This window comes from Castor canadensis, chromosome 3, assembly GCF_047511655.1.
Source record: "Castor canadensis chromosome 3, mCasCan1.hap1v2, whole genome shotgun sequence".
Lineage (NCBI taxonomy): Eukaryota > Metazoa > Chordata > Mammalia > Rodentia > Castoridae > Castor > Castor canadensis.
This window is the reverse complement of record NC_133388.1, coordinates 174,445,725-174,517,813: the sequence shown is the minus strand read 5'-3', so window position 1 is coordinate 174,517,813 and position 72,089 is coordinate 174,445,725. Positions and strand designations below refer to the sequence as shown.

At 35.5% G+C, this 72,089-nt stretch overlaps 1 protein-coding gene and 1 long non-coding RNA gene across 9 annotated transcripts in view; both read left to right on the top strand.

The window, feature by feature from the left end:
- Trps1 (transcriptional repressor GATA binding 1) overlaps nucleotides 1–1,487 on the top strand; it is a 241,667-nt gene extending 240,180 nt beyond the window's left edge. For all 7 annotated transcript variants that reach the window (XM_074069096.1, XM_074069095.1, XM_074069093.1 and 4 more), the window contains one exon: nucleotides 1–1,487. This exon is cut by the window's left edge and continues 5,079 nt beyond it. The gene's annotated coding sequence lies outside the window, so the exon portion shown is untranslated.
- A 45,810-nt stretch (nucleotides 1,488–47,297) lies between these two features.
- On the top strand, nucleotides 47,298–64,070 carry LOC141421366 (uncharacterized). Of its 2 annotated transcripts, XR_012445957.1 has the most exons (4): nucleotides 47,308–47,393; nucleotides 52,791–52,998; nucleotides 54,034–54,154; nucleotides 62,630–64,070. It is a non-coding gene; the product is annotated as an uncharacterized lncRNA (long non-coding RNA). The 2 variants fall into 2 exon arrangements; XR_012445956.1 differs by lacking the exon at nucleotides 52,791–52,998 and having other exon boundaries at nucleotides 47,298–47,393.
- The last annotated feature ends 8,019 nt before the right edge of the window (nucleotides 64,071–72,089 follow it).

Sequence of the window (72,089 nt, the reverse complement as noted above, 5' to 3'; positions counted from 1 at the left end):
GATGCCTCTGTCCTGTATACTAGCTTTTGCCTAAAGCTTGGATGAATTCACAGCTGCCTGTGTTTGAGTTGAGGGTGAGGGGCCATGGAAGAAAACCTCAAGGCATCTTTGGTGAAATATGGAGTGAAAGCTTGTTGACTGTACTGGACACAGGAAAAAACTGAGGAATTGAAATGCACCCTGAATATGAAATTAAATATACTAATCATAGATAGATACTGTTAGGTGAAGTTCTGTCAGTTCTATCAATGATTAAATGAGAAGATAGACTCCTCAGGAGTTTGCAGCACAGTGTTGTTTTCCCAAAGAGAGACTTGGCTGAGGGCAGAGGCATGGCTTCTTCGCAGAGGATCTCCTTTTGGCTGTCCATTGATGGCTCATAGTGTACTCTCATATTCCTGATAGCAGTACAGTTGGTTAGAAAGCATCTTTGGTTTTTCACAGTAATTAGAACATCTGGAAGATGCTAAGGCAGAAGTGTGTCAAGTCAGGAATGAAGAAAATGTGAAATTCCGCAGTAATCCACACCTGGAAACTTGGTAGTATATGCTCATGTTGTTCTCTTAAAGTTAAGGCTGTTATCTATCCTACACCAGAGAAAAGCCAAGAGTTACTTTACCATGAAAATAACGGTTACCCTTCATTAGAGAAAATAATTCTGCAAGACCTATAAGTCTCAAAGCGGATCCTGGTTTTACCCCTAGTTATTTTTCAATACATGAACTGCAGCAAATTACTTTTTTCTTTTTGTGCCTCAGGTTCCTCAGCTGTAAAATGGAAAAATATATTAATAATAATAATATTAATAATAATAATAATGGTAATGTAGTACTTGTTTGTAAAGCACTTTGAGATCCTTGATTAAAGGCACTATAAGAGTGCCAAGTATTATTATGTGGCCGAGGGGGTTATTTAAACTCTCAGTTCCCAAGGGCCAGGAAAGGTTGGGGTCATTTTTCTTAAAGATGAGCTGTACATATCATAACTAGACAGCCTATAGTGTTGTCTATGAAGAGGCAAAACTATTACAAGGCTGATAAAACCATAGTTTCTTAATGGCTACCAACAAGGCAAATATCACAATGACGAATGCCAAATTCTTTAGGGTATACTATTTGACAACATGGATAATCTGGGGGGAGGGATGGGGGTTGAAAACATCTCAAAATGCCAATGTAAAATTAAATTACAGCAATATTCACCAGCAGAAAATGTCTTTCATATGGAATGATTTCATGTTGCTAAGAAAAAGAATTCAATTTGTAGTCCTGATTTGAATATTAGAATGTTGGCTATAATAGTTCTGTTCTTACAACACATGGAATATTTTTTGTTTTATTTTATTTTGTTTTCATAGTGCATGTTCATTTCTACTCACAAAAACATGTTCTTGGTGTATTTCTTATGCAAACAATCTTCAGGCAGCAAAGATGTCTGTTACATCTAAACTTGAATAATAATAAAGTTTTACCACCAGTTATACATAATGGCTTTGGTATGGTTTATATGGATTTGCTTTCATCCTTAGAGCAATAGGAAATACAGACCATTGTAACATACAAACAGGCTCTAAACTGAAATGGTGAAATCAAATCACCATTTCTGAAAATATTACTAAAATTGATAAAGCCTGGATTTTCTCAACTTGTTTTGTTTGGCTTTTCCTTTTTTTCCTTTAACCAATCAATCTATTACAGATAGATTTTGTGTAAAAATTATACTAGTTTCTTTAGGAAGATTAACAATAAAAAATTTTGCTTATTTCAAAAACATTTATTGAGTAGTATTGAGTGTTGAGTATTGAGTGATGATTGTCTTACAATATGTAAAAACTACTGCTTATGAAATTTAACTTTGATTTAGTTCAATATGTCCACATGAATATGATGTGAAAATATCATACATGAATGTGATGATAAAATGTCAAAAATTATAAATTAACATATTAAATACTTTGCTTGAAATGGAATTGATCACAACAGGTTTCATGAAGAATAATTTTGAGAGAGGGCAAGAGACACATGAATTCAAGTAGGGAAAAGATTGGGAAGATACTTGTCTGTATGTTTTTAACTAGAAGGAAAGTCACAGAACAAGACATAAAGTATAAAAATAATGGACTTCTTCAGGATATCAAACATTATCTGCCATCCTTGCACAATGCTCATTTCTCATTTTGACCAACTGAAATTAATGAACAAATTCTTATTTATTGTATCTTCTCCCTCATTCTTGCTCTTGTCTCATGTTTTGAAAACATTGGAGTAAGGACCAGTTAGCGGTTTTCCCAAGGGTAACAAGCATGATTCACAGCTGGAGGCAGCGTTTTCCAGACAAGAGTGCAGTAGTGAAGCTCCATGTGATTTCTGTTTCCTTACATAGAATTTGATTCTTCCATTAGCGAACACTTTTCAGACAAAGTTGAATGCACTTCGTTCTCATCCAGGGTTGTCAGAATCCCATTGAAGAAGAAATATGTATCAATCAGCTACTTACCATTGTTTGAAAGGACAGAAGACGATGGGTCAGCACTGTCACTCTTCCTTCACCTTTTAGCCCACATCTCTATGAGGGTAAAAGGGGGGATCAGAACCTCAGTTTACAAAAGAAACAGGCAAGTAGCCTACCTGGATGAAGGCAGGGTGAGACTGGGTCTGCAAAGTTCATTCCCTGTGTATGAAAACCATCTTTTCTCATTTCTTAATATCACCAAGGGAGAATGCTACTTTGTATTCCCAGATTTTCAGTTCCCAAGAACTGAAACTTTATGTGAAATCTAATTTTCAAATGTCAGGAGCTGACTTTATATATATTTCAAGCCAAACAAAATGGTTGTTCAGAATAAATTCCACCTCTAGATTGCCAGAGTTGGACTCCTGGAGTGTGAACAATAGTGAACTCTGACATCTTCATGGAGGAAACTGGGCAAAGAGCAGGGATTAACTCCGGTTCCTCTGGAGTTTTATCTTAGGTCCCAGTGCATCTGCAGATTTACCAGGAAACCCAATAGAACTGTGGCTGCAGTACCTTGCCTAATCCCTTTACAGTCATATTTGCTTGAGACTAAAACATTTGCATAGAAGCAAAATAAACCCTATTTTATATTTTAAATTATTTTGTACCTTTTTTCTCCACATTTGTAACCCCAAGTATAGGTGTGGAGGAGGGGTGTATTTGCTGGTATGATCAAATTTACTTTTCACAAATGCCAAAAAATATTAAAAATTGCTACAAAGGTGATGACAAGTATAGACAAGCAAGGCATAACAATAGATGGAGAAGGAATGGCTTTTTTGTTATATTTGGTTGTATTTGAACATAAATACAAAAATAAGTAATACTTATGGTGAGATCCGAGTTAGTTTTATAACACTGCTCTCTGATAGAGTCAGGATGTTCCCTAAAGACCTTTGTGTATAGATTACTAATAGAAACAAATATATGGTGATACTTTCATTTTGTCAAGTCAATTTGCATATCATCACCCACTTAGCATTTACCAAATACTTAAATATTCATAAAAGCAGGCAATTGAGCCAATCTACACCATCCTACTATAAGATGAAGGTCCAAAGCTGACTCTTCAAGGCTCCTATGAAGACTTTTCCATACAAAGAATTGAGCTCTGTATCCTCTATGCCCCTGTCATCCCAAGATGAGTAAAACAACTTGACTTTGTCCATAAATATTGCTAGAAATTGTATTGGTCATAGATAATATATTTACATAAGGGATTCCTATATACATAGTGTACTATTACAATGGGGTTGCTGATAAAAAACTAGATCAATAATATTTAAATTGTCAAAACACAACTCCCAAAATGTAAAAAATAGTGTAATTCTTATATAAAAACACCAACATAATTCTTACGGGGTAAGTGAGCACATACACAAATGGCTTATTTGTGAGAATCTATCCCAAAAATAACTAAAGCAAAAAAGGCAGGAAGGATAGCTCGAGTGGTCAAGCACCCTTCTAACATGCCCAAGGCCCTGAGTTCAATACCCAACACCACAAAAATAAGGAAATAAATAGGAAATGAAAGTGAAAAGAAAAAAAATTGGAGGGTGGGGATGCATTTCAGTGGTAAAGCCATTGGCTCTCATGCATAAAGCTGTGAAGTCAATCCTAATCTCGCCCTCCAAAGAGTTGAAATTAGATATTTCAATCAGATACAGCACAGTTCCTATCCTATGGGGCAGTAATGATCATAACACTTTGGGTTATCTTCATTACTACATGGAAATCATTTTTCACCTCTTCTGGACAAAATGTGTTGTGTCTGATCAGAATTCTACAAGGTAACTTTATGGATATACAAAATAATAATAACCAGGAGCTTATGATTAAATACATCTTAGACCATGTTTAGTATGACATTGAAGGTCAAGAAATCATCATGTTTGTCCTGTTTCCAAATTTCATTAATTTTTCTTAAAGTGTAGATGAATCTGAAAGATGTTAAAGCATTGGTATCTTTCCATGATATATATTTTCTGAAATTGAAAGTTATTTCTGTCAGTTGTTATGAAATTACAGTTTTATAACACAACCTGAATATGGTTTCTTGCAAAACACAGTGAATTTTATTTTCCAGACTTACAATTGAGCTTGAATTCACCACAGTATAAATGCCAGGTCACTCAAAAAAACATCACTACTTCTAGCTTATTCTGAGTTATAAGAACTGCCACAATAAGGAAAAAAATATGAAGATTAAAAACGAGAGTACTAAAGTGCATTTATGGGAAGCATAAATACATCTTTTTATTTTTTTTTGAAGTGAGGGATGTCTCATACAAGTATCACAGAAGAATCTAAAATTCAGACAAAAGCTTTTCCACCACTCAAGATTTTATGAATAACTGTTGTTTCCTTCTTTTCCAAAGCATCAAGAAGCATATCAAAAAATTCCCTTTTAGGCAGAAGATTTTGCTGTATTTCTACTTAGGAAATTATGGCAATATTTCTACCCATCCATATTTATACGTATCTTTACAATTCCTGTCAATTTTTAAATTAGGGATTGATGATACTTGCCTTTGATCTAATTCAGTAAACATTTGTATATCTACCAGAAGAAAGCAGGAGGGTAAGTAGAGGTAAAGTATATTGGGATGAATTTATTGCATAAGACCAGTAAGAACAGAGCTCACTTCTGTTTTGCTATTAATTTCCCAGTAACAATGAGAAATTTGTCCAGTAACAATAAGCATTCAGTAAATATTTTCTAGATCCAGTCAAATCACTTATTAATGACTCTGAAGTATCTATTAGGAAAAAAGGTTTAATAAAAAAGCAAAAGTAGTATTGGAATATTACTTGGGGAATCAATTCTTTGAAATTGCTTTCTGTTTTTAAAATTTAGTGTCTACTGAAACAACTTTAAACATATCAGCCACTGATTGGATCATGAAGAGCCACTACTGAGAAAATAGATAGAACGTCTATATTACTAAAACATGTACATTAGAAACTGCCAAATTCATCTTTGTCCACTACTCCTTATTTATCACTGCCATGATCTGAAAATTCCTTTCCAAAATTCATATGCTGAAATCCCAATTCCCATGAAAGTATTAGGAAGTAGTGTCTTTGGTAAGTGATTAAGTCATAAGGGTGGTGTCCTGATGAATGGAATTAGTACTGTTATGGACGAGACCAAAGAGATACCCCTCAACCTTTGCACCAAGTGAGGAAATAGGGAAAAAACAGCTATTTATGAACCAAGAAGTAGGCCTTTACCAAACATTGAATCTGCCAGTGTCTTTATGTTAGACTTCACAGTCTCCAGAAATGTGAGCAATAAGCTTCAGTTGTTGATAAGGCTGATCAATAATGTTTTGTTATAGCAGCACAAACTAAGATATGGGTCTTTCAGATTAGCTATTGTAGAACCAACAAATGTCCTTCAATGTGCCTCTGTTATCAGAAACAATAGGGATATATTTTTAAACAAAAGATCCTTCTGAAATTCTGTGGTCTGAATGTGAACAGCAAAACATAGGACTTTTGTGCCTCCTTCCACCTATATTCAGTGGTGAAAATGTGCTATTTGTCAGTTTTTAGCATAATTTCCTACTTCTGTCATCCAAAATTGATTGGGGTTTGTTGAAGAACACGTATTGACCATCTTTATTATGGGAACTATATATTTTCTCCTGTAATAAACTATCAGTAGATAACACCATGTTCATAAAAACCTGGGGGCCATCCTCACTGATTCCCCTTTTCTCACTCCCATGTCCAGTCTTTGAGCAAATCCTGCTCATTTTGCTAGATAAGAAGTTATGTAATATGTCATTTATTTTTGGCATTCTCTGTCTGCCTCAGTTGTGGCATCTTTCTTCAGCAATACGCCCATCACCTCCGTGTTGGATACTGCCTCTACACAGCTGCCAGATATTTCATAGATGCAAATATGACCTTCATTTTTTCTATATTAAAACCTTTGTGCTTCCTGCTTAGCTTAAAGTATAAAACACAAATGTTTTTTCATAGGAAAGCCCTCCATGCCTGACCCTATAGAGCTTCACAGCTTTTTACACACTGGTAAAACAAAACTGATTTTAATTTTAGACACATATCTCAAGTTTACATCATCACTTGTACTATTCTGCTGATTTGAGTGCCCTTCCCACATTTATTTGCCTGTGTATCTTTCTATTACTCAGCTGTCAAGACTCAGATCAGAAATGATGTCTTAGCATGACTTCCCTGAACAGAGTGCTGAAAATTCCCCTCCTCTGGACTTCCTGGCACATTCCTATTATTTCACCCATATCTCATTCAAATAGTGTGCCTTCCTACATAACAGCCACACTTGAAACGTGTCAAGTGAAACTGAGTACTGTTTCTTTCTTTTTTTCTAATATTTAAATGAAATAAATGCACATGACTAAGGGCTATTGTATTAGACAGCTCAGCCTAGATTCTTTCTGAAAGAGCTGACATATTATGCTACTTTACCATAGGAAAAGTAAGCACAACCGCAGTTTCATATCCTTTCTTGACCTTTGTTTCTATGTTTAAAAGCTTAGCATTTCATTGTAAACACTTATACATTTATGTGAATTAATGTTGTGAATATTAAGAAAGATCATTTGAGAATATATCAGTTTTTCTAATTTCTTGAATAATTTATTTTGGCAAACATACTGAAGCCATTTTATATTATCATAGTGAGTCCCTGCCTCTGTAGTCAGCTGAAACATGCTTTTCTCCATGGGCCTTTTAAACCACTGTGAAAAATTGATTACACTTCATTTGATCTCAGGTTTACAGTCTCAGAGAATTCATGTATTTCTGGACATTATTGGTGGTTTTATGAAAAAAGGAGAAAGCAAAAGCTGTGAGTAATTTTCAAACTTCAACCTTAATTTCAATATTTTAAAATTTAACTGACAAGGTAATTATCCCAGAAATCATCTTAACTAAATGATTTGTGAAACTGTGATTGTCCCATTAAAATGACAGAGTGCTCAATCAGGAGAGAAAAAATGGTTTTCTGAGGTTTGGTCCCTATTAAACAGGTTCTTTATATCATTATCCACTTCTCATTTTGAATGTGTGTTTCTGGGTGTGAGGAAATGTGTCCCAGCCACAGGATAGCTAATGTTAATTCAGAGCAGTGCAGCTGAGGGGTGAGAGTGAAGATTCTGGCACGGATTGCCTGATGGAATCCTCTTCTGCTGCTTACTGGTGGGTAACAGTGGGTTTCAGTTTCCCACTCTCTACCTCAGTTTCCTCATGTCCAAAAGAGGATAAGAATTTGATCTGCCATGCTGATTTAGATTATGCCACAGTAACCTCACCACCCCCATCTTAATTTTATAAAGCAACAGAGAATATTCCTTGGTAATACTACAGACTTATCTCAGATCAGCTGGAGGCTCTGGTCTATTCTCTTGCTCAAAGACCTAGACAGATCCACTGGTCACTACTTGGAATGTTGCCAATAACTATATGCTGTGGTTTGAATGTGAAGTGTTCTCAAAAGCTCATGTGTCAGAAGTAGGTCCCCAGCTAATGGGCTTTTGAGTGATAATTGGATCATGAGGGCACTAACATCACCAACAGGTTAATCCATTAATTAGTGCATAGCTGAATGGGCTACTAGGAGGTGGAGCTTTGTTGGAGGAAATAGTCCCTGGGAACATGCATTTGAAGGGTATATCTTGCTCCTGGTCCCCTTTCTCTTTCTTCTTCTCCTTCCCTTTTTCTTCCTTCTCTTCCTCCTCCTCCTTCTTTTGCAGCTATGAATTGAGCAGCTTGGCTCCACCAGGCCCTTCTACCATAACTGAAACCTCTGAAACTGTGAGCCATAGAAACCCTTTGTCCTTTGCAGATGTTTTTCTCAGGTATTTTGACCCAGTGATAGAAATCTGACTAGTACACCATGCCAGATGAGAAAGAGGTCAAGAAGGTCTTTCTTCAGCAAGTGTGTCTGTCCCAAAATGATCAACATCACTTATACTCACAAATCATTAGTCAGATGAAGCTCCAAGGCCAAAAAGTACAGTCTTACCCTGTGCCCCCAAAAGTAAACCAACTATAAATATTAAGTGACAAAGCTGTAATCATTACCATAGTAATTATATCTATCTCATAGTATAGTCATTTTATACAATTGCTTAGCCAGGGCATGTAATAAGGTATTATTATCTAAGTGAAAAGCAAATGCCTGAGGTGTTAAATTAGATGATTCCAATTTCACATCACAATAAATGACTTTGGAACTCCAACTTTTCTCAGGTCAACTAATCTTAAAGGGGAAAAGCAGTAGTAAGGTATTCTTTAAAATTTTACTTACCTTAAGTATGTTATATTTTAATAGAATACTTCAGTTATAATTCCTCTATTCAAAAAAATAGATACTTATTTCTTCATTTATATACTCAACGAGTAATTATTTAAGATTTCTTATATGTAGGAATTGTGCTAACTTCTAGATATGAAGTGGTGAACAAAACAGAATGGATGCTGCCTTCATGGAAGATTTGATATTAAATACATCACCTACATGTCATCAATTAGGATTGTAATAAATGGTGCACAGAATTTATGTGAATGTGAAAAGATTAATGTCATGTATTTGAAGAGTTTATAAATCTTTAAATATCCCATATAAGTGTTCATTGATTGTACTTACATATAGTGAACATCAACAGATCTTATGGCCTATGCCTGCACCAGAAATTCAGAGACTACTGGGGCTTGATCCTTTCCTCAAGGAACTAATAGCCTCCCTCAGAAACTCCATGTAAAGAAATCATGTTAATGTGGTAAAGGAAATGCTATGCTTAAGATAAACTGAGCGCCTAAGACAGGTATCTGTTGGATATTGGGAGAGTGAGTATAAGAAATAGCTTCTTGGAGGAGCATTTGCATGAAGCAAATGAGGAACATAGCATTAGAAATTAACTAGACAAACATGAAGAAAACCATTCCAAGTGGAAAATGTGTTGAGGATGAACCTGGAGGCAAATTCTGTGGATATAAAGAATTACAAGTAGTTCACAGTGATTGGAGCAAGGGATTGGTGAGCAAGTAGCCTGGAGATCCAAGTAAGCCATGTTAAGAAATATCCAATGCCATGAGCAATGAAAAGAAATTGAAGCTTACACAGAGAATGTGACCAAATCAGATTTGCACTTTATAAAGATACCTGTAATAGTAGGGTGTCTAGATGGGATTTAAGAGGAGAGGAAGGCAGACCTTGTTGCAACCAACACCAAGTGGGATTCATTTCAGGGATACAGAGTGGTTCAACATAAAAAAACAAATTAATATGATGCACTAATGAAAGCAATAGAATAAAGGGCATAGATCACATGATTTATAGTAACATATAAAAAACATTTGATAGTATTCAACACTTCATGGTAAAAAAAAACACTGAATAGACTAGGAAGAGAGCTTCATTAAACTTATGAAAGGCGACTACAAAAATCCTATGGGTGGTATCACAATTAATGGTGAAAGAAGACTGAATGCTTTCCCTCTAAAATCAGGAATAGGAAAGGGTATCCACTTATGCTGTTCATTGCATTCACATTCAAGCCAGGTCAATCAGATACAAGATAAAATGACTGCATCCTGATTGGAATGGGAGAAGTAAAACTCTTATTACCAGATGATGTGATCTTGCATATAGAAAATTCTAAGAAATGTTTAAAAAAACTACTATAATCCATAAATGTAATCAAAGAACATAGAAAAACTATGAGATACAAGATCAATATAAAATCAGGGTCAGGCATGGTGGTGCAAACCTGTGATCTCATATACTCTGGGAGTAGAGATTAAGAGTATTGCAGTTTGAGGCTAGCCTGGTCAAAAAGTTAGCTAGACCCACCTCTCAATTAATAAGTTGGGTATGGTGGTTCATGTCTGCAATCCCAGCTATGCAGGAGGTATAAGTTGCAGGATTTTGTTGTGAGGCTAGTCCCAGGCAAAAACACAAAACCCCATAAGAAAAATAACTAAAAAGGGCTGGGGGGTGTGTCTCAAGTGATACAGGATCTACCTGACAAGTATGAGGCCTGAATTCAATCTCCACTACTGCCAAAAATAAAATAAAATAAAAATCAATTGTAGTTGTATAAAGTACCAAGAACTGTAAAATAAATAGTCCTTATTAGCCACATAAATGTACATACAGAGATGCTTCTGAAAAACTAAGCTTTAAACTTCATATGTGAAACAATAATGACAGTAACTCAAGACTGTCTCAAGGATGGTTTTGAATGACAAAATCATACAGACCACCTTAGCACAGAATTCTTAGTATTCTCCCAATGTAAGCCACCTCCCAACACAACACAGGACTGTAATTCATTTTATTAACCAATACCACTCATGGGTATTTCCTATGTGCCAGGCACTCTTCTAACTAGGAATATAGTAGCAGATAATATAGACAAAATTTATGTGCTATGGAGCTCATAGTCTATGGAATAAGTCAGAAAATGAAAGATAAGCTAATCATGAATTTTCAGACCTTGATAAGTGCTATGACACAAAGCAGGTAAGGAGATAGAGGGTGATAAGAAAGACAGTGTTATTTTGAAATGGGAGTGTCAAGCAAGATTCCACTGAGGATGAAACTTGGAGAACTCAGCAACTGAATCGTATTAAGTCCTTATACCCAATTCCCGACCTATAAGTTATATTATACCATAAAGATCAGACAAGAGTTTAAGATAGTGACTAGGGCACAGAAGCAGACAGCATGAGCTCCGTGACTCCAAAACCTCACTGAGATACTGGAGCCACACTTGGCAGAAATAAATCACCAAGGAGAATCAAAACTTAGACATCCTGAACCCCTAGCCTGTGGAAAGCTGTACCACACCACGTTACACTAGAAAACAGGAGGGCTGCCTCCAAACCTGCTTAGGAGACATTCCGCAGACCAACAGGTGAGCACCAAGTATCACACGGTATTCCCCCAGCTACCCCTGGGATAAACCAGCATAGCCCCCTGGGCAGATTGACACATCCCCCCACACCCCACAACAAAAAAAGATCAAAACTGAACAATAAACAAGGAACTGAAATCTGACACACAGTACAGTTGCAGCTGAAAGAGCACCAGAGAGGGGGGTGGGGCAAGGAGATGATCTCTTCATGAACTTTCAGTAAACAAATGCTGGAAAGGCAGAAGGAATACAAATAGGTAAAGAAATTGTCAAAATATCCCTATTTGCAAATGACATGATCCTATATCTTAAAGACCCAAAAAACTCTACCCCAAAACTCCTAGACACCATCAACAGCTACAGCAAAGTGGCAGGATACAAAATCAACTTACAAAAATCATTAGCTTTTCTATACACAAACAATGAACAAACTGAGAAAGAACATATGGAAATAATTCCATTTATCATAGTCTCAAAAAAAAAAAAATCAAATACCTAGGAGTAAACTTAACAAAGGATGTGAATGACCTCTATAAGGAGAACTACAAACCCCAAAAAAAAAGATGGAGGAAGGCTACAGAAGGTGGAAAGATCTCCCGTGCTCATGGATTAGTAGAATCAACGTAGTAAAAATGGCTATACTACCAAAAGCATCTACATGTTTAATGTAATTCCCATCAAAATCCCAATGACATTCATTACAGAGATTGAAAAATCTACCTTAAAGTTCATTTGGAAACACAAAAGATCACGAATAGCCAAGGCAGTACTCAGCAAAAAGAGTATTGCTGGAGGTATCACAAAACCCGACTTCAAACTATATTACAAAGCAATAGCAATAAAAACAGTGTGGTACTGGCACAAAAACAGACATGAAGACCAGTGGAACAGACTAGAACCCCAGCAGCTCAGAAACTAAGAGAAAGGATGGACAAAATGGGACTACATAAAATTAAAAAGCTTCTGCACAACAAAAGAAATAGTCTCTAAACTGAACAGACCACCCACAGAGTGGGAGAAAATATTTGCCATCTGTACATCAGACTAATAACCAGAATATACAGGGAGCTCAAAAAACTAAACTCTCCCAAAATCAATGAACCAATAAGGAAATGGACAACTGAACTAAACAGAACTTTCTCAAAAGAAGAAATTCAAATGGCCAAAAAACACATGAAAAAATGTTCACCATCTCTGGCCATAAAGGAAATGCAAATCAAAACCACACTAAGATTCTACCTCACCCCTGTTAGAATAGCTATCATCAAAAATACCACCAACAACAGGTGTTGGTGAGGATGTGGAGAAAAAGAAACTCTCATACACTGCTGGTGGGAATGCAAGCTAGTGCAACCACTCTGGAAAACAAGATGGAGGCTTCCCAAAAAACTAAACATAGATCTGTCATATGATTCAGCAATACCACTCCTAGGGATATACCCAAAGGGATGTGACTCAGGTTACTCCAGAGGCACCTGCACACCCATGTTTATTACAGCTGTATTCACAACAGCCAAGCTATGGAAACAGCCAAGATGCCCCACTACTGATGAAAGGATTAAGAAAATGTGGTATTTCTACACAATGGAATTTTACTCAGCTGTGAAGAAGAATGAAATCTTACCATTTGCAAGTGAATGGATGGAACTGGAGAACATCATCCTGAGTGAGATTAGCCAGGCTCAGAAAACCAAAAATCATATGTTCTCCCTCATATGTGGACTTTAGATCTAGGACAAATGCAGCAATGGTGTTGGACTTTGTTCACATGCTAAAGGGAGAGCAGATATGAAAGGAATGGGGATAAGTAGGAAACCCAAAACTTGAAAGTGTTTTATGTCCCCACTGTAGAGGAGCTAATACAGAAACCTTAAAGCGACAGAGGTCAATATGAGAACGTGACCAGTAAATAGTGAAGAGTCAGGTAGAGATGAATCAATTCGGGTTGTAATACACTTTTGCATGGAAACAATGCTAGGAATCTCTCTGTATAGCTATCCTTAACTAGCAAAAACACTATGCCTTTCTTATTATTGCTTATGTCTTCTCTTCAACAAAATTGGAGAAAAAGGCAGAACAGGTTATGCCTGGAAGGGAGGGGGTGGGGGAGAAAAGGGAGGGGGTGGGGGAATGGAGGGAGAAATGACCCCAACAATGTATGCACATATGAATATATGAATAAAGAAAAAAAACTAGTTTTTTTTATAAAAAGATCAGACAAATCCAGAATGTAAGAGCAGTCTTAAGTCAACTTGCTTAGTGTCTTTCAAAAGTTACTTTAATTGATTAAGGGACTAGGGAAGGAGGTAGGTTGGTAGTATAGGGAGGAAGAGAAAGAGCAAGAGCAATACTGATTCAGAATTACTTTGCAAGATTTAAAGAAACTAAAGAAGAAGCATATCAATCAAAGTCAAGGTGCACTTTGAATAGTGCTTCATTACCAAGGAGCTAGAATACCACTACACACCTATTAGAATGGCCTAAATCCATCACACATAGCACCAAATGGTGGCAATGTTCTGGAGCAACAGGAACTCTAATTCATTGCAGGTGACAATGGAAAATGACAGTACAGCCACTCTGGAAGACAGTTGTAATTTCTGAGGAAACTAAATAGACCTTTACCATATAATCAAGCAATTTCCTTCCTTGGTGTTTACTCAGGTAAGTTGAAAACTTATGTCCATACCAAAACCTTTGCCTGGATGTCTCTAGCAGCTTTATTTATAATCACTAATAGTTGGAAGCAATCAAGATTTCTTTCATTAGGTGAGTAGATAAACTGTGGCACCTCTAGGCAATAGGATATTATTGCTTAAAATGATCTTGCAATTAATCTAATATTGCTGACAAATGAGCTATCAATGCATGGATGAATCGTGAATGCTATGACTAACTGAAAAAGCAAATCTGTAAAGGCTGCATACTACCTCATTCCAAGCATATGGCAGTTGAAAAAGGCAAAGAGATCAGCGGTTGCCAGGGGTAGGAGTTAGGAGGGATAAATAAGCGGAGCACCGAGGACTTTTAGAGCAGTGATATTGCATGGTACTTTAATGATGGCTACATGTTATACATTTGTGCAAATCTGTGGAATGTACAACATCAAGAGTGAATCTAGTATCAACTGTGGATTTTAGTTGATAATAATGTGTATCAACTGTAACAAATGTATCACTCTGCTTTAGGGTATCTATACAGGGAGGAGGCTCTACATATGTGGCAGCAGGGGGAATGTGAGAAAGTTCTGTGCTTTCTGCTCAATTTTTCTGTAAACCTATATTTGCCCTAAAAATAAAGTCATTCTTTCAAAAGGAGCTAGAGAGGACCTATGAGACTGAATTGGGGGAAATTTGAATATAGACTATATGTTCTAGATGATACTAGCTCAGACATCCCCACACTTTGTAGTTTTTGAAACCGTTAATGTACCAGCATTTTTATAATATTCTCTAGAGCAAAATGCATCAGATGCATTTATTAAATTGTTATCCAAATGAGATATTAAGTACTATATCTTTAAAAATCATGTAGCATCTTGAAAGCTAGTAAGTCGACAAAATACTTTTAACTCATTCTTAAATACCCAAAATTTAAATAAGCACAACTTCTTACTAATGAGGTGTGTGCACCTATTAAGCAATGCACATCTTTTCAAATCTTGAACTCAGATTGAATGCCAGCACTCTATTTCCTGTTCCAAACTGGGTGTCTGGTTCTTACCAAATCACTGAAACCCTGAAATCCCGGTTTTGATAAGGCATCGTCAAAAGGAATGTAATACAGAACTTGTAAACTATGTTGAACTTGGAGTTCACAGAGTGTCTGATAGGTGCCACATATTGCTGTTTCCCTGGCAATTTAAAAATATGTCTCAGTCCGTGTGATTTTGCTGCTATATCCTGGCACTTTGATGCACAGTTTGGGAACTTCAGTATTAAGGAATTACTCTAAATTTTCTTAGCTATAATGGTTTTATCGAGGTTATGTAAGAGCATGTATTTTTAGAAAATGTTTATTAGTATTTATAACATTTTTTGAAATGGTTTATTTGTTTTAAAAAAGAGAATGAATAGATAAATGTGACAAAAATGCTAACAGGATTGAAAGTAGTTTACAAGGATAGTAAGCTCATTGTACTATTATTCCAGCTTGAATGTTGAAAATGTTAATTATATCATCAAATGTATAAAAAGATTAAGCAAAGAAGGTTTGTAGCCAAGAGAACAGGAGTATGACTTTTTTATCAGTGTATTGTGATATTTTTAATACATTCATATAATGGACTTTGGCCAAATTCATTCTTTCAATTACTCTGCCTTATTCCCTTCTCTCATTTTTAAAACAATTTTACCAGGTTTCATTATTTCTAGTTTCATACATGCCTATAAATTACTTTGATTACATTCTTCCATCACCTTCTTTTGCTCTCTCCCCTCCAAACAGTCCCCATTTTACACTCATCTCACTCTTTTTTTGTAGGTCTATTTTCCACATATGTGAGAGAACATGTAGTATTTGTATGTCTTAGTCTGACTTCTCTTGCTTAACATGATGATCTCCAATTCCATCCATTTTCCTACAAATGGCATAATTTAATTTTTTATGACTGAAAAATACTCCATGGTGTGTATTTGCAACATTTTCTTCATCCATTCACTGTTTGATGGGCACATGGGCAGATTACACAGGTCAGCTATCATGAATAGTACTGCTATAAACATAGGCGTGCAGATATCTCTGTTGTATGTTGACTTACATTCCTTTTAATTTATGCCCAGGAGTGTTATAGCAAGATCATATGGTAGTTCTATCCTCAGTATTTTCAGGAGCCTCCATACTGATTTCCACAGTGGTTGCACTGTATGAAAGTCCCCGGACCTCTTTCATCCCGGCCAGCATTTGCTGTTTGTTTTCTTGATGGATGTCATTCTCTCTGGGGTGAGCTGGGATTTCAATGTTTTGTTTGCATTTCTTTTATAATTAAGGATGTTGAACATTTCTTCATGTAACTGTTGTCCGTCTATATTTTTGAGAACTGTTTGCTCAATGCATTTGCTCATTTATCAGTTGGATTGCTTGTCCTTTTGGGGCTTACTTTTTGAGCTCATTATATATTCTGTATATTAATCTGTTACCTCTGATGAATAGCTGGTGGAGATTTTTCTCCCATTCTGTAAGTTGTCTCTTTGATTCTGACAATTATCTCCTTTGCTGTGCAGAAGTTTTTTAATTTGATGCAGTCCCATTTGTCAGTTCTTGCCCTTATTTCCTGAGCAACTGGAATCCTATTCAGAAAGTCCTTCACTATGCCTATATCTTCCAGTGCTTTCCCTATGTTTTCTTATGGTAAAGTTCCAGGTCTCACATTAAGAGCTTTCATCCATTTTGAATTGATTTTTGTGCAGATTGAGAGACACCGATCTAGATTCAGTCTACAGCACCATTCAGTGAAGAGACCATCTTTTTTTCAATGTATGTTTTTGGTAACTTTGTCAAAAATCAGATGGCTGTGTGGGTTTTTTTCTAGATCACCTTTTCCAACTTAATGAACTTTGAGTCTGTTTTTGTCCCAGTACCATGCTGTTTTGTTATTATTGCTCTGTTGTATAATTTGAAGTCAGGTATTGTGATATCTCCAGCATTGCTCTTTTTATTCAGGGTTGCTTTGGATATTCAAGGTCATTTGTGCTTCCATGTGAATTTTAGGGTTGACTTTTCTGTTTCTGTGAAAAGTAACATTGGCACTTTGATCCTATCCATATCTTATGACTAGAAAAGTCACATGTCGATCACCTCAGCTAGGGCGAGGAAGGGGAGCCAGGCACTTCAGTTAAAATTTAAGGGGCCATCAACATCTCAGTGATTAAGATTAGCAATGTTTTTAAATTGAATAATAAAACCAATGCTAAAAATAGTATGGTAAGCAAAATATCAACATTTTAAAGACTGTATCAGTGTTACACATGCTTTATTTTACCCTAGGTTTTAAATTGTCAGTATCATTCTGAAGACAAGGCCTCAATCAGCTTCACCTGTGCAACCTGCAGTCTGAGCTCTTAGCATTGTGGGAGTTTTCAAGTCTGGCTGTGAACAGATATTTCAAGGTGTGAAATAACTCAACTTTGGAGATATTTTCATAGGACTGCACATCTCATTGGTCAAATTAATTCCTATATTACTAAGATCTCACTTTACAACTAGGGAAAAGGCGAAAACCTTTCTAAGACAGACGGGAAGATAAACCTTGAGTAACAAGTGCAGCAAATAGATATATCCATTATAGTGATCTGAAATCTTGAGAAATCCCAAAGTAGGCTTTCATAAGGAACCCAGAGGGATTGCCGATTTCCACTGGGACCAGTGTAAGAGTGATCATTTACTCATTCTTCTGTTTGCTCTAAGAATCTGATTTAGTGATTTTCTAATATTTTCCCATGTAGATAAATAGATACTGATTTAACTAGTTGCCAATTACTGAAAACTATCACTGCAGTTTTTTACTTCTATAAATAATAATAAAATAAACATCTGTATATGTAAAGTTTCACTAACCCATTCAATGTTTACAATATCCCAGTTAAATTTACCACACAAGAAAGTAATAACTAACATACATAACAGAATTAATTGGTATGTTTGCATTGTTTGTGATACACCACATTTTTCCAGCAAATTTAATGAGCTTTGCTTTATCCTTATTTATTTGCTAAATTGAAAGACCTATTTTTGACACTGTAGGAAAAAGATGATTATTGTGCTTGAAGGCCAAGAAACTTTCAAAAACTTCTTATATTACATTCTGTGATTACTGTGCATTCTGGCATCATAGACTCATAGCAGTGAACTGTAAATGATAGATAAATATGAAAACACCTGCCACTTTCTCATGTGTAAAAACCAAAACACCATCAAGTGCTTTCTATTCAAAGACAGACATTAGAATGTCGTACATTGATAGAAGAACTTCCTATTGGAAAATGCTTTAATTCCTAGAAAACTATAGACAAAGAAGATCATGATATGTGTCTACCTTTGAGTTAGTGAACAGAAGATTTTCTATATGAAAGGAGGGAATCAGCAGAAATGGGACCAAGGACACACCTCAAGGACTATCTCATCACTTGTTTCATTTCTCCTATGAGTTTTAACCAACTAAAAAATATTTAATGAATCAAATATTGGTATGCATCAGTTTTATCATCTGAAGCACAAAATTTACTGTTCACCCTAAGTGGAAGGATAACAACTTAGGGTGACGAGGAAATGGGACTGTCCATTTCCCTTTGGTTTAAAAGTCACTTGTAAAAGTAACAGACTTACTTAAATCACTGCTAGCCATGTAACTGATGCTACAGCAGTGAGGCTGTAGCCCTGGATCATTAGTGAGAAGAAGTCTGTTCCTATTTTGCCCCTTGCAGTGGTTCTCAAAGTGCAGAATGGAGACCACAGCTTCTGCATCCTTTGGGAACCTCAAAGACATGCAGATTCTGGACTCCATCCTTAAGCTGTTAAATCAGAAATTCTGGGAATGAGGTGCAGCAATCTGATTTACCATATCATCCCTATGATTCTAGTGCACAGCAAAGTTTGAGAAACACTGGTCTACACGTGGAGGATGAAATGTAAGACACACATGGTCCCTGAGACACAAAGCACATTTTCCTTTCTATGCTTGATCTAAAGTAACACATTCTAGGACTTCACTCGATAGTTACCAGTTATCACCAACCAGGTGGCCTCTCTTTCTTTGATGGGGGAAGAGTGGGAAAGTGTTCACTTCTCCATAGGTTAAGGGAAAAGCTGAGAAGGAGAAGAAATGATTTGCCAGGAGGAAACTGGCTGTTTATCTGCTCTTTAGGTAAACCCAAGCACCTGCCCATCAATAAAATAAGAATGACTCAAAGGGTATTAGGTGCACTTTTGTAAAGATGTGCCTTTCCCTCTTCCCACTTTGACCAGCATTCTGAAAGATGCATGGTATTTTTTTGGTCTATAATACAATATTAGATCTAACAAAAACAGAGTTGTCTCTAGTAGTGTCCTTGAGAGTTTGCTTCAAATATCTGAAATATATTTTCAGATGGAAAAGTATTCTGAGTCTAGTATGAAATCTTTTCCTTTGCCAGTGAATGTAAGAAAAAAAAGAGGTACTCACTCCAAGTACATAAAGAGATAACAGGAGGAACAAAAAAGATAAGGAGTGAGACACTAGCCTAGATAAATAAACATACACATGAAAATTTAAAGACAAGAATTTTAAGGCAATTCTTAAATAACATTTGTCTATGAAATAGTTAATTGCTAGTCTCCTCACTTAAGAGTTCCTTTGGTGGAAATGATAAGCTACTAAGGAATGATAAATGGAATGTGAAAACTGTGAATTTCAGTTAAATTATTCCAAAGCTTCTTTTATTAACAGAATGGTTAAGTTCCATTAGAAGATGATAGAAATATCTTAGTATTCCTATTACAATGTAATGGGACATTGATGTATGTATTACATTCCTATTATTTACTATAGTGTTTCTATCATCTAATCCTATATATATGTTTATATACATCAGATAGATACATAATATACTCGGATAAATTTGAAAAATACTAAGTTGAGAAAAGTTAGTTTCTTTCCAGCAAAAGAACTCCTCAGAGGTTCAAGACACACCAATGTGTACTTTAAAATTCCCAAGTATGAGATGTAGCACTTCTCAAACTTGTTTCACTGTGAAATTCTTATTTTCCTGCACATCTACTATCTCTGAACAGAATCATCTTCGGAAATGTTTACTCAGTTTTTCTGAGGCTCAGTAGACAGATGCTTATGTCTTTTCAGACTAATGTCTAGCAATATGGAAGATACACTATTCTCCTGATCAGTTTGCTTCCTCATGGAATAACATAAGTAGTTACTCACTAAATAATTGAGAGTTAAGTATGAATTTTACATAACTCATCCATCTGTTATCACATCTGGATTTTCAGCCTTACTTACAGCTTCTCTTCCTTGCTTTTTGTTTTTAGGGCTTATAAGATTGATTTTACATTCCAGTTCAACAAATATTTAATGTCTAATACTTACAATGAATCCAGAAGTTGAAATAGAGGTAGGTAAGTCTAGTCAGATGAGATACAATAAAAAAATGCAATTTTTTAGAGTTACACCATGAGTAAAACCAGATCTGAGTGCAAAACTTGTGCTGCAAAGCACTTTGCCAGTCAAAATCTTGCCAAAGAATAAATTTCACTTGAAAACTTCACCTTCTACACTTGCAGTAGGGAATATGAAGAATTTTTTGTTCTTTTGTACCTCTCCTTTTCATTTCATCCTCTTCATGCAGATAGTGAAAAAGAAAGCAACGTGCCAGGAAAAAAAGTGTCTAGGGCTTTTGATTATCAGACTTGTCAATCCATTAAGGTGACTTTGCTTGATGCCTGTGAAGCAAGCAAAAGATTTTTTTTTTCTGCCCGAGATAGAAGTGAGATGGAGTAGAGGTATCTAGAGGCAAAACATCAGAGGAACCTAGAGGGAGGAACCTTGTAGTGAGAAGCCCTGTAAAATCGACAGCCAGGCTAGCAACTCAGAAGGGACATGGGTAATAGGTCCAGGAAAGGGCCGTGTGAATAGCTCCTCACATAGTCCCATGTGCTAGCAAGGTTGGAAAGCAGAAGGGTTATTTCAGTTTCTTTAGGGTATATCTTCCAGGACAGGTGATTTGCAGACCAAGGAAGCTTGAGTGTTTTCCCAAGAAAAGGATTTGGCAACTTGTGAAATACCAAGTTCCTACCACAGCAGTAAAATGGGAGTTCAAATTAGATTGTCATCAGAAAAAAAAGTTATTGTAAGAATTTCTTGATGAAATTCTTAACTGCTATACATAAGAAGAAATGCCTTCTTACAGCAAATGAATTTAACATTGCGCAATGGGCAAGATTTAACTTACCTTTCTCCTTGTAATTCACAGAAGAGTTTTTAAAATTTAATTTGTAAGGCAGAAACTTTTTGTTTTACACTAGCGTTGTCTTTCAAGTGCAATAGATGGTCTTTTATTTATTTGTATATTATTTTGCAGTACTGGAGTTCAAACTCAGGGCCTCACACTTGCTGGACAAGTGCTCTACCACTTGAGTTCCAATCCCATCCCTCTCCTCTGCTTTTAGAATTTAGGGGTGAGAAAAAGCATACTTTCAAAAGAAGTCATGGAGAGGCATAATTCTTCCATGCTGGATGGAAGAAACTGTTTTTAGTTTTAAGGAAACTCCATACTGATTTCCATAGTGGTTGTACCAGTTTACATTCCTACCAACCTTGAAGGAGGGTTCCTTCTCTCCCTACAACACCTGCCATCCTTGCCAACAATTGCTGTTGTTTTTTTTTTTTTCTTGTTGATTGCCATTCTGACTGGAGTGAGATGGAATTTCAGTGTAGTTTTGATATGCATTTCTTTTGTGCCTGAGGATGTGGAACATATATCTTCATGTAGTTATTAGTCATGTGCTCCCTCCTTGTTTTTCAGGATCTCATGTCTTTTAGAAAAAGAAGCAGACTTCAAACCCCAGTACTGTCCCACCCTACTCCACCAAAAAAAAAAAAAAAAAATGAGAGGAAGAAAGAAAAGACATAGGAATAAATCAGCAACAAGTCCAAGGCTTTAAGGTTGTATTTATAACACAGGAAAATCTGTGACTAAAATGTAGTACCCTCAAGCTGATTCTCACAGGACAAATAGGGGTCTCCTGAGGAGGGCACCCATTCTGCAAGAAGAGGCTGAGAAATTTCTGAAGCAAAGTAGCTTAGGACCTTTGGAGAACAGTAGGGAGTTTGATACTACTATAATATGATATCTGTATGCAGGAACCACCAGAGATGAGTGAAGTGTGGATCAGTTCATAAACAACATTAATCTTCATGAGTGCAGGATTTAGTTTTAGATGAAGGTCTGATTCGAAAAATTTTACGGAGAAAACTGATGATTGGGATAACATTCTAGAAAGATAATTTCAGAAGCTCAGTAGAACATACATTATAATCTTGGGAACAGAAAGGCTGGTTTGGGGACATTTGTGTGAAGAGAAGTGGATTAAGGGTAGAGCGGAGGTGAGAAACAAGACAGAGATATTTAAGGTTGAATTGTCCATGCTGTAGTAAACTGGGATTTTAGTAAAGACAGTTATTTAACTTATCTTTTACTTTTCTGTCTCTAATTGAAATAGGAGAAGAGGGAAAGGAGAGAGAGAAATGAAGGGGGGTGGAGAATAGAAGAGAAGGGGAAAGAACTGAGATAGGAGTATTTGGGAACTGAGTTGGAGTGTTGGGGTGTGTAAATTAATGTTGTACACATTTAATAATTAGAAAAGTGGCTTCACACATTATACGGAGTTACTGTTAAGAGCTTGTTGAAAAGGCTGAGGGTGTAGCTCAGTGGTATAGCACTTGCTTAGCATGTGCGAGGCCGTGGGTTCAATCTCCAGCCCTAAAAAAAAAAAAGTTTGTTTAGAGGCCTTCCTTGTGTAGTCCCTCTGTGGGATGCTGTGTGTTGCTGCCCATTAAATTTGGGCATGGTCACATGACTTGCCTTGGTCAGCCAATTATGGAAGGATGTGAAGCATGACCCATGGTTCCTTTTCCTCTGCCCCTCCATACCAGCAATGTTGTAGAAGAGGACATTCAGTCAGTCTTGGTCCCAGAGTAAAGAACAGGGAAAGCAAAGCTGGGCTGCAGGGGATATGATGTAACCCACTGGGATTCTGATGTTGGTAAACATGTTGCAACCTCAAATCATGTTCTCTTTTTCAATAATAATGCTTAAGTTTTAAAAATGTTTCACTCTTTAATTGCTATACACTATAGTCTTAAAGTATTTAAATAAATAAATAATATACACGTTTATAATCTAAAATTAAAGAAGAAAAAAGAACCTGTCTACTTCTCTTTTCAAAACTCATCTTCCACTGGGCATGGTGGTTAATGGCTGTAATTCTAGAACTGGGGAGGCTGAGACAGAAAGATTCCAGGTTCAAGACCAGCCTGAGCTACATAATGAGAGTCTATCTCAAAAAGACAACAACAAACAAAATTCATCTTCCTTTCCAGGAGGACCACTGATAACAAACTTTCATAGACTTTTGTAAATGTATTTACATATGTGTAATATACAGGTAAGTATAAATACATGCTTTAATCATACTATGATAAATGTTTTATATTGTATTATATGTACGTGCATACTCATTTTTTATTTAATAGCCTTGGAGATAGTCAAATATCAAACATACAGCTTTTCATCTAAATCTTTGCATAATATTCTATCGTGAGAGCTTAACACAATTTAACTATTACTCTATTGATTGACATTTAATTTGGGTCCATTTTTCTGCTTGCTAAACAATATATAAAGGGAGTTGCCTATGCCTTTATGTGCACCTGAAAATATTTCTCTGGTTAGAATCCTGGAAATAGAATTATTGGGTCATGGAATAAGCACATTTAAAATTTTCAGTAATATCACAAACTGACCTCCAGAAAATTTATTCCAATTTATATTCTCATTAACAGTTGCTTTAACATTTTCTTTCTATTCCCTTTGCCCAAGAGATCAGATTTTGCTTTCCAGTTACCTTTAATAATGAGTTTGGATGTTGTATGTGTACAAGAGTAGAAATAGAATTTTAAACAACCTTCATTTTCCTCTCTTGCATTATTTGTTAAGGAACAAAACATTTGAAAATGCATCTTATCATTTTCGATAAAAATTATAGTACCATTCACCAGTGCTTCATTATAAACTCCTTTGCTATGGAGAGGGTCATTGTGTCCTTCAATTAAATACACACTCACTTTTTCTATGTCTTCAAGAGCATTATGGAGATTCCCCAAAAGTATTATGGAGTATATGACTCCCTACATACTGTTGGATGAGAATTACTTTTCCATGTCAGGTTATATTTTTTGAGTACATTCATAGAGTTCTAGCTCAGCAGAATCCATTCATGACTGAAAGATGGAAGACAGAGTGTACTCATACTCACTGAGCATCACTACTGACATACAGAGAGCCTATAGTAGGCTTTATCTGGTTCCAAACATGAAGGTTGAATTGGAATTTTACCAAAGTGACTTATAATTTAACAGATTAATTATTCAGTTAGACTTTCATGCTTTTAAACTAGGTTATCTCCTTCCTCCAAAGAGTCCTCCATAACCATTGCTTATCACACCACCATATTTCTCCTGACCAACTGACCTCAGGGTTGTCTCTCAACATTGGGTACAATGAAGAGCAACAGTGGATTCACCTGGGTTTTAAGTTTTGTGCTGCTTCCATTATCATGTGTCACTGAGATTTAACTTGATCTAAGGAAAGAAAGCTTCCTCTGAGAGTCAGCCAAGTAGATTTAGGCTAGATTGAAAAACCAAGAGCAATCATATCACTCCAGTAGAGAAAGTCGTGCTTAGTTAATGTTAACCATTCATGCCATGCATATCCTCATTTGCCTTTTGCTTTGCAGTGCCTCAAGGATTTTTCGGAGCCTGACACTACAGATGGTTTGGAGATTACTCCTAACCACCAACTGATCTATTCATGCTGTTCCTACTTTTTAAATGGTTAGTTGAGACCAGTGAGAGCATCTCATTTATCAGACTTTTTTAGGTGAAGGGTAATTTTTCCTCTATTTTCAAAATAGTTTCTGTTCATCTGGTTGTCAAATAGTGCTCCCTGACTGGGCAAATAGGTTATTTATTGCCAAGCTAACTTTCTCTATGCACAAGAAATCACTGAGAAGGTGGGTTGGAAGCTGAACTGCATCATCCTTGGGATCATTAGAGGCAGTGTAATATTTTGTGCTGTCAGCTTTTAGGCTTCGATCATGGTAGAGAGGCCATCCTTCGGGAAACGCATAATGATCCCAGAATGTTGGCTGACAGGGTCTTGATCTGTGCTTTTATTATGTTCAATTTATCAGTCTCTTTTGAAAGAATTGACCATGGGACTCTTTTAAAACATTGGAAATCTTTGGATAAAAGCTCAGAGACAGGCTCTTCCTAGTTCCATTAATTTCATAATCAATGATGTCAATTTGTCAGTATTAATAATGTTTTCACAGGCTCTTTCCCCAGGCTTTCCTGAACTTAAAAGCTTCTAGATAAACTTCTCCTCTTGCTCCTTTTTTCTGATCTTACTTTTTCTCATTCTGCTGACTATACTTAAATTTTCTTCCCTTTTTCCTCAGTCATCAAAACTTTTTTATGCTCTTGGAAGACATCATGATATAGTTTACAATACCCAGTCTAAGATGAAATTTTGAAAGCTGGCAACCTGAATTATGAATGCCTGTTTTAAACTTTTTACATTTTACCCATGTGGTTCACTTTTAGCTTTTTGACTTAAAAAAAAAGTAAACTTATTTTTCAATTTGAGAAATTCTTTTATGATAGTCCAGTCTCTGCAATCCTCTTTGTATGATCTCTCTTGTACCTTATTAAACCAAAACATAGCATAGTATTTTTCCATTTTATATCTTAATGAAAACATCATTATTCATTAAAACTATTGAATCTTAATAATGGCTAAATGTGGATTAGTATGTGGTGATGATTAATTGTAGTCTGGTATCACAATGCTTGGGTTAGAATACTGCATCTATTGTGTAACTTTGGGAAAATCACTTCTGGGCTTTGATTTCTTTATGCATAAATAGTACTAGTAATGCTAATCTTCTAGAATTATTTTAGAATTAAGTGACAGAATTCCTATAGATTATTTAGCACAGTGCCTAACATAAGAACCCAAAATGCTATCTATAATAATGTTAAGTAATAGTAATACAGATAGAGAGAGAGATAATTATAATGTTACCAGTATAGAAACATTGTTTCTGGGAATATATGTCTTCTAAATTCCTTTGGCCAAATCTGTCTCTAGGATGTAGGCAGGAACAACCTTGCTGACCACAATGAGCCAGAAAGCCATGAGGCAAGCAGCATAATTAGAACAAGCTGTCAATGAGGACTGGATGGACATTTTAGGAGTAGAAATAAGGAATAGCCAGGAGTTAGGTGAATAGTGGAGAAAGGCTTTACTAATAAGGGACACATAGCAAAGAAACTGAGACAGAAGGGTATACGAATCAAGAATTCAGGAAAAGAAATAAGGTAAAAGGAATCCAATTTCTAAGCAGAGAGAATGGAAAATGGGAAGGGGTTTTCTATGGAAAGTAAAAAGATGAGCCCAGATGTGGGCTGAAGTCAGGGGCAGTCTCAGAGCTGTTCCTTCTAATACAAGTCTTGTTTCATTCCCTCACAATTTTTTGATTACACAAGGCACTAGGGTTGGAGCTGTTACTGAAGAAGTTGTGGAAAAGACCAAGGATGCTTTATGCCATCTAGCATATAGCATATCTCCCCCAATTCTCTTCCACTCTCTATTTTTCTCTCAAAGCCAAGCTTCAGCTGTGGCCTCCTTGTCTTTTCACCTACCGCCTCTAAAAGTTTCCTATCTCCTGTGGCATTCCTTTCATCCTCCTTTTTCCTAACACAAAATACCTTAATTTCATAGGCTATGTCAGTCTTACAATCCCACACCAATCACTTTATATGGAAAACAACCCTCGAATGAAGGGCTCCAGAATCTATGGATTACCTTCTTCTTCAGGTAGAAAAGAATATAACAAATTATTTCTTTTGAACATGACATTGATTTTTTTCCTTACCAAAAGTATATTAATCTATGCTCATATTTTGCTTTAACTAGGCAGCTTTTATATCCCCTCTGTTAGAGAAAATGACAGTCTCCAAATCCCCAGGCCTACATATCAGTAGTAGTAAGTGACAAAAGAAAATGAGCAGCTCGGAATTATAGCAACGCCCAGGTTAACTAATTATGATCTGACTATAACCCTAGACTTTATCTGGAACATCATCCCTCCTAACATGCCCAGCAATGGCTAGGAGAAACTGTGAGCACATGAATATAAATCTACAGCTGCTATTGGACACGTGAGAAGCACATTATTTAGGGAAAGTAGATCAGTAGCATCAGATTTAAATCTGGCAATACACAGTTCATATAACCCATCCAATGTGAATAGAGCACATTTGTCAGAATAATGGTGTCATGTAGCATTATTTTATCAAATCTAGAGTGTGTTTGTCTTATAAAACTATAAAATATTATAGGTTCTTTTACTTAACTAGCAACTATTTACAAAAGATTAAAGGCCTGTATATTGACTTTTCCTCTATGACAAATTTAACTCATGGTCTCCCACTAACCCCTTGCTGGGCCTCATGCAAATATCTACACAGCTGTGAAAGTCAGAAACCACAATGTCTGCCACCCTTCGTCCAGTCTCACACCCATTTACATATGCCATTTATGTGCAAAAGTGTTCTCAGGATGAGCGCTCCTGGTCTCATTTCTAACTTTCTTTTAAAGAAATTCTGGACCTCCACTGCCAAAATGTATATACCCTTTTCTGTTTTTGTAAAGAATATTGAATTCATTTTTCTTATGTCAAATAATGTCACTGTTTATCATTGTATCCTTTGCTGCTAGCAGAGTGCCTAGAACAAACCAGGTATGTAATAAATTAAATATTTTTAATTGAGCAAATAGAAAAGATATACTTCATATCGAAATTTCTTCCTCTCAAATACCTGGTAATAGGCACCTGGAAGATAGGATTACTTTTTCTCTTTGTACACACTTCATGGTATTTTTGCCTTCTTTGCCATTATGTTGTTCTTTTGCTGCTCTCTTCTCTGATTTATCAATTAAGTTCAGACTTATATCCCCCTGGAGAATTTTTTCAACTCCCCTTGACTGAGTAGTTAGCTCATCTCTGCAGTCTCTATATAACCTATAAATCTTTCTATGTAATGAACATATTTTTGGTTGCTCAGGTTAAAAATCTTGGTTCACACTTGACTCCATTTTTTATAGCCCACATGAAATTCACCAACATTACCTACCATTCCTATCAGATCTGTCTTCAAAGTTATCTCCAAATCCCAAATTTAACCATATTACTTCCAACCTCTCCCTACTCCCATCTAATCTGCCCTCTTGCTGTTACTATTATTGTTATTGTTATGGCCTCCTAACTGATCTTCTGGGTTCAACCTTTCACCCACTACCGTCCATTCTTACTGCAGCAACTACAGTAATCCTTTCAAAAATTGAATTATACTAATACTATGCTTAAAGCAATCTAATTAGTTCACATCTTGTTTAGAATAAATTCAGATTCCTTACAGGAGAGCAGTTTACAATATGGCTCTCAATGATTCTTATTTCCTGGTATGTGAATACCACTGTGTTCAATGGGTACATTGAATAGGGATGACCTACATAACCAGCAGGACAATATGGAAATGATAGCATGTGACTCCTGAAAACAGGTTTTGGAAGGTTTCTGCCTCCTATTCTTTTTAGCACATTCTTTCTCTCTGGGAAAGTCAGGTTCCAGGTTGTGAGAACATACCTGCATTCTGACGGAAAGGTCCATATGGTGGAGAAATGAGGCCTCCTGACAAAAGCCAGCAACAAGTTGCTATCATTTGAGGCAGCCACTTGGAAATGAACCTTCTATTCCTAGTCAAGCCTTCTGATGACAACATCGGACTACAACATCCTGAGGATAAATGAACCACAGAATCTTTGTAAGTAATATATAATCATTTTGTTAAACTGCTAAGTTTTGGGATGATTTGTTATGCAGTAATAGATAACTAACACACTAAGTCACCAAAGGACTATCTTCAGTACAATCCCTCACTGCTTTGCTGGCTTCAGTCCTTGCTGGCCCCTCATTTGCTGCACTGTTTCTAGCCACATAAACTTTTCTTCGAACGAGGGATGCTTCTGCTACAGGGTCATTGCTTTTGCCAGATCCTTGCCCACCTTAGGTCTTCGTTCAGATATGACACTTTCAGTGCTCTCCTTAACACCCAAAACCTTCCCTCCTTTGATGTTTTACATTTATCAATATTTAACATAAGGTATGTTTTGTTAGGTTTATTTTATTTCTGGTATTAAAATTTCTCTCCTCTCTGAAGGGAGAGAATTGCTGATGTTCTTTTTTAGTGCTCTGTTTAGCAGCTAACATAGTGACTAGCAGATACTGAATGTTCAGTAAATACTCATTACGTAAATTGATGTTGTAGTCATCTTGGTTTTTATTATTTGTTTGCTTGTCAAATTTCCATAACAAATGGCAAGCTCCTAAAAGTCAGGCACTTATTATGCTTATATATCTTATCATGTTTATATTTCTCCCATCAAGTTCTTACCAGACTTGGCTCTATTTAGTTTCTGAAATCAGAAAGATCAATTGCACTCAGGATGGTAAAGCCTCATGCTTATATTTCTGTCACCTATATTGTGAAGTATGGAATAAGAAATCCATTTCTAAGGTAGTCAAAAAGGTCTGAGTTATTTTGGGAGTTTATACCATAGAGAATATTTTGAGATGTTAAATATGAGTTTAAGAATGTGTGGAGTTAGAAATATTTGAGCCAGTGATCTTATGAAATTAACAAAGATTAGTTAAAAACAATGAAATAGCACAAAAATTTGAATTTACAAGCTGCAATATTTATTATATAGTTTTAAAACCAATTACATTTGTGCTCAATAATACATTACACATAAAAGTTAATTTCACTGTATTTTAATTGCCCTTGAGATATTTTCTTTACTTGAGCAGGTTATATCTACCACTTCCAAATGAAACTGCTTTTGTAAATTGGCATTAAAATATGAATTATTTGATAAATATTTCAACACTTAGAGAAAATTTGCAATTATATTAATATTTTTCCCATACTTACATTGTTGTACATGAATAGTCTTATGGAAAACCAAGTAGATTATGCATGTGTAATTTTTCTTATACGATTTTCTAGTAATTGCTAATATAAATTTCATGTAGGGATAAAAGAAATCATATCTACTAAGTTGCTTGTTATTTCTAAAGACAACTTATAAAAGATAAGGACTCTTGTTTTTGAAAGAGAAACTACATCAAATTGAACAGGTCCTGGTAAAATTAAGGAGTTCGGTTGACTGATTCAAAGTCAAATATGTAGTTTTAGAAGCAGAAACAGAGCTAAACTCAGCTGTTTGACCTCCTGTTAATTGTTTTTCTCACTATCTATTTTGCTTTCCTGAAGTGTTAGGGGATGTTTAACAGGGGTCTCTCTCCTGTGGGAATTGAACATGTCATTATGTGAAACAACCCATTACTAAGGAAGTAATTGGAAGAGGGAGAGAGGGATGTGGGAGGAGGAAAATTATGCATATGTTTAAATCAAATTCTACAATGTTGACATGTAAAATTCATAAGGTGCTCATTGTCATTAATATCTAAAAGATGACTTGAGGCTAGAAGTAGGAGATGGATGTGGGTTGATGGGAGAGGTTATCATTTTTAGCCAAAGAGATGTGAAGTGGTACAGTCTTGCAGTGCTGCAATCTATGTAGAGGTGAAATTAGGGACAGTTTGTGTACTACTACCTAAATTTATATATTATTATCATATAGGATGAATATTATACATTCATGTGAGAGTTCACAGAGAATCAATACAGGATGTGGTAGAAATCAAAATGCTACTGTTAAGGACCCAGAATAATCCAACAGTTCAAGTACAAGTTCAGCTACTTATCAGCTCAGTAACCTTGGCAAGGTTATTTAGCTACATTTTTTAAAAATGAGGGTTACCTCCAAAGTATACCTGAGACAAAACCTTGTGTGCAGGTTGTTTGACCAGGAGTACTGTCTTAGGGAGAGGAGTAAAGGGAATGAGGTATAAAACTTGAAAGGAATGAAAGCCAATTCAAGTGTGTGTTACCCAGTGGCCCACAGGATAGTGCTTTAATTCCATGGTTCTCTCACTAGAGTCTTGTGAAATGCATGTCAGAACCTTTCTTCTGGGAATGGAAAACTACAACATTCACCCAGCAGTGTCTTCTCTCCATGGACCATATGGACATGAACTCCCCATGCATGTGGGTTGCCCTAGTGAGAACACCGGTTGATTCCCATGGGTTCCCCTATAACAGTGGAGGAACTCAGAGGTTAGAAGCCTGAGACTAGATTCTGTGTGAAACTAGCCAAAGCCTTGCTGGAACTCATGGCTGCAGGGGTGAGTGAAGTAAATTCAGGGACTGGGGAGGCACAAGGTGAAGAGAAGGAGGTTAGAGAGAATTCTGAGATATATGAAAATTATCCAATGCACTTCTTAACCTTAAGCTTCCAACAGGCAATCGAGGCACGAATCTTCTACATGAGGTTGCTGTGAGGAGTGACTGCATATTTTAAAATATTTGGCAGAACTATTTAGTGTTAGCCTTGATTCTTGTAATGATGATGTTACTAAGAAGATCAGTGAAAAATACCATTTAAAAAAAGCTCTCACAAGTTGAATTATCTGAATTGTTTGGGACCAGAAGTGTTTTAGATTTTGGATTTTTTTCTTTTAGTTTTTGGAATATTTGCATATAAATAATGAGATATCTTGGGGGTAGAAATCAAGTCTAAACAAGAAATTCATTTATGTTTCATATATACCTATACAATTCGCCTGGAGATAATTCTATACAAAAAATTTAATGAACTTGTTTCTTTTAATTACTGTATATATGAGGCATTTAACCTCTCCCCTCCCATTATCCACACATTTTCTCTCTCTCCTCTCTTATTGATCCCTTTTCCTTCCTATTTCCTAATAGTCCTCCTATGTTTGTGTTTGTTTTTTTGATTCCACGTATGAGAGAAAAGGTAATGCTTCTCTTTCTGAATCTGGCTGTTTTCACTTAACATCATGATCCATTCATTTTTCTGTAAGTGGCATGATTCTGTTCCTCTTAATGGCTGATTACTGTTGTATTATGTCATGCGTTTTGACTGTGGCCAGTAATGATATCATACTTGGAATTTTCTTTGTTAATTTTTCTTAATTTTTAATTAGAATGCACTAATAGAGGGGATTTCATTGTGACAATTCCATAGATGTGCAGTGTACTTTGAACAAGTTCACCCCTTCATTATATTCCCATACTTTCCCCCATACTTGGAACTTTCCACTTGTGGCACCAGGTCATGTTGACTCCTAACGAGTTTTGGAATTTTGGATTACCCATGCTCATCTTGTGTCTATTCTTAACTCTATATTTTCCCTCACCTTACTGATGAGCATAATGTCACTCTAAACGCAGGCCCTCGTTGGTCAATTATTAAAACCAGAGTTAAGATGAAACCTTTAAAGCATATGTTTGTATCCAAATGGTAATGTGTCTTCCAAATTATAAAAAATGTCTCTGAGTTTGAGAATTATTGTACAGTTTTGTAACTGCAATTTCTGTAGATTTAAAAGTATAGTTTCTACTCTGAGTCATTTTAGATTCTGTATTCTCAGTAGTAGAATGAAGAGTTCAATTTTGTTAAATCAGTTTGCTCATTGTTTTATCAATATGAAAAACAATTTTTCTTTGTTCCTCTGATTAAGTCTACTATTTATGCATCTCTATAGAATCACAATTGAAAAGAGTATCTAAATAATTATCTAGCCAGTCAAATTTATATTTCTAGGCAAAACTCATTTCAACTTGAAATATATGTATCAAAAGGCCCACAATTTGATATTAAAACCAACTTGTACATATGGTCAAACAGACTTCATTTGTGATGGAGTTGGCACACAGGTCATTCCTCTTGACCTTTGTAGAATGACTGCTGCTTGGTGGGTGCCCCTTTCTATGGTCTGTGGGAACCATGAATTTCATAAGTCTTCAGTGAGGGTTCTGTGGGATGAGGTACCCAAGCCTGCTTCCTAATACACATGTGAGATGGTTGTACAGATAGAACACTTCTAGGTGTGGGGATTAGAACATATGTTTGATAAACTTTGCAATTCTTGACCTTTTGTTTGCCTATTTCATTTAACAATTCTGGCAGCTATTGTTGGATGCTATTCAGTATGCCTTTTTTTCCTCATTTATTTTTCATTTTACAAAATAATGGGTTTCATTGTGATATTTTATACATGTGTATGATGTATTCAGATCAAATATACTCCCTCCCCATCACCCTCTGTGGTACCCCTCCTCCATCCTGCTGACCCTGATCCCCAACAGCAAATGGTCCCATTCTTATATTCATGTCTTTTTGTTTGTGTGTTTGTTTTTAGGTCTAGATTCTACAAATGAAAGAAAACATGTGATAGTTGTCTTTCTGAGTCTGACTACTTCAGCTTAACATGAGAATTTCCAGTTCTACCATTCTCTGGCAAGTGACATAATTCATTCTGCTTTATGGTTTGAATAATACTTCATCATATATATATATATATATGTATATACATATACCCTAATTTCTTTATTCATTCACCCATTTTGGGACACCTAGGTTGATTCCATAACTTGACCACTGTGAATTGTACCTCAATAAACAAGGGTGTGAAGGTATCGCTGCTGGATGTTGACTTTGATTCCTGTGGATATGCAGTCAGGAGTGATATAAGAGGAACAATTATTATTTATAAAGTAAATGCATTTAAAAATATGGATCCACATTTCCAACATGAATTATATCAAGATATATTATATATATATACACATAAGTATTTAAAGATAGAAATATGTAAAGATATAAATGTATATTTAGTGACAGATATTCAAAATCACCATGCTTGATACTTGTATAGATAAATACATGTTAAATGTCAGAACATTGTGTTTAGATAGGCACATACAACTAATTTTGGTTTTGGTAACTAAGTATCCCTTACTTATTACAGATAATTTCATGCTTTTATTTCATCAGTGCCATCATATTGCAAAGATTCTTGCTCTCTTTTCTGTTTTCTTAAACAATTTTAATAGTTGTTATGCTTTTCAGAAGATGAATAGATTTCATAAATATTACTTTTTATAAGACAATAATTTTAAATGAGCCTTAATATAGCATTTTAAGATTGAGAAGAAACCTTTCATCTTTGAGACAGGGTCATTCTTTGTAGCTCAGGCTGACTTTGAACTCGTTATGTAGCCCAGGATGGCCTCAAACTTGAAATCCTCCTGCTTCAGCCTCCAGAGTGTGGTATTACAGGTATGTACCACCATACCCAGCTTCGATTTTAAAATCACATTTTAAAAAGTTATCACTATACTTAACCAAAATTCACTCATCTAAACACCCAACACTCTACTTTGATGACAGACCTGAAATGATAAAGGAAATGATTCAAGTTTCAATCTATTTAAGAAAGTACAAGCCTGGTGCCAGTGGCTCACACCTGTAATCCTAGCTTCTTGAGAAGTAGAGATCAGGAGGATTGCCATTCTAAGCCAGCTCAGGCAAACAGTTTGCAAGACCCTAATTCAAAAAATAACCAGGCAAAAGATGGCTGGCAGAGTGGTTCAGGCTGTAGAGTGCCTGCCTAGCAAGCATGAGGCCCTGGATTCAGATCCCAGTATTACTAAAAGGTACGATTCTGGGATAAATTGATTGAGTTTGAGATTTCAAATTTTTATAGCTATTATTATTGATTATTGTGATGCCTTTGAGCAGATTTGTCAGATGAAATATGGTACACCACTTATATTTGAATTTTCAACAAATATACATACTTGGGATGTACTTATATACTAAGAAAATCATTTGCTATTTATCTGAAATTCAATTTCAACAAGGCTTCATGCAGTTTTATTTGATAAGTCTTACAAATCTATATGTGATCCCCAAAATGATCAATTTATTAAGTACATTTGTTTAGCAGTTAGGATGGAACTAATGGCTTGTAACAGGGCATCTTCCATCTGAAACAGGCAAAATAAAGGTTTCAAGGTCACAAAATTTTGGTAAGTCCATACTGTGATATCATCCAAAGTGAAGTTATGAGCCAGCTAATTAAAGTCCAAAATAAAGTTTTTGCCTTTTTCAAACAAAACGTGATAGGTTAGCATCTACTTGGCACTTACCTATGGACCAAAGTGGGGTGACAGGTGAGAGAGGTGTTGGATTCATGAAAGTAGTTACATCTGTTAGAGCTCAAATGTGAATCTGCTTTGTAGTAAATTTCACTAAAATAGGCATTCCCATTATCATTACGTAGCCTGTGAGGTGAATTTAAATTAACCCCCCGCTGCAGTGCCAGGCAGAGTGTTTTCCTTAGCTTGAACTTCATTGGGTTGGAAAAGGATTCCCAATGTGTGGCTAGAGCTGGTACTGATTTTTAGTGCATTACAGGGACTCTTCTGGAAGATTGTATTCTAGTCATTGTATTTTCTTTTTGAAATAAAATCATTTCTCCTTCACAAAGTGGAAATTAGCCCTTTTTTTCAAGAACAGAATCTAATGAAGGCCTCACCTCTCCGCTTATAATTCAGAAGTCTGGGAGTAAATATTTAGCACCTGCCCCTTCAGATTTCATCTTCCAAAAATCTTATTTTTATTTAAGAGTAGAGTGTGTAACCAAGAACAACAGTTTATAGTGTTCACTTGATTAAACAAAAACATTCGTGGAATTTGAGTGGCTCCGTCTGAGGCAGACCATTTAGACTGATGCAGGATGGAAAAGATGTGGAATCACAGAAGAATTAATGTGAAGTGTAGGATTTGGCAGTAAGAAGGCCCTAGGAATACCATCAATTTGAGAATTTAAAAAAGTATCTAAATGTGTTTACACAGCTGGATATTCAGTTTCTGCCTGATCTCTTTAACTTTATGTTTCCAGGTTATTTACAAATGTGTTTTCCTTTGCTTTTTCCTTTATGCATTTTATTTTCCAAGTTTGGGTTTTTCAACATCAGATAACAACATAAAATTGTGAAACCATTTCTAGGAGTTTTAAGTATGGCCATATCATCAGTATTAGGAGAAAAAAAATACATCCCAAATACAAACATTTAAAAAATACAATCTTACAGTTTTATCTCATCAAAGACAACATGAACTAATTTTATAAAACACATTTTTTCTAAGTGAATGATTAACTTTTTTGCAAGCTTGAATTAGTGTTGACAATACCCAAATTTCAGCAATATTCTGAAAAAGCAATCTTGTTTAATGTTTATATTTTTCTCTTTGTACAACCTTGGTTTTTGTCAGAATTCTTTAATCTAAAGTCAGTACGATGTAAGGGATGGAGAATGTGATGTGAATTTTAAAGATCTCTGTCCTTGTCCCAGCCCAATTGCTGGCTGTTTGATTTAGAGAAGTTATTTAACCTCTGCATGCCCCGGATTTCTCTCTTGTGAAATGGAGAGTTATTTTTCAGCTGCCTTCTTTATTTAGTATCAGGAGGCCTAATGAGATAATGTGCCAGAATCGTTATCCCAAATCATCTTTTTGGGGAGAATGTAAACTCACAGGCACAAAGGCCAATCCACGTGAGCTGAGTAGAAGTCTCTCTTTTCCCTACAGTTACCCAGTGGGTGAGGAATCCTGTCAAAACTATTTTTGACCATGAAATACACAAGAGTCTATGCATATCCAGAATAGATAAGGGCAAAAGCCCTAGGAAATCCCAGAAGAGAAAGTGGAAAACTTTGAGGGAAAAAATGAGTAGAAATCCTGAGAGACCTATACTGAAACATATTACTTACTTCTATAATAAATTGTGTTTTACTCACTGAAGAATTTTTAGGACATTGCCTGGCATATTGCATGAGCTCCACAAATATTTTTGGATGAATGATGCACTATGTTTCCCTTTCCTGACACTCTAGAATTCTTCTATAATAGAAAATGTTAGCCATGTTACCTTTAGGGCCTTTTTTTCTTTATTTGGGAGAAATCTGGCATGCAGTAGTATTCACTTGAATTATTTGTGCTACACTATGTTTTTGGGTGCAGAACGGTCTCATTATTTCTTAGTGTTTGTCTTTTCCAGTATATTTCATATCTTTCTATTGATTAAGATGGTTTCTCTATAACATTGCCTTACACTATTCTTTAGGAAATTTTCCACTCATAAAGAACATGAAATTCTGCTTTAACAAACAAATTTCTTAGCAGGCAGCAAACAGAATACCTTGCAGCTGGAGCTGGATCTTTCCCTTCGGCTGAAAATAAATCTGCCTGAGAGGTGTCTGCGGAAGGAGCTGAAGGGAATGTCTTTCTTTTGGCCCCTAAGGGAACAAGTATTCCCTGGAAAAAAGGGGAAAAAGAAAAGTGTCCTATTCTTCTCCATGAGATGAGTACATTTTTCCTTTATACTGGTTGCTCCCAATCTGTTTTTGCGTGAAGCCCGCCAAGGTTCCCCATTGCTGTAATGTATTTTACTAGAATTCCCACGGCAGCTGCTGTTCTTTTCTAAAAAAGCTCTCTCTCCTAAAGACAACCTTAGTTAATAAATGTGTAAACTTGCTTTCGCTTAGACCCATGTGTCTGGCTTATGGTTGTCACATCAACTTTTCCAGATGACAGTAATTTCAGTGAATTCACTGCCTTCTCTGCCTCCGTGCACCCCTAGGATCTATTCCCATGCACTATCATGAAATGTAACTGCACTTTTCTATGCCAATTTTGCAAGTTCATTTTTCCTTGGGATTTGTATATGGCATGTCTGGCAGCCAGTAAAGAACAAAATACCAATTCATGGGTCACAGACTTCTGTTTCTGGCATTATGGAGGACCAGATTTTCAAAGAAAGCTCTCTCAGTATCGAACACCTGAAAAATGCTGGATTAAACATTAAAGTTTATTAAAAGCATGGCTTTGGTAGTAAAGGAAAGGAAATGATCAGTGGCCAGAAATGTTCAAATCCAGATGTGTAAGCAAGTGCTGAATCTGGCACGTGCATGAGGGTAATACCAATAGCTGGTTTTCTAGACCAGGAGTTATAATCTGCATGTAACAGAAGGTGAGGGTCCAAATTGAGTGGAAGACAGCAACTTTTCTTGTGTAAAATTTGGACACTTAAGAATAATACTTTAAAGGAATAAAAGTCCACATACAGCAGAAGACCTGTGCATGCCTGGTTATTTCAATTTTGCCTCTTGGTGGAAGGGGAAAGAGGTCAGATTTCTAACCATAAGTTTGCATCCGCACAGATTTGCAGGTGAAAATGTTGCTTCCGGTGGCCCTAGGTTGGACAACTAATAGCAAATACATACTGGGTATTGACAATTAGTCCTCTCGGATTAAACACTGGATACCCAACTCATTGCCCTGGACTTTATGGAAAAATTGGAGGAATCTCAAGGTAGGGCCCAAGACAGCAGGTAGAGGCAGCTCTCAGGGCAGCTCTTCACATTAGTGCTAGTGTATTTCAGTTGCTTAACAGTTGAAGTGGGAATTTGAGGGTTTGGTAAGTCATTCAACTTTTCTCAGTCTTAGTTTCCTCATTTCTGGCTTTTTTGCCTCACAGGGTTATAAAATAATGTCTGTGAAAACACTTTGTGAGAAAAACAAGTAGCACTCAATGAAAGTCCAGTTTTTACACAGTTTTGCTTCAATGTACCAGGTAATGCTTTATGGTCTGAAATAATTTAGTTAGTTCCTCAAAGTGCCTAATGTGGAAGTTTCATATGATTTTCTCATCTGAATTTCTATTGGATGAATACCGTTTGCTGTTAAAGGCAATGTGGTGAAAGATGATCAGTAAAAGTATACTTTGGGGAGAAATCTGTTAAATGTATAACTCTTTCCTTGGAACAAAGCTCTCACAAGTACTTAAAAGTGGGGATAAATGCTGGAAGTGTTAATCAGGAAGGTGACAAGCATAATGGGGACAGTCTTAGGGGCACATTGGTGAAGAGGTGCCAGTACTTAAGGAGCTGCTTGCTATTAAAGCCCATAGTCTAAAGCTGCTGAAAAGGGATGGTGAATTGGGTAGGCAGAAGCTGGGTTCCTCTTCTTAAAAAAGAGAAGTAGAAAGATCAAAGGAAAATGTGAAAGCTCATTAAAGGAGGAGCTATTAAGGACAGGTTAAATATTAAACTAAGGAACAAAAGACCCCTAGATCTACTTATCCCACCCAGACTGAGTACCACCTCCAGTATCAAGAGAGTAAAAAAAAAAAAAAAAGTCCTTCTTTAAACCAGTAACCCTTTGTTTCCTTTTGTTGTTGGGAAGTGATGTGTGGGTCACAAATGGAGGTCATCCAGGGTGAAGAATTAAGCAGCCAGTGACTGAGAGGATCAATCAAAGGAAGGCTTCCACTGGGGCAAAAATACAAAGTGAATGATGACATAGGCCTACCAGTGAACACCTCTTACTGTTGAAGCAGGCTTGACTGCTCCAGAATTGGAAGTGGAAGTGGTGGTGTGGGAAGAAAATGTCAGAGAATTGTCTTAAAAAATGATGTTGAGTTCCAAAGGCTAGGATTCTATATGAAAGGATACTGAGGAGGTTGATAGAAACTATGAGGGAACTTCACATCTCCCACTCTGCCACCACTGTTTAGAGAAGCTGGCCTTTAGTGTCACTGCTAGAAATAGAATTCTTTCTTTCCATAATCTATTTCTCATATATTGGGCTTCGCTTCTTCTTTTAAAAGTCCCTTCAGTGATTTCACCTACTTTTGCAAAATCCTGACCACTCATAACCATGACCAGCCCCCTAGCAAAACAATTTAAAGTTATAGTAAGATAAAAATCAGCAGAGTATAGGAAGGGCCACTTGCCTTTCTTCTCAGTTGAATGGTACAAGAACATATAACATAGAGGAAACATTCTTTTAGAGGACTTACCACTTGGAGTTGACTCTGACCTCTGCTATTTTTGAGCTGTGTAATCCTGGGGCCCATGGTATGACCACATTGAGTAGTACTTTCTTCAGCTAATAAATAAAAGTTTGAGGTTCTACTCGTTTTGACCTACTGTCCCTTTGCACCTAAATATTCTGAGACTAAGACATCCTCATACAGGAAAGAGTGTTCTTTTTCAACCATATAAATTCTAGGGCAGGAATTAACATGCATTTACCATAGCTTCCTTAACTTGTCATGGGTTAATTAGCTGAGTTTCCCATTGGCATCCTTTCTGTTCTCTTCTACAATTGAAATTAGAAGTAAAAGTATATCACAATACTCTAAACTCCCCAATTTCTCTGCGCTGCTCTTTCACAAGTTTTCATCACACTCTCAATAATTTGTCCAGTGTCTGTCCGAGAATAACTCCCAAGTATGCCTTGTTCACCATCATATTCCCTGCACTTAGTGCTTAATACATAATAGTTACTCAATACACATTGGATAAATGATTGCATAATTATATAAGTGAAAGGGAAAAAAATCTAAAGCCTAAAAAGGGTTAATGAGCTGACTTTAAAATTAAATAAAACCACGTAGCATTGATTGCTTTTATTATTTACAGATCATTAGAAATAATTATCATATTCATCTACCCAGACTGAGACTCTGGCTGCTTTGATGAAAATCTTAAAGAGATAAGGGAATATTTATCTCAGTACTCTTGACTTTCTAACTATTACTGATCTCTATGGATCTTCACTGTCATTTAAAGTTCAGAACACTGTCTACATCTGATTATCCCTCTGTTACCTAAAGGCCAACTTGGTGGCATCTTTAGCATCCTATTGCCCCAGGTACAATTATATAGAAGTCCCAGTCCAATTACTAACAACCTCAGTGATTCAAAGTTAATTTATCTTCATGACCTATTTATGTCAATTGAGGTCATTAAATCTCCTTGGTGACAAGATTTGGGTTGGAAATAAGACATTCATTTGACATATGAACCATCCAAGGAAGTGTACTAGCTAATTTTCTATGCTGTATTAATGACTTCAAGTTACTACATTTTTTTTTCAAGGAATTGGTGATCTTCCACTATTTTAGTAAGTATAATCATTAAAACTATATTCTGTCCTGGCTCGTTGTTTTACTGAGCATTGTTTAGGCACTTACTATGTACATGGCACCACAGAACAATAGACTCCATGGTGTAGTTCCTGCCCTCAGAGTCTTTGTCCCACTGCTTGGTGGTGAATGTGGTTGCTATCAAACTGGTCATCAAAATACAGTTGATGGATGTTATGCCAAGAGCTAGCCTAGAGAACACCAGAGCACATGATAAGATTAGAGGAGCAGACATGATTCAAAGGAATGTGTCTGAGGAGCAAGTAAGATTTTTGTCTCTTACTATTTGTTTTTACTCCATGTTTTCAGAAGTTTATTTTCCATTGTCAAGTAGCTCATCAAGGTATTTTCTTAAATAAATACAATTTCTTTCCTGAGAGGAATTGTAGTATTAGTTGTTGAAACTATGTTTTAATGGACTACTTCTAATTTTATTAGAGAAGGAGAGAGTTAAGTTGAACTTTAAAGAAACTATATGTGTATACACACACATGCATTTTTAGTAGGTAAAAAAGATGGCAAAGGTCAGAGGAAGAAGTATATAAATGGATACATGGCATACTTTGTGAAAGAATGAGTAAGCTGTTAGGTTTGGAGAAGATTATTTGTAGGCCGACTTAATAATACAGTTTTAAAGGTTAGTCTAAGCTGGTTTCTTTAAAGTTTTGAATATTATGAGCAGGTAGACTAGGCAGTTGAAATTAGACACTATAGCTAGGACAGAAGGTCCACTGAACACCTCCATTATGACCTCCCTGTGTTCTTAAAGGGTAGAAAAAAGATTCAGAATAGACCAGAATGAGAATACAAGGAAGACCAGGACACAACTAATCAGAATGTTATAGGCATAGACAACTAGAATGCTGCTTTCTATACAACTAATTAGCATAGAGATTGAGTAACGCCCTGGAGAAAATGGTTAAAAACTTCAGACCTTGTCACTTCTCTGGCACCTTCTCTTGGGACCCCTCCCAGCTCTAGGAGCTTTAATCTTTACTACTTTCTATCTCAATAAACTCCCCTGCTTTACTCACTCTCCTTCGTGAAGTTCATTCTTCAGCTTTGTGAGACAAGAACCCAGAAGCTAACCCTCCCTCTGGCTAAACTCCTAGAACCAGCAAGGTTGAGTGTGTGCTTTTGATCTTACACAAATCTCCTGGTTCAATTAGACTGAGGAGTTTGGACTTTAAAGGGAGGCATTTGACTTATTTTTGAATAATGAGATATTATGTTCTTTATCCCATTTATAATATAATTCAAGATCCCTTTTATATGCATGAAGCTCTTTGTGATTTATTTTAGCTGTATTTTACTGGACTGCTTATATTGTTACCACTGCAACATTTGGTTTCCTAATTACAAAATTTTATATATGCATATGTGCTTACTGCTTTGTTTATGAATGGTCATTCTTCAAATTCTTATTTTGAGAGGCCCTTTTGAATATTTCACTGCTCCTTTTCTTCATCCTTATGTCCCATAAAACTAATCATTTTGCTTTCTTAGAATCTTTTTATATTCTATACATATGATTATATTTGTTTACTTGCATATATTATTACTAATAGATTGTAAGTTATAGGAGGCCAACCTTCCTTCCCTCTTTTCCTTCCCTCTCCTCCTCCTCTTTTCTCCTCCTTTTCCCTCTGCTCCTTTTCTTCATCTTTCTTCTTTTTCTATTTTTGACACCCAACACCTAGTTCAGTGTCTGAATTATAGTACATTCTCTCTACATATTTTTCTTGCATAAACTGAAATACTTTGTGGCTGAGAAATTTATAAAACCTCTTTGACTCTTACTTTCTTCATATGTAAAGTGGAGACAGAATGTAAACCATCCAGTTATCTTGTATATGCAATGAGACTGAAGATGTAGCATGCTTAGGGTAATACCTTGCTGATAGGTACCATCAAGATTATAAGTAAGTTTTTTATTAGGATGTTGACTGAGTACAATATTATAGATGTAGGTACCTATTTGTTACAATCTTAGAGTGATGTTTTCCTGATGAAAGCTTAGTGTTATGGCCCAATAATTCAAATCTTTTTTATATCTTTCACAAAGTTTCTCAAAAGAGGACCCAGGTATAATCCACTGTATCACCCACTTGCTGTCCTACCTGATTTTGTCAAAGTTCATGGATACTTCATAGAAGTGGGAGAAAAAAAGGGGAAGTACTAAATTATCTTTAGTAGAATGTGTCTGCTTATGTGTACATTTGTGTGGATCCAGATGTATTTGTATCTTCACAGGTTTCTAATCTGCATCTGGTTTTATGATAAAGTATGAAAGAAACTAAAAAGAGGGGGCATCAATGTTAATAGAAATGATTGGGAAAGACTTCATGGAGTTGGCAGAGTGACTAGTTTTCCAGTGAGACTAGTGAGCAAGTAGAAGACAGTGCAGCAGAGAGGAACAAAATGGGTTATGCTGAGGCACAAAACAAAGAATGATCAGATGTGTAAGGGACAAAATGTGAAATGTATGAGGGTTTTGGAAAGTTTGGCAACGTAATTTAACACTAGTATTTAAACTGAATAGTCTACAATAGCACTCAGAGATAAATCTGGTCGTGTACAATGATAATGGAGGGTGGATACCACGAGATTAGACCTACCAGATTTCCCAGGTTAGTTAATGTTTCTGTGTTTAAAAACAAGTACAGAAGTCTATTGCATCCTGAGTGATGGCATGAGCCATCAGAACACTCAGATCTCTAGGTCCAAACATTTAGAATTAAATTATGAAAGGATCTGAGTGGAATGAGTTCTCAATTTATAAGTGACTCAGCAAACATCAAAGTAGTGTGAGGTTTGCATTTTATCCAATTATTTTTCTTTAAAGATTCAGTGATTTATTCTTTTAAGCTGCCATGTTCTTCGAGTTGCCAGATAGGCTGTAGTACATAGTTTTTTAAATGTAAGTATGTCTCAAATGTCTGATGGCATACACTTTCACTAAAAACTGTCTGAGGTTTATCTGAAATTAAAATTTAACTGGAAACCCTTTTTTTAAAATCTAAATCTACAACCTCACATATAATCTATGTATATTTCACAAAGATAAAAGTTTATAGTACTTAATAAAACAATTCACATACCCAGCCAGGTTTTTTTCTTTACAATGATTTAAAAATAACCTTTCTGAATGATCACATTTAGCTGATCGAAGGGGGAATTGTCCAGATGAATTCTAAGGTGTCTGAGTGAGTATGTTTAGCTTTACTTCTTTAATGCTTTTCTTTGCTCAGTGAAAATGAACTAACTTATCATTTAAAACATCTTCATTTATATAATATGTTAACAACAGCAAAGAATTGGCAAAATAATCTAGTTTTAAATAATTAATTTCCCTGAAATATTTGCATATTACTCAAAATTGCCATCTCCAAACAGAATTGGATAGCAAGCAGAAAATTGACAATTACTCTAAAATATTCTGTGTCTGAAGGGAGTTTTTTTTTTTTTTAAAGAATGATTTGTCTTAAGGATGGTTTGGGTACATTATTCAAAAAAGTGACTTAGATAAATAAATGATATTGATGTGGAATTCTTCAGATTGATACATTTCTTAGGAAAACATTCCACACTGGAGCTGTAGAGTTGAGCAGGGAGTAATTCAATGTCCTCCTGTAATTTCTTGTTGTTGGAGGGGCTAAACAATTTCACCAGGAAACAGCTCAGAGTAAATGCAATTTCTCTCTCTGTCCGACACTGCGGCTCACCAAATTAGTTTCAAAAATGGCAAGGCAACATTTTGAAACAAGGCATGAGGAGAATTTCAACCACCTGTCCTTGAGAGAGAAGATATAGTTAGACACATGCAGTTGCTTTGCTTATTATGTTGTCATGTTTAAGGATGTGAAATAATTACAAAAATTATGAAAATGAAACTTTCTTTTTATTTGTTAAATCCCCCTACATATAGAAAGTAATTAAATCATTTTTAAGGGAGAGTAAGCCTGTGTGTAATGGAGAAGTCTGTTATTTGAATTAGAGACAAAATGGATACCTATTCCATTTCCTACTCAGGAGTGGGAGAGCTTTAAGAGAATAGAAGTCTCAACATTTCCATTTAGTAAAACTTGTACAAGGGTCAAGGCCATTCTTTTGAAAATGATTTTTCGGAAGCTCACAATATAGTGCTTTCATAATTGTCAAAAATATTAATTATCTGTTTTATAAATATCTTTCACCATTATGAGGACAGTTTTAAGACTTGAGGGACTGTGGTGACAGTACATATAACTAGGTGTCATGTAGGTACTCAAGAAATGTATGAAATGAATGAATGATTATACTGTTGATTGTAATACACAGACAAATATGTAAAAAATTCTACTTCTTATTTTAAGAGGATTGGATAATTTATTAAACTGCTGGAAACAGTGAGGAAAGGCCCAGTAGGCAAAGAGATTGAATAAAAATATAACTGTGAGGCTTTTTGTTTTTTCTGAATGTAGTATGAAAGTTGAGTATAAAAAAAGTAAATTGAACAGGATGATAGCAGGGATTAGTTTTAAGAAACTAGGGGCATAGAAAGAGGAAGAATGAGAAAATGGCAACTCAAAGGGATGGAGATATTTAATGTGAAATTTTTATTGAATTTCTATTGTTTGGAACAAATTATTTTCTGTACTTTCCAATGGCATTTTCTGCTAATTATTTGCATTTCTGTTTAATATTTTATGGAGTTACATCTATCCTGGTGATTGATCAAAGTGGTAAACATGGCTACAAGGTGGACTTTGGGCAAGGAGTGATACTCTGCCCATGGAGGTCATATACACCTGGATCTCAGGCAAATCTCTTTTACATTTCTCCACTCAGAATTCTTCAATGGCTGCTGGTAATCCATAACAATGATTTTTCAAATCAGTTGGAAAGGAGGAGATGCTGTATCAATCATCTGAGACATTTTTCAAAACACATATGGTAACCATGTGTATTTGTAAAAGGGTTCCCATGTGATTCACCTATTTTCTCCCCAGAGCCTTTGTCCACTTATGAATGACTACTCTACAGAATAAAAACCAAACTAGCATAGTATAGAAAGCTGTAAAAATATGTTTTATGCTTTTATTTCCATCTTTACCTGCTTATTCTTGCTTCAAGAATTAAACTCCAGAAATAGTAAATAAATTACATGTTTTGTGTCCAGCCCAGCTCTTTTCTTTGGATTTGCAAATGCTGTTCTTTCTGTTTAGAATATTCCCTTCTCTTCTACCTCTCATCTTCTAGATGCCTATCATCTTGCAAATATCAGCTCCTTGTTCTTTTAATACTTTGTATGCAACTAATTCTCCATATTATTTGCATGTCTATTTTTGTCTAAGTATGAGATCTTTTAAAACCTGGGCTATATCTTTCTATCTTTATACTCTGAGATTACATTATAAGCTTAAACTTGGAGTAGGTTCCTAATAAGTATTTGTTAATATTAAATAAAGAAAGGAAAGAATAGAGTGTGGAGTTAATGGATTGATGGACAAGGCAGATATGCCACATCTCTGAAAGCATCAGAGACAAATGCTGTAAGTATATTTGTGAACTCCAATCAGTTTTTAAAAGTTGTATCATAGGATAAATTACCTCATACAATGTTTTTAGTTGTTTATGTAGTTGGGGATCCTATAAGTCTGATCATATCTTTTCTCTTTTTAAAAGGAAGGCAAAAATTGGAATTAAAAATCGTAACTGTGTATAAATAATGAGCTAAACCCTAAGCCACCCTTAAGAAGACTTTCCTTTGAGATATTGCACATCTATAACTCTTTCACAGCCAAGAAGAAACAGCAAATTATTATGTAAATAGAGGAGGAAGAGGGATAAAGAGAAGAAAAATAATTGGAATACTATATTTGCATACTTCTGTGAATGATCCAGTATAAAAGAAAAGAAAATTATGTGGGAAGAAGCATAGAGAAGGAAAGTAATGCCATCTTCCAGTAAGCAAGAGAGGAGAAAAAGAATGACTAAGTGGGTGTAGGAGGAGGAGGAGGGAGGCACCTGGACTTGTGGTTAGTGTTTAACCTTAAAGTCTGAGTTGTTGTGAAGAAATACTACCTGCAGGAATGTCATGAGCTTGAAATTAAGACCCTGCCTGGGCCAGACAGGTTGACCTTGTGGACAGGTCTTGAGGTAAGCTGTAAGGACCTGAATTTTATCAGATTAGGCCTATGGGTTTGTGAAAGAATCCAAGTTACATTCATCTCTGGGGCTATCTCTTGCTGTCTATAGCTTAAAAGGCTGTCCATTCATAGCTACTATTGAAGAGTGTGTTTCTGGTTTTGTTTGTTTTGTTTTGCTTTTTACTTTGCTTTTCCTTTTTTTAGTAGAAGAGGACTTTACTGGGTCATTAAATTGTGGTGACAAATTAAGCTCAGGTGACATTAAGTCTTCCAGGAGAGGATAGAGGCTGCATGGATTACAGCAGTTATTCTGCTGTAGTGTGCCTAGACAGTAGGCAAGAATGTCAGGACTATTGCAGCTCCTGATTTCAACATCATTGTCATGTGGGAGCTTTACATCAACAACAGTAATATATGGAAGGAACCTCCTCCTGCCCCCCAGGAAATAGATCAGATTTTCTGGACTTTCTCTACACACTGATAGTGACCATGATTTAATAAGCATCTATAGGTAATTTTTTAATATATCACAGGAAAAGTAATAATAGGAGGAAAGATCCAACAGATATCTAGGATGGTGTCTTAGTTCTTTTAATTACAATATCATCAAATGAAACCTCATTTTGTATTTAAAATAGGAAGTAGAATATATAAGTTGTAGTCAAAAATATTTGACTACTGTTCTCTTTATGTAACAACAGATTGTAAAGTTAAAGTCTTGCCTGTTTACTCAATTAATAGGAGTTGTGGCACAATCTCAAGTCATCTGAATATCTTATGGATATAGTAGAGTTGAAGAAATATATATCATACTTTTTTACTGTTTAAGTCAAAAATGAAAATGTGTCATGCTTATAAATATGAAGCAATCTGATGCTAATTAAACAATTACACTTTATTTGCTACTGTTTTCATTTATAATCTCAGTAGCCATGGTACCTTGAATACTCTGGGGATGAAATAATGATCATATGAAAATTTGAATTATATTTTTATAAACTTAAATTCTTTATTTATGATATCTATGATGTCTTCAAAATGGGAAGATAACAAGCCCATCTGTAATGCTAATTCTAACCACAAGTTTTGTTCACCAAAATTTTGGAGACCATAAGCCTATTTTTATGAGACTTCATAGGACCAGTATGTTATAAACACAGTATCACTGTTCATGCTTGTTCACCAGCTGAAGGGAAAATTATTGAGTCCAAGGCTTGAGCTCTGGGTCCGAGTCCAGTTTAGAAATACTTGTGCAAACTTTGGCAAAGTACTTCTTCTAAGTTTTAACTTCCTCTTATGTAAAATAAATGGGTTGAACCCCAAATTTCTACATTTACCTTCAACATGAATGGTTTGAGTATGTGATTCTATCCAGTTTCTCCTGTTGCATGCATTACTACAAAGTGGCTAATGTCCAGAGAGGGCCAGCACTTTGCTAGACTCTACAAATATTATTTTGATGTGTTACATTTGCCAGGAAGAACAATAGGCTTCCCTTAAATAAAAACATCATTAAGTGGAGTCCAGTTCATTGAACAAAGCATAATTTACACTTTGGCTGAACATTCTCAGATGTTATAGAATTAATGGGCACAACATATTTTTATGTGTATCTAAGATTTCATTCATTTGCTTTATGTATTTTTACTTTCATAAATTCTAAGGTAGCAGAAATCAATTAAGAGTTTAACAGACAATGACATTCTATTGATGGAAGTCAAAACACTCTATGGTTGCATTCTCTGGCGTGCCTCTCAGAGGTCTGAGCGGGGAGAATCCGATAGACAAAAAAAAAGTGAAATCGTCCCATAACATACTCGAAAATGACATATTTTTATCATTGCATTTTTGTTCTTCTTCAAACTAAGCCAGTTATCTTTAACTTAAGAGAAATCTCTGTTGTTTTTAAACAGTAAGTTTAAAAACATTTTGAAATATTTTCATTATAGTATAGTTCCATTTGATACTTTCTTGAATTATGTATTGCCATAAAGAAACTTAACCATTTTTTCAAAAAACAATTATTAACTTTATTGAAGAAGCCTGTAGGCATTTAAGAACAAAACAAAAGTAACTTTGGACTTCAGTCAAATTATACAAAGAAGTTAAACTTGGGGATAAATGTTTTTATTGTGTTTGTTTATTTTTGTTCCTTTTTAAAACTGAATTGTGCCTTTCATTATAAAGGAATGCACACTATTGTGGCTTCATATATAATGTTAATTAGTTATCCATATATGTGTATATACCCACAGCAAACGTTATTTGATGTACAGATTTAGAGCTGGTTGGAACTTTCACATGAAAAGCTTAAGACCACCCAGCTTGAACTAGTAATTACCTCAGCAAATAGCTGTATCCTTTTGTTTAGGAAAAGTGCATTTAGAATATGTATTTTAGCTCATCTTAAAATGAGGATTCTTTAAGGCACTCTTCTTACAAAACATGTAAATTTTGGTGTGAAATTGCGAATTTGACTCTGAAATATTTCATGTAGTAAAAGGGAGAGCTTACGCCTTATAAAGATGGCTTGTTCTATATATAACCTAGCTTTCTACTTAATTAAGGTAATCAGGGATAAACTACTCTACAACTTTAGCTACATTCACCTCCTCAGAGATGGTAGAGTGTTAATCTCTCTACTTTTCTCAATTATTTCTTCATTTTCCTTTTTATCCAGCTCTGATTTTATATTTTGTCATTTCAGTAACTTTGCAATTATGTAAGTACTTCCCCTCTCTTCAGCCTCTTAGTAAAAACCATTCTTCACAATACCTGATTATCAGTGCTGACCCCCATTGAAAACAGCTGAATGGTACTGGAGAAGGTCACACCAGAGGTCACTTTAATTCTATTAACTTGGAATCACAGCATTCAAATGGAATATTAATACTGCTAGGCTGTTCCCATTCTTTGATGAAAACTCTGCCCAGCTATCTTCTCTGGCTGTTTTTGTACAGTTTCTATTCTCCTTAGACATCCTAAGCACTGCTTCCAACAGACACCTTCCACAGGTAACACCTATAGAAAGTCCTTCCTCTCACCAGGCCAAATTAGACACTTTCCCACATTTGCATTAACTGTTTCCTCCTCCTCACTGAGAGAAAATAGAGAGGTGTGATCTCTTCTAATAACTTCCTGAGCTTTGCATCCATCTCCTACCTACCTTTTAAGGAACCATACTTTTTGATCTTTCCTTCTCTCCTCTATACATTTCCCTTCTCTTTCTCAAGGAGAACTTTGTCATATTTAAAAGTGCTCCAAGTTCTTCCATTGTTAAAATAATCACAGATCAGCAAAACACACCTACTTCCCATTATTCCTTCTCCTCCCCTTTCAGCCAGTCTTCTAAAAAATTCTGATTTTTATTTGTGGTCACTGTTTTTTTTTCCATTCAAATATCACCCTCATTCCAATCCTCTGTGACTTGAGTTTACTTCATCATCTCACCAGAACAGTTTTTGCTTAACACATCAAAGAGTGTGATAGTAATGATAGCAATAATATAAAACCAGAGGAAGTAACAATGATATCAGGAGCAGTGTGAGTTACAATTGGAGAAAAGCAAATGTGGGGCAGTGAGGAGATGAACATTTTGAAAGATTTTCTCACTTGTGTCTCAGTAGTGAATGCTAGCAGCAGTACAGTTAAGAATAATTTTAGTTGAGGATCAAAAAATGTGAGAATGTGTGCTGGTGGTAGTATTGATATCTCATAGCTTTAGTGTGAAAAGTTAAAGTGTGAAATAAGATACGGACAACCCAAACCAAATTTCCCTAAGTAGTATGTTTATATGTATTCTTAATGAATCATACTTTTTATTAGGTTTCCATCCTGTTTTCAATAGTTTTTTCCTACTTATACAAAAGCAGAAAAAAATTTACAGGACTATAATGCAATAGATATAGTCTTGTCTTACATCAATAGACTAATGAGCCTTTGGAAAAAATATACCTCCTGTCCTAATTTGATTAAAACAGGCCCATTTTGCTTAGGGGAGAATTGTTGATCACATAACTCTTACCCATTTACAGTTGTTATTTGTTGTTCAGTTGCCCATTTCTTCTTCTCTGTATATTTTGTAGACAGATATCAGATGAATGTTCATGCAAGAAAGGAACTTTGAACTAGAAAGGAAGCAAAGGAGTACTAGCTCTGAGTTGTGAGCATATACCTTTTCAAAAGAGATTATGAATATGAAATACATGAAGGCTTTTAAGATTGTAAAGGAAATTAAAAATATCAAAAAATATATTGATAAAGAAGTCAGAAGAAAAAACAGAAAAGATAGCAATGAAAGCATCCTTTGAGAATATTTGTGAAATGAATACTTGATCAAAAAGAAGCTAGAAAATAGTGTAGGAGTCATTCAACTTGAACAATGAAGAAAAAATTATAAAAGAGAAACTAAACAAAAGAAAACAGGACAATAGGAAAAAGCTTACCAAAATTGCACAGCACTACTCAGTACCACAAGATGTGAGAGTAAAGTATATTTTTAGGAGCAAAGGTGTGGGAATTAGAAAAAAACAAAACAAAACATGTGTCTTCCTTGAAAAGAATTACTTGACAACAGTCATGTAACCAAGAGATACATCCAAGAATCCAGGAAAGGAGAAGCCATATTAAGTCAACTACCTGAGTTCATTGAATCCATGTAAATATTAACTAACATAGAATTATCAAAATTGTGACTACTGAAATGGAAAGTATAAGCCTTTACTTAAATAATTATTTAATAATAATACTTAAACAATACCATATTCTAATGTACTTTATAATATATTTAACAGTACTAGCACTTTTAAAAGGAAAAGAGGGACTATAAAGGTATTACTTTTTTTTGAACTATTGGAATTTGAACTCAAAGCCTTGTGTTTACTAAGTAAGCACTCTACCACTTGAGCTATAAATCTGGCCCCTTGCCTTTTCTTAAGGGTGGATTTTATTGTATGTAAATTATCTTTTAATAATTTTATGGCAGTATTGAGATTTGAACTTGAGCTTTTGCAAGGCAGTTGCTCTACCACTTGAGCCACATACTCAGCCTCTAAATTTCTTATTCGTGTAGCAGAAGGTCAATAGATTCTTTATGAATCTGGATATGTGGTTTTAACATTAATACATCTCATAGTTTTTCTCGGTATTGCTATCTTTCCATCTAGAAGGCTTTGTTTTAAATAAACAACTCTTATAGTGAAGACTTGGTTATCTAAATCTAAGTAAAGCCAAAATTTCAACTCTTTAGAAACAAATAGAAGAGGCAAAATTTCAAGACCTCCCAGTAAGTAACTTTACTTTAATAACAAATCACGCAAGCCCATAGGGGAAAAGTGTCAAAAGAAAATAAAACAACAGCTATCCACACACAGAGCTTATTTGCAATTCTTTTTCCTCTCTCATATAGGAAAACCATGAGGTTAAGCAAGAGAATTGGGCACAATGCACTACCATAGTATGTTGAGAATGCCCAAATGAGCCCTAAGAAAAATGCCTGCAAAATAAATCCATCTCATGCTCCAGGATTCCTGCTGGGATGACATTCTTTGCATCTTGCTGATTTGAGCTATGTTATATGGTGCTCTGCTAATGAGTGGAATAAATGTATCTACATGGTAAAAACCAAACCAAGAATTTCTGAATCTTTAATTATTTAGAGCAGTATTATACATCAAAGACTGGGCAACATTTCCATTAAAACCCACAATGTTGATGGTTTTAATACTAAACTCTAAACATTTCTTTCAGAGTAAATGAAGAAAATCAGAGTAAGTGCATATTTTACATGCTTAGGGGGGTTACATTTATATGCACGTGTGTGTGCATACACAAGGAGAAAAGTTCAATGCTTTAAGTTGCTTTTGTAACCCTTTACTTACACTTTCCATCATGAATATTAAGGATTTGGGGAAATATTTGTTCATAATTGAACATGGTTTTTAAATAGAACGTGAATGGAAAAAATTAATTAAATGAATATTCTCATGAGCCAATCAATTAGCACTTTGAGACTTTTTAGAATCATCTATAATAATTCCAAGGCTGAAAGACTTTTGTGTGGCATAAATGATAGGTCCAAAGGCAAATATATTTTGCCTTGTCCTTTCATGGAAATTCAATGAAATTGTGTAGAATGATACATAATGGTTTCTTTACAGTTACAGGTAGTAGCCAAAATATATTTTGTTTGTTGAAATATATATAATACAGATTACAGCTATATTAAAGTACTCTATATATACTTAAAAATTAAAAAATTTCCACTTCATTTATTTTAAATGTTGATAGAGAAGTTATTAAGAAAAAAGAATGAAGAATGTAAGTACATTTTAGTAAGGTAAAAATAATTTTAAGTCATGAAGAATAAGAATTTAGATTTTATTTGTAGAGTGAAGTCATTTAGAAGATATCATTTCCTCATAGAGAAATTGAGCTTTTTCAGTTTCTTTTCCTTTTAAAAAGTTTCACTGTAGATACCTGTGTGTGAAAGTTGCCTGTACAAGTGTGAATGTGTGCAAATGTCTTATATGTTAAAGTGCTAATGTATAGGAAATTCACATCTGAAGGATGTTAGCACACTTACACTTCTAACTTTTACTTTGACCACTGTAATGTAAAGAAGCCTACATTTTCTCTCTTTGTAATTGCAGATTTGTTTTCAAGCTATGTGAAATGTAATGGACCCCTCTGACATTTCTAGCCTTGTCTTCACCCATAGAACACTACCGAGTATTAAAGGAAAGACTTGTTGGATTGAGAACTTCTTTTTTGGTAATTATACTCAAGAAAATTTGTATTTATATCGTATGCAAAAACTGGCATATTGCAATAGTTTGTTTTCTTATAATTGAATAATTTAAATATAAAACAAAATCTTACCTAAACCTTGCCAAAACCTTACCAATATATTCATATGTAGCACAGTATATGAAGAAGAAATATTTGACTATTTCAATTCAATGGTTCTTTTGTTTGTTTTGTTTTGGTTGTTTGGCAGTATTGGGGTTTGAATTCAGGGCCTTGTTCTTATTAGGCAGGCATTCTACCTAATACCACACCCTGGTCATTTTGGTTTTAGTGATTTTTCAGATAGGGTCTAGTTTTTGCCTGGGCCCATATTGGACCACAATCCTTCTACCTATGCCCCCCACATAGCTTGGATTAGAGTCACGAATCACTGCCCAGTGTTTTTGTTAAGATGGGATCTCACTAACTTTCCGGGATGGCCTCTAACCACAGTTCTCCTGAACTTTGTCTCCCATGTAGCTGGGACTTGTTTATTGTAAACTTGTGTTTCATGTTTACACTTCCAGGTTAGATTATTGCTACCTCAACAATTTAAGGTTGTGATAACTAACCTTTGGGTGGTGCAGATAATAATTTCTCTTCAGAGTTTGTTACAACTATTCACAAATATTCAAGTTTTCCTTACAGATATATGATAGGATTTCATTTTCCTATTAAGCATGGCCCTAGCTTATTTTTTATTTAGTTTTAATACAGTAATTCATTTATTTATGTAGAAAATATATGGTAGATGAAAACACACAATCTCAAAAGTTCTTTTCAAGTATCAGTTTAAATCCTAAAGTATAAAACATCAGGGAAATCAGTCAAAATACATGATTTTATGTTCACCTCCATGTATTTTATGATCATTCCATTATCAGGCTCTCTCAGTCAGGATAAGCCAGACCAGAGGTTGACAAACCAGTACCTTACATACAAAACCAACACCAAGAGTTTGCAAGTATAGTGTTATGGGAATACACTCAGGTTTACTTCTGTACTCCTGCACCCAAAGCTGCTTCCACATTACAGTGCCAGTGTTGAGTAACTGCAACTGGGATCATATGGCCTATGAAGCCTAAATGCTTATTATCTCGTCCTTTACGGGAAAAGTTTTCCCCTTCTTGGTCTAGACTATGCTGCAATAATGAGCAATGTTCAAATTGCTGTGTCTAAGTATAAGAACATTTATTTCTCACTCATTCTATATGACTCATGCAGATGGGTATGATTTAAATTAAAGTCAGGGTGCCAGGCCGACAGAGGTTGCATCTTGCGTCAAGCTTCCAAGGTCATGGGTCTCATAGAACTTTTACTTAGAAATCATACATTGATTCTACTTATGTTTCTTTGGCTAAAGATAGTTTCAAGGCCATGCTTAATAGGAAAATGAAATCCTGTCATGTATCCATAAGGAGGGCTTGAATATTTGTAATTGTAATAAATACTGAAGAGAAATTATCTGTACCACCCAAAGGGTATTATCACAACCTTAAATTATCGAAGTAGCAGTAATCTGACCTGGAAATGTAAACATGAAACACAAGTTTACAATAAAACTATAATGTGGGTAGCAGTCATAAAATGAAATTTATTATTCACCTTGTGAGCAAGGGATTTTAATGCATCTATAACACATATTTATAAGAAGATAATATTACAAATTAATTATTAATATACATCTATAATGATATTACGATCTGTACTGTAAATTATAAAGAGGTGATTAAAGATGCCACATAAAATATTTAAACCATATTGTGGGTATTGCTATTTCATAATTGTTTACAATTTTAATGAAGGCTATGATAGTTTTCTAGATCTATGTGCTGTGTTACAGATAATAAACTAGACAAAAGTTGGATATCTAGGTTATTAATTCTGCTTATAAGCACACATTTTAATGCCTTGCAAATTTTTGGTGTCATTAATGGACTAAATGTAACAGTTTATTATATTTAATAACACAAAAAATAATCAATTTAGTTATTTTTATATATAATTTTAAAGCACAAAGAAAAAACTGAATGCTATCTAAAACCCATGTATTACCTCTATTCATCAATAAATTGGTAAAATGCCATTGAAAACAGTACTATTTATGTTCCTTAATTCAAAAGCAAGCATTATGTTGAAAGAGTACATTTCTATAGCTCTAACTTCATGGACACACCACAGAAAATAACTTCTTGCCCACACCAGAGAGACTGTTCAAAGTCTGTCTGCTGGGCTTATTATTTCTCATATTTTGAATGAAATGTTAAGATAGACCTGTGGCTTTCTAGTCACTTTCACATAATAAAACTCTTCTTGATATTTACAGTCACAAAAAGTCTCATTTAATAACTACTGTTTTAAGGCCAGTCAGTGTAAAATTAAAACTCTGAACTTAACAGGAAATGGATGCTGCCTCATCTAGGATCTGCTTCATAGTGGAACATGCAGTAAAGAATGAGAAATTTTCCCTTTCTAGCTTTTTTCTTCTACTGCCTCAGCCATAAGCTGCTTCTAACTCTTCAAGATTAGAGGTTGGGCACAGGTAAGAAGGAGATGCTAGAGACAGAAAAAATCTCACTGGATTTGTTCTATCATAAGTCACTAATTGCTTCTGTAGAGCCCACTCCCCCGACCCCCACTAAATGTTCACCAAACTCCTCGTGTTGTGAATTATTCATCTCTTCTCATTGGGCACTGTGCTCTGTACATCAGGGGTATATCCTTTTGTTGGGGCATATCGTCATTCCAGAATGTCCACTTGGACTGTAACAATGACTCCATTTGATCTCATTTTGTAGACCTACTTCTGTCCTTCAAGATATAGTCATTGCCCTCACTTTCAACACAGTCCAGGCTGCTAACCACACCCTCTTGCTGTCTGACTTGTGTAATGTATTTTAGACATCAATCACATGCCGCTTACCCTAGGGGAATTGCCTATCAAACGTTTTAGTGGTATTCGTAAAGCTATTCTCACAGGCTTAACGTGAGAGGGAAGAATTACCTCTTCTCTTCCATTACGCTCTTTAGCATTTTCTTATGGTTGATGGGCAATGATCACACATTTCTCTTTGCTGCCTTTGCAAGTCTTGTTCTGATGGTCTAGGAAATCACATGGATAGGTAGTCTTGCTTGTAACCCCTGTTATTTTGTTATAAGCATTATATGGCCTCAAATAAAATGGAAATAGAAAATTAATGTCTGTGTAGGTAGAGTATATTTGTATGTGCCTATTATATGCCATTATACTAGGTGGAAGGAAGTGTTGAACAAGTCTGTCCCTCCATACAAATGATGGAGAACTGGGTGATAATTGGAAAAAAAATTTACAATTACATTGCAATTTCCATAAGTGTTACAGAAAAAAATATAGGGAAAAATGAGACTCTGTAATGGTGGATTTAGATTAAGGTGTCAAAAATGTTTCACTGAGGAAGTCACAAGTATGGTTATTTAAGGATGAGCATAAGTTAGTATAGAATTAATGTAGGATGTGGAATGTCAGAAGGTACTGAATTGTCGAGGCGTACAGGAGTAAGCAGAACTCAGTACACTAAGGAGCACAGAGATTGCTAGTGTGACTGGAGTGCAATGAATGAAAAGGAAAGCAATGATAGATAAAATTATAATTATTTAATAATACCTAATTTGTACTGGGTAATTTAGCAAATGTCTTTCTATTTTAATCTAACAGGATACATATATATATTTATATATATAGTATATTCTAAGATAAAACTCATTTTTACAGAAGAAAAAATTAAGGCATAGTGGAATTTAGTAATGCATAATGTCAGGACCCCCAGATTTTAATCAGAGTTATATATCTAGCCAGATTTTTACCCATAATTCTTTATATTATATAAAGAATTCTTTATATAAAAATAGTCATAAAAATTACAAATAAAAAATATAATCTTTCTCTGTGGAAATTATCTATTTCCCAAGTTTTCTCTTGATTCTAGAACTATGGTCATCCTAGTGTCTTTGGGTTCAAAGAGAGTAGAACCTGAGATGAAGGCTTATTTAGCCAGATCATTTATTTGCCGGCGGGGGGGTGGGGAGTTGCAATACAAGAAGGAAGAGTCAGAGAACAGGAAGAATAAGGCAAATAAGGAGGGAAAATGCACATAAAAGTAAGTATTAAGTGCACTGTGGAAAGAAGAGTTTGGTTCAGACACAGTGTCTTAAGTAGTATGCACAATGGCTTCCATAATTGATGTCTTGAATGTCAAACGTCAAAGCAGTGTTTCTCAGGGTGTGAACTTCAGGCCAATCCCTATCCCTAGAATATTTTTTGCCAGTACAGGCAAGATCAAGTTCAGAAAGTCAGAGTCAACTTTTAGAACCTTTTGTACCAAGCTGTCATTCCTGCAACACTTGTGTGTGATTTTTATAAAAGTGAAAGTATTGGTCTCCTGTGGATGAAAACCTAAAGGAAAGAAAGAATAGGGAGGAAGGAAACTGGTTTCCTATCATAGATAGTGTGAGAAGCCTTGGGCTTGTAACTGGCAGAAAATTTCTCCTTGGGTGCTGAGCTACCTGCACAGAGGCTACTTTTGGCTGCTCCTGTGGCTTTTGAGAAGGTCCTGGGGCAAGAAGTCGGGCAGAACCAACCTGAAGTGGGTAACTTTCAGGTGCAGATGAGTCTGAACTCCTGTGTGGTTAGCCACAACAGCTGCAGATGAAATCACAGGTTGAGTAGAGATGACAAAGGGTCAAAATTTTTTCCCCTTACAAACATATTAAACAATAAAAAAGTTGAAAACTTAGAGAAGCACCCCAAAACATAGGGAGGTGCTCACTGAAGAGCACTTCTGCAGCTCTGAGAGTGGCTGCGTCCTTCAGTATTGAGCTCTAGATATGTCATTCATCCACTCCCAGTTCCATGGATGTGATGAGCTGGCACTCAGTTCAATTTAGCTCTGCTTTTTCCAAATCCGCCTTCCTCTACTGACATGAGAGGTTCATCCATCTTGCTAGTGGCCATGTTAGCAGTGGCCTCATTCTGGAATTGGAAGCAATGGCACCATCTTTCTGACTGTGGCAGGGAGTGACATTGAAGATCTACGTCTGCAGGCTTCCTGATCATTGAACAAACAGTGGCTCTTCATGTGGTTCAAATTTGTGAGGTAGTTTTGCTGTCTATAAGTTCAAAATTACGTTTCATTTCTTCAGCTTTCCCAATAATTCTATAAGCCATTTAATGCTGTAATAAAGCCTATTTTACTTTAACAAGCAATAGCATATTATATTTTTGGATTTCAGGAATCTCTCTGTATAGCTATCTTTATCTCAAACTAGCAAAAATGCAATGTCTTTCTTATTATTGCTTATGTCTTCTCTTCAACAAAATTGGAGAAGAGGGCAGAACAGGTTCTGCCTGGAAGTGATGGGGGTAGATGGGGAGAGGAAGTGGGCAGGGGAGGGGGCAGGGGGCAGGGGGGAGAAATGGTACAATGTATGCACATATGAATAAATTTTAAAAACTTTTAAAAAGGCAAAAAGTCATTTCTAGGTAAATCTTTTCAACTTCTCTGATCTGATATCATCAGATCATATTGTATTTCATGTAAGACTTTGACAAACTTAAATGTATTTGCTGTTAGTTTTTCATTCAAAGAAGTGTCTTTGAAAGGTTATCTTCTTTGAGGGTAGAGAGGAATGTACACATAGTTTATATAGATTGGTGGTACTGAGGCTTGAGCTCAGGGCCTTGTGCTTCCCAGGAAGGTCCTCTACCACTTGAATCATACCCCCAAGCTCTTCTCGTTTTAGTTATTTTTCTAGTAGGATCTCCCTGTTTATCCCTACTCTGGCTGCCTGGATTGCAATCCTCCTATTTAAGCTTTCCACATAGCTGGGATGACAAGCATGCACCACTGTGCCCTGACTTTTATTGATTGAGATGGGAGAAAAGGTCTCATGAACTATTTGCCCCATATGTCCTCAAACCATTATCCTCCTAATTGCTTCCTCCCCAGTAGCTAGGCCACACCAGGCCTTTTTTGATATTTAATAGGAATTAGCTAGTCTTATCACATGCCTTTCATCATCCACTCCAGCAGCACCTAGGGCAGAAGGAAGAATAAGGTCAGTGGGGTGGGGGGGGGGGAGGGAATCTCTTTGCCTCCATCCTAGGCTTTCTCTGTTTACCACTCCCATTGATCAGGACTTGGCTTTTGCTCCATGCAGAGAAAAGTGTAAAATTTATCTTTCAAAATGGAGTTCTTGAGATAAGCAGAATTAGATAAATAAAAGTAGATTGGACTTTGGAATAGCAAGAGTGTCTGCCATTGCTCCAAATCACCCATTCCAGCTTATCGAAAATATGTTCTGGTTCTTGTTACATCTGCCTTTCTGATCTCTTTATCAAATTATTTTCTACTCCTTACCTTTCCTTTTTAAAAGATCTGAGCTAGCTTTCCTAGAACAATTTTGGGGAGAGGTTTTTTTTTTGTCTTTTCTTTTTTGGTGCTGGGATCGAACCCAGGGCCTCACGCATGCTAGGCAAATGCTATACCACCGAGCTACATCCCAGCCCCCTAGAACAATTTTGTTCACTATAAAATCAATGCCTATATTAAAATGCCTGATTACTCATTGTCTTACACCACATCTACAAGAATAAGAAAATTAAGGAATGTGGGTCAGAGAAGGAACAACAACACGAGGAAATGAATTATAACAGTAATAATTATATTAAAAATTTGATCTGTTTCTGTGCATCTATCAATCTAACAATGACTATTTCTATCTATTTATCTATCTAATCTATCTATCATCTATCTAGTTATCTGTCTACCTTATCTATCTGATGAGTATTACCCACACCATCTATTCAATTTATATAATTTTACACTATAGCATTACTTGATGCAATTAAATACAGATTTTGAGGGATGTCTTACATGGATTTAACTGTACTAGTTACATGTGGCCTGTCAAAAAAATTTTTTTAATGTAAATAAAAAACCATGGAAAATCCAGAAAGTCAAGACTATATACTATAGTTTTATATACATTACATATTCAATATTTTTAAATGAATTATTTTATATTATCCTACCTTATTAAGCACAGAGAATACAGTTGATAACAACCTATCTTTAATTGTACTGGGTAAAGATCAAAAGTGAAAAAAATTGAATTTAGCAAATATATACTGATTACTTCTGAATCTTTTCACTGAGAATATTCTCAGCTAGTGATTTGTGTGGTAAAATGGTATTTATATGGACATAAGTATTCAAATTTATTTCTAACTGAAATGATTTTGGTCTGTATTACTCTGAAAAATGTTGAGCACATTACCACAGCTAATGACATGTTTACTTGGCTAAATGTCCCACCTGTGAATACCCCTGGGGGCAAAATACTGTTTCTTTAGTATTTATAACATAAACAATGCTTGGTATAAATGAAAGAATCAGTAAAACCATTTCTCTAAACTAAAATTTTAACTCTATAATTAATAATTAGGCAAGTCCATTCCTCTGATTTTCTTTAACCAAATCATATTCTATAATTTGCATATATTTCCCCAGCATACAGAGATGAACAGGCAGTTGGTTATATTAAAATCTACAGGTTGTGCTCTGCCAAAATTCAAACAGTATCATGCCATCCTTAATTAGCTGTTTATAACATAGAGTTGGGTAAATTGAGATATTGAAAGAGAATCTAGGTAAGTTTTTTAAATTGTTGAAGTGAAATATAAATGAATTCACATTTACCCAACTATAATGCATATATATTAGTTAATCAAGAAATATTTACCAGGGGCCTACTGTAAGTTCCCAAATGTGCTAGGAATTACTGCCGATTTTTTAAATCATAACTGGATGCTCTTATGAAGAAAAGTGTAATGTAGTTGGGGAAGTAAAACTTCTGAAATTGTTGAAATACCTACGTATAATACCAACACTAGCAGTACTCCTAGTTGTACTATTTCTACTACTACCTGTACAGTACAGTAGCAACCACAGTAGCAGTAATACTAATATCCCGCATTTGCCAAATCTTCACTATGTTCCAGGAACTGTGCTACATAGTTTACCTGGAGTATCTCACTTGTTTCTCACAGCAAACCTGGGAATTATTTATAATTATTGATGCTATTAATAGATTGGTAAAGTCAGCCTTAGAGAGGTCAGTCACGTAAGTAAGATTTGAACAGGTGAAATCAGGCAGTATGTCTTCAAGACTTCAACTGTTCAACAGTATCCACCACACATACTATGTCTTTGAGGAAATGGATTTTCTGGAAAAAAGAGATCCAGTACTTAATGTGCTGAAGCTCTTTAACTAATGAATACTTTCAGTCATAGCATTTATAATACAGTTGACTTTATTTCTTAAACGTAAAATAGTGAAGATAGTTTGATCTTTTATTTATAATTTGAAGCATAATGATGACCCTTTGTTACATGTTTTAATAGTTTTTCTTCTTCTTTCCAGACTTTGAGAATTTACTTCTGCTGCAGTGTGACACCACCCTCTAAGAGTCAATCTCAATTTTCTCACGTGAAGCTTCAACCTGACTGTGCTCTCATATATGAAGTGCAATTCCAGCTCCCCTCTCTCTGAACTTAAGTCATCTGTGCTAGGATTACTTTCTCCATTTGAATATTCAAAAATTTACATTCACTTGGTTTTTTTTTCACTCTGTCTCAAAGATAAAGGCATTCAAATAAGCTTTAAGAAACTTGGTATGTTTTGTTGAAGAGGGGAAGAACTAAACAGGCATGTAGAAGACCTTGTAAAAAATAAACTTAATTAACATTTCATGGGTTTAATTAATCTCCTATTTATTATTTGCTGAAGCCTTACTAGGTGTTAGGTACATGGAATGTATTATGTCCTTGATAAATACCATGGCTAAATCTTGTAAAATAGATAATCATAGATGGCCTGAGATTGAAGAAGGCTCAGTGACCGTCTAAATTATTTTAATATTGAAGTAATTTTGGTGATTCCTGCATACCCATATGAGGGTTCAAATCCAGGTTGCCTAACTCACTAGCTATTATTTTTGATTATTGTGTATTAATTGTACAAAATAATGGTTTTCATTATAACATCATCCCTGCATACAATGTACTTTTTTACAGTATTTAAATTTTTAAAATTTATTTTGGCTTCCATTTGTTTGTTTTATATTATTATATTTTATTATCATATTACTGATGCACTGGGGGTACATTGTGACATTTACAAAAGTCTCACAATATACATAGTTGAATTCAGCCACTCCATCATTATACTTTATCCCCTCTCCCCCAATCCCTGGAATAGTTTCATCAGGTCTCATTTTTCCATTTTAATACAGGAATACATAATATTTCCACCATATTCACCCTCCTACACCCTTTTCTTATACTCTACCCCCTCCCACTGTATCAGTCTCCCAGATAAGACCTGTTTTACCTTCTCACTGAGCCCAAAGTCTCTGTGAAGGGGACCTAGGAGTAGCTCTCAGGGAAAGAATGAGGCCAAATGGATGAGGATCTGAACACCTAACACATACAAATATGCTTTGACAAGAATATCTTTTTTGTGAGTTTTTTGGGGGAGTAGTATTGCCATATTTCTTTTGAGAAATTAAAAAAAGTTCTGCTACTAGAATTATTGAAGGGCTATTACTTAGTGGTAGAGTGCTTAACTACTATACATAGGCTCTCTGTTTGAAACCCAGCTCTGTGTGAAACGAAATAAAATGCTGCATAGATTATCATTGTTCTCTAAAATCATTGAAATTCTACTTTCCCCAACCCTCAGTACTGTGGATTATAGTAGAATAGTATTTGGGACCCCTGTCTTCTAGGACTCATCACCCTCAGTAAAATTCTTCTTCACATCCATTTCTGACATGGGAATCATTTTACACTTATGACTTAAATATGAGGAAATAAAAACTGACTGATTCAATTGCTCATGTGTCCATAATCTACTTCTACTGTTGACAAAACTTAATAATGTCCATTTAAAAACAACTAGGTAGTTAATTTTGAGTAAATACTCAGTTTTTAAACCTTTTCCTCCTTTCCTTTCTCCCTAAGACAAAGAGAAGCTTTTAATCAATCATGATCTCAGGCTTGGATTCTCTGCTGTTCTCTGATGGAATGGATGGTAAAAATGTCCTGCAAACATACCACTCAGGGCACATGAACACTTTCCAAGAGGGAGGCTTGAAAAGGGAGATTTAAGGGAATCAGTTTCTAGTGTCTCATCTTCCACATGTTTTCTTTCCTAAAGCTGACCTGAGGACTCTTCTGCAGTTGCTGTGCCCTGCCTTTGCTCTCTCTCTTTTCACAATTCCCCATCTCCTACTTCATAAAAATAAATCATCTTGAATCTTAGTTTGGTGCTTTGTTCCTAGGTGTAAATCCATCGAGGGTTCCAAGCAAATGGATGGTATGGAGGATATCAATAAAACCTCCTTTGAACAAAGCAGCAAAATCTGTGCCAGAAGTTTCCAGATTTTTCTCTATTTTATATAGATACATATATATACATATATATATATATACATATATGTATATATATATATATTATAAAGATGAAGAGTGACAGAAGAAACATTGCATCTAGACCTACAGAAGGATTCTCTGAATTAAGAAAGTATAAAGTAAGCGAAGGGAGAGATGATTTTTTTCTTGATTCAAAACTTCACCTATTTCACTTCTTGACAATTGTTGAAGAATGAATTGCTACTAGGTGAGAATTCAGTAAAAGTCACATAAAGAAAGCTTTGCTAAGAGATACTCAGTATTACACAGCTTATTTAATTTAGATGATAAAGTCCTGGCCAGGCTCTCTGCTTTCTCTATCTCAGAATTAGATGTCAGAGGTAGATTGCTGTTATGAGAATGTGTTTGTTTATTTGAGTAGAAATATCAAATTAGTTGTTTTCTGGCACAAAGTAAATCATATTGGGCTAATGAATCTGATAATATATATTGGCTTTTCCAATTAGGTTATATGGTAGACATTTAAATAAAATTAAATAAACTAAATTTGTGGCTCCAAGATTTCAAAGAAAATTTATTTAAAATTTCTGAAAAGATGAAACCACTATAGTACAAATGTAGTGAGAAATCTATTGGTGTTGACAATAACTTTATTTTTTAAATCCTTTCTATTAAATAAGGTGCCTCTAAATAAAAGAATAGCAAGTTTCATTAATAATCTTTTTGGTGACTGCTTGCAGCATTTTTATATACTTCCACAAAATTAAAAAGTGAATGACTAATAACCAACTAAGTAATAAATCATTTTGTAAATTAGATGGTGTCCCTTTATTGTCTTTAACAAAGTGCAAGAAGTTAATTTATATATCATCTGTTAGATAATTGAATTTAAGTTTTATAAAAGACATTATAGATTTTTGGCATGAAACTTGGAAAGAGACAATAAATGAAAATAGTGAGATCACCATACAAAATTCCTTCCTTCCCCCATTGACTTGTTGCATTGCAAGGATTTTTCTCAGCAAATAAACTGTACCCTGAAAGATAGAGATAAAATTATTTCTGCTACATTCCAGGGATAAATAATATTTATTCACATGAGAAAATCTGCCCAATTCATCTCATTAAGAAATGGGCTTTCCTTGAAATATACTTCTTGGGTTGGAAATTTATAGTAGTTCAGTATTTTGTTATATATATTAGTAATAATAAAGTACACATATATTCACATGGTTCAAAACTTAGGATATATAAACTGTTATCTAGTAAACATTCTTCTCTGACCTTTGCCTCATCTCTCCAGTATCCAACTCTACTCCCCATAGGTGATAACTGTACATAGTTTAAAAACAAAATTTGCTTATTAAACCAAATACACATACAAATTCTTCTTTTACTTTCCCTTTTAATACACTATTTTATACCTTGTTTTTCACTTGACATAACTAAAGATATAATCTATATTAATATAGGCAGAATAATTATTAGTTTTAAACTGCACAATATTCTATTATACAGCTGTATTCCAATTTAACTGGGTTCCTACTGATAACATTATGAAATTTATTTTTAAACATGGAGCTATTTGACATCAAGAAGTCAAAATAAAAAATGGAACTTTAATTCACTTGCATATTTTTGTGAAAAATTGATTAAGAAGATACTTCTAAGCATAATTAGAATCTAGAATGAAATTAAAATAAAAATTCAAGTTCTAAGAAAGAAAGAATATTCTGTTCTAAAGCTTTTGACTAATAAAGAAGAGCTAAATAGTTTCTGTATTTTTTAATGGTGTGGCATGAAATCTGTATGTGTTTCTATCTCATTGGATACATTTAAAAGTGATACAACAGGATTATTTTAAAATTCAATGTTTTAATGCATTAGAAATGACATATTTCATGATTATTTAAAACTAGGAAGAAAAATTGCAGATAAAAATTTTAAGATGAGCAGTAAAATAAGTGACCTTCCAAATTATTCTGGGAGATAATAAACAAATGCATCTTCTCTGGGGTTTCAGCAATGTCTGTTCTAGATGAACTTTTCTTGTTTGGTCTCTGAAAGCCTGTGTTGTAGCTGGCTCTGCTGTTGAAGCATCTATGTTTGGTGTCTTTCTGGTTTTACCCTCTTGCCATGACCAGATGGTGCTGCTGCAATGCCCCTTCCTCCATTTAGCCTTCATTGACACTGTAGAAAATGTGTTGGCAATAATGGCGCCGATGGGTTTCAGTTCTTACTGCACCCTTAAGCTTCTTTTGGGGTCTACAAACTGCATCTCCACTTAGGCCACATGTTTGGTTTCCTAGCCATACATCTTCACCACAGTGTCCAATTATTTGAAATTAGCTTTCTTCTACTAGTCTCCACTTCCTCCCAAAGTTCTATTGAAAAATAGAGGACCTCAGTACCACAAAATAAGAAAAAGGAAAAATAAATTAATAAAAGAATAATAAGCTTTCTTTAGAAAAAAAGAAATATAGGGCAAAGTTCTGTACTATCCCTTCAAGCCACTTAGGTGATTTCTATTGAATTTTCTTTTACAATTCCTAACCCATTGCAAAGATTTTCCCCAATAAGCTCCTATTTCTTGAAACCACTCCCATAGCTCAATCTCTCTTTTCCTCTTCTTTCCCCTCTAAGCTTTCCAAAGAGAAAAAATTAAAATTAAAATTAAGAAAAAAAAAACAGGAAAGAGTTTTATTTTCCTATATAGAAGAAACAATCACTTTTCACTTATGTTCTGATATTTTTCTTTTATAGTTTATTGTAAGTCCATTACTTTATGACTCCTAAAACAAACTATTGGAACTCAAAATTCAACTCTCTCCCTTTTCCTCTTTTGCGTCTACTTCTTATAAATCAAAGTGATTTATGTTAGACCATTAAAATGGCAATGAAGTTATGGAGATTGTTTGGAAGTCTCATTTATAAGCACTGATTTTAATTTTTAAAATAATTTTCATTGGCTTCTACCTTTAGTCTAAAGAAATGGATATCCTAATTTACTGAAAAAGGCCAGCAAAGTAGAATTAAAAATCATGTTAGATGAATACATGAAAAGTCTTAATGTCATGTAGAATGTAAGTCTTAAAATAGAAATTAAAATAGATAACAAATTGAATGGCTAAAAGGAAAAGGTACACCATGTATTCCTAGACAAATGGGAGGACATTCCAGTTTTACCAATGAGCTGACTGAGGTTCTTTTGTTCTACTCAGATGTAAATCATAAGTAGTCAAGGAGTAGCTCTTCTACTATTGTTAGTCCTGGGCCCTTGAGTGGCAAACAAAGGCTTATGGACTGGGCTAATGGACTCCAGGCTTATAGCTTCAAGCCCTGAGACCTGGAAACTTATAGCTCCTGGATTTAGAGGCAAGAGAATTATAGCTCTGGTATTTAGGTTGGAGGCTTATTCCTCTGAACTCTGATTGCCAGTAGTCCACTCAGTACCTACTGAATTCTTTACCTTTCAGCAGCAGCAACTGACAGCCATCAGCCCAGGCTATACAGCTTCTAAGCTTTGGCTGTCAGCACCCTTGGCCAAACAGGAACTCTAAAGTCCCTCATCTTTGGTTGATCACCTCATTCTACTGTCTGGTTGCCTCTGCTCTCTACTACTTCTTTCCCTGGTAGGTCTCCAGAACTCTTTGGCTGCCCTCTTGCCAGTGCTGCTGCTGCTACATTGACAACACTGTTGCTACCATTGCTACTCTGCTGCCCCTCTACCTTCTCTTCTTTGTGTTACCAGCTCAGCCTGCACTATTTTTCATAAAAATCATAATAAGCAAAGAGAACACCATGTTGGTCTAATGTTACAATATCAGAGGGCTGTATAGGAGGATGTCTCTTAAGATGAAAAGTAAACTGAACAGCCTGGTTATAGAGCCAGAAAGTGACATGTGGTATTAAAGGAAAGATTGTATGTACACCAATCACAGCACAGCTTCCAGTTTCACCAGTCACAGGCTTACCATAGGGACCAGTTGGAGCCCACCACAAAAAGACCAATCATAAGTCTTGCATTGCACCAACCAGTGGTTTCTTGCTTAGTTAACTGAGGAGGTGCTCCCCTCCCATCTTAAATGAGAATTGCTATGGGATCATCTAAAGTTCAATGATGCTTGTTTTGCCTGAGATGCTGTCTTCCAAAGCTGGTGCAGGTTGTCTGCAGTGATTGTGACTGACACAAGGCTTTCAGGAGGTGGACTCCTGGCTTTAGTTACAGTGTCCCTTCCCTTTAGAGTGTGTTTAGAGTGAAGAAAAGTTTCCAAAACAAGCAGGAGGCTATGACAGAAACCTGGTTGGTTGCAAGAGAAGACAGTTCTCAGCTGATGATTCCCAACTCCAGCCAACCAGGCATAAGGAAAGAGAATTGTATGGATGGCCTACTCCTGTTGGTTTTGCTCACTCAGTAAAAAACACTGTAGTGTACTTAAAGATCTAAAGATTAACACAAAACTAACATTCTCAACAACATTTAATAGTGCTTAACAGTATTTAACAATGCTTAATAGTGCTTAACCCATGCCCCAGTGGCCCAGAGTTGAGTTCTCTGTTCTGTCTCACCAAGGTTGAATCTTTTTGATACTAGTAATATTGTTGTGATATCATAATGAAACATGAATGGAGAAAAATGCAGTTAGTAGGTAAATTTATCTAAATGCTCTTGGTCCTCCAAATATTTCCATCAGTTTTTCTACAATAACTGTTTTTTGTTTTGTTTTGTTTTTAAATTTATTTTTTATTTTTGTATTATTGTTATACTGGAGCACATCATGACATTTGCAAAAATTCTTATAAGATATCATAGTTGAATTTACCCCCTCCATCATTCTCCTTTATCCCCTCCTCTTCCCATTCCTGGAATACTTTCAACAGGTCTCATTTTTCCTTTTTTACACACAAGTACATAATATTTTCACTACATTCACCCTCCTACCCCTTTCCTTATTCTAATAACTATTTTAAAAACAACAACCACAACAACAAAAATCTCATAAGGGGAGACCAAGATGGAGGATAGCTGCTAGTCCCCAAAGCTCTGAACTCTTACAAGTCTGAAAGAAAATTTCAGGTTCTTGATAGCAAGGACTGGGGAACTTGGCTTCTTTGCTAAGTAAGATACTACCAATACATAGGCAAATGAATGAACAATGACTAATCTTTAAATTAGCCTTTTATAGCACAAAACAGCCCCAGAAGCCTTGACACTGTGGCTGTAGGTTGCCATGAAAGACCACCAGAAAGCAGTTTTTCCTTTTTCTTTTTCTTGACTGTTTTTTCTTTTTGTTTTTTTCTCTCACCCCTCTGAAGAGCAAAAACTCAAGGCAAAGAACTATAGAATAAGTTCTGAAGGCATCTGGTTTGTCCCAGACCCACCAAGATTTGTGGATGTGGAAACATTGACTGCTACCTGCCTGTGACCTGGTCTGCTAACCCCCAATTCTATAACCCATTCAGGTAAGCTTGCTACACCTTCTATTCTGGAGGAAAGCACATAGTCCAGTTCAACATGCAGGCACCCCTCCTGAAAAAAATTGTAGGCCTAATAAATGAAAGCAAATCTCCAGCCCTGTCTGCTGGGGAAAGGGTGGCTTAGCTTGCAATACTCTTTGTGTGGGACTGATTCAGCCTGTGTAGGGGAGGGGGTAACTCAGCCTACACAGCATGGAGAAAATAATGCATTCAACCAACTTTGAGAAGCTGGTAGGAAGCTGAAACTAACAGCCATACCAGAGAAGCACATTCTACCAAGCAGCTCAATTCCAGTTTCAGGCATGCCTGGCAACCTAAGGAGGGTCAAAGACCTAGAGAATGCCCCTATCAGAAGGGACAGGATCCAGATGAGAAATCAGAGGAAAGAACCCAGCGCAAGTGCCCATTTTACTCATTGAACTCAGAGTAAATCCACTTTTCTCCATAACAAGGAAGACATTTGGACAATAGATATATACATATAATTTTTTTCTACCTATCTCCTTTTTTCTATTCTGCTGAAAATTTAATTTGCTTAGTCTTCTCTTGTTCTACTTTCTTTTGTCTTCCCCTGCTGCTTCTTTTCTTCTTTTTTCTTCCTTCCCACTCCTTATCTTCCTCTTTTCTACTTCCTTCTCCCTCCACACTGACCCTATCTCCTCCATACCAACTAATCATCAAGGAGTCCATTATACCAATGTTATACATTACTCCCATCCTTCTGCAATTCCTGACAATAGCACCTTCCTCCACAATCACTTTAACACACATTAGATCCTTATTACCCTGTGAACCCCACATTTCATACCTCTTTCCTATCCATCTCTTCAATCCTCATCATTTTTTCTACCTAAGTATTAATTTCTATGCAAGCAACTGCTATTTCCCCAATACTGGCTGCTGATAGATAATATGGCCAATGGTTTTTATATATTATGTAAGTAACTGGCTCAGTATTGAATCTGTGAATTTGTTATTGCTAAGTTTATACTTTCAGGTCAGTAAACAGAAATGTTACAACAACCCAGCTAACAACTAAGCTACCCAGAGCACAGAAATTAAGTCAAGGGAAAGATAACAGATGATTAAAACCTACAACCAACTAATCAACAACACATGAGTAAATCTCAAAATAGAAACACATGGAATAAAAGAAAACAGGGGAATATGACTCTTCAAATGTTAAAAATCACACAATAGAGGATTTGATGAACAATGAAGGGGATGAATTCCCCAGTTGCTGAGGTCAAAATAATGATAACAAGAATGTTTAAGGAGCTTAAAGAGGACCTCCAAAAGCAAATCCATGAATCCCAAGAAAATACAGATAAACAAAATCAAGAAGAAGCAGAAATAACTAAAGGAACTCAAAGAGGATTTCAATAAGCATTGGAATGAAACCAACCAAGGAAATTATAAAAAAGATAATTGAAATAAAAAGGCAGTACAAAATGTGAAAGAGGAGTTTAACAAAGATGTGGAAACACTCAAAAGAAAAAAAAAAATAAATCAAACAGAATCTCCCCCCTGGGAAAAAATGTTCCTTAAGTCAAATAAAAAAATATAGTTGAAAGTCACTGCAGCAGACAAGAACAAATAGAATGCAGAATTTCAGGACTTGAAGACAAAATAGATGTTAAAGAAAAAGCAGAAGAACACTTAAAAAAAAACCACTGAAGACTTATGAAGGAATATGCAAGAATTCGGTGACTCCATCAAAAGACCAAATCTGGCAGTCATGGACATCAAATAAGGAGAAGAGGTGCAAATCAAGGGTCTAAGAAACATAATCATGAAAATAATAGCAGAAAACTTCCCAAATCTCGAGAAAGAGTTGTCCATCCAGATATAGGAAGTCTGTAGGACACCAAACAAACATGACTGAAATAGAACCACTCTATGGCATATTATAGTTAAAACAATTAGCACAGAGAACAGGAAAGAACATTGGAGGCTGTAAGAGAGAAAAA